The following is a 72,089-nucleotide window of genomic DNA, read 5'->3' on the forward strand; positions in this document are numbered from 1 at the left end:
GATTCCCGCACGGATCTCAACTAGCATGCATCGTTTCACCAATGTGGAGCTTGCCGACGTGCATTTCATGTATGGGGCTGTACAAGGAAACGAATTAGCTGCTCATAGGATGTACAGGGAGCGTCAGAAATCATCTGGACGCTGTCTACGGCCAGCATTGGATAGGACGGGGTGGTCCAATTCCCTGGCCACCGCGTTCTCCTGATTTAACCTGCTGGGATTTTTCTTTTGGGGTCATATTAAAAGCCTGGTGTACGAGAGTCCCATCAAGGAGATCTTGTTGCCCCCTTGTCTGTTGCTGCTTTACATGTACTCGACATGCCTAACGTCTTTTCCAATGTACGCCGATCCATGCGCTGTCGCTTTGAATCTTGTATCGATGTGGGTGGCTGCTCTTTCGAGCACCTCTTGTAAACTGTTGATAAATTTTTATTTTCTTTTGTCTTTACTTGTCTTTTCAGTTTCCTCTGATTCATACTGCTTTAATGTGCCATTACCGCACACACATTCCTATCCGAAATATGCTTATTTATGTCCCCTCTACCTACCTTTACATTTTTGACACATATTTTAAGACCACCCTGTATAGTTTATAATTATAGCTTTACTTCAAATGTAAATCACTTAAATTGTAACTTTTTTATTTTTTTGGCAAAGAAGCTTCGAAAATTCATAAATATATTTAAACTGCATTTTTCTTTCTATCTTTTTTTAATATTTACACACCTCTGTTTACATTTACACACTTTAAAAAATCGTTTTATCGATGCTCCGTAATATCACTACTCTGAACTATAATTTGGCATTGATTTTCTGCAATTGTAATAAGGTGTATAAGTGTTTGTAAAAGCTCAGAACAATATTATGGTTGAACATTGCCAAAGTTTTACCAGTGTAGAACAACAAGTGATGCTCAAAACTTTTATATTTTATCTGAAATCGAAGTTTCAAACTCTTGTTTTTGTAAGTTAAATGTGTCTTACCGTTTCTAAAAGTTTAATAAAATATTCAAATCTTAAAGTCTTGACAAGTGTTTTATAGTTTGAATTTTTCTCATTGATAAAAATATGTAAGTAGATAAATAAAATAAAATAAAGAAAAACAGAGATTAAATTACTTATCCCGAAAGTTTTTGTCTATTTGATCTATTTAAAAAACTAATGAATACGTCGAATTTGAAGAAACTTTATACTTTTGCATATTTTATNCCACCGCGTTCTCCTGATTTAACCTGCTGGGATTTTTTCTTTTGGGGTCATATCAAGGAGATCCCATCAAGGAGATCTGTTGCTGCTTTGCATGTACTCGACATGCCTAACGTCTTTTCTAATGTACGCCGATCCATGCGCCGTCGCTTTGAATCTTGTATCGATGTTGGTGCTCTTTCGAGCACCTCTTGTAAACTGTTGATAAATTTTTCTTTTCTTTTGTCTTTACTTGTCTTTTCAGTTTCCTCTGATTCATACTGCTTTACAAGCTAGTGCTTTAGTGTGCCATTACCGCACACACATTCATATCCGAAGTATGCTTGTTTATGTCCCCTCTACCTACCTTTACATTTTTGACATATATTTTAGGACCACCCTGTATTGGGGTATAATTTTGAACAATAATTGAAAAGAGGAAAATTTGAATGATATTTTTGTTAAAAATTCACAAAAAAATTTCTATTAGGGATCTGTTTCAAACTGTCTAAGCACACAATATTAAGGTTGAAGCTAATTTGAGTGGTAATATGGTTCAAGACGGCCACAAAGATTTCTGATAGGAATCCGTCTCAAACCGTCTTAGCACAATATTAGGATTGAAGATAGTTCAAACTTAGGTCTTTCAGATATGCTTTTTAGTGTTGAAAGTTATTTTAAAATAATGATGCCCTAATATTGACTCATATTATGTCAAGTCATTTAAGGATACTAAGATACGCATTTTATTTTTAGGGCATAAAATATTTTTGATTTGTACCTAGATAGACAAAGCATGGTCTGAAATAATCATTAAAGTAATAATCAGGAAATGATGCTAAATACTGATCATCAAATAATGACTATGAAATATTTTCACCAACAATTAATTAATTTTTTTAATATTTCCTGTGCCCACCTGCGTAAACATTTCGCAAATTCAGGCATTTACAGGGCAGATTTGTTGGCTACTCTTTTAGAGGCACCATATTAGGTTGCTCTCACAGTAAGGGCAGATAGTACAGAGAATGAAGGAACATCCATGCCTTGCCCGGGATTCGAAAACAGAACCTTTCTGATGAAAGGCCACAGTCTGATCGGCACAATTTAATGATTAAATATACTTCATGAATTATTGGTTTTAGTATCTTTTCAAGAATAATAAAAATTAAAGAAAAACATTCGATGTTAAACTAATACATTTTGATTAAACTTTCTTTCGGTTGAACATTGCAAAAAAAATTTAAAGTCTTGAAAACGTAGTAATTTAGAAATTCAAGTCAATTAAGATAACTTTTTTTTATAATTAGATGCGTAAGAGTTATTACTTTCTTTTAATATTAATTATCAAAAAAACTTTTTAAATTATCAACAAAAAAAATTAAAGATCAGTTGGAATCCAATTTAATAATTGCATTCCCATTATTTTTCTCAAAAATTCAACATTACATATTTTTCTGGAAATGCGGATATTTGCTGTATGTTGTAGATTTTTACAGCAAGTTTTGTTTTCTAATTTGTTTTATTTATGATTTTAGGGAATTGATGCAATCTTAATTGTTAGATTAATGATGCTGGTTTGATTCAGAAATTTTTGCAATAAAATTATTAAATAAATAAAGTTTAAATTTGCAAAAAGAAAACCCATCATAAGATAGGAGGACAGAAAATAAAAAACACGATTTAGTAATTAAAGATTATTATTATTATTTTGTATTATTATTGCCGTAGTATTTATATTATATCGCTCGTCCGACGCTGACTGGGAATTCGGTCAAAATATTTTTTTTGTTCATAATTTTTGCCCAAAATTTTGAATATTGATCTGCTTTTTTGTCATAAAGCAGTTGAATATTGATCTGCTTTTTTGTTATAAAACATTATAATATAAAGCATTTGATACGTACTTGTTTACAAAAGTTAATTGAATATGCTTTCAAAACGTGCCATTGTCTTCAAAGTATTCAGTTATTAGTAATTTCTTGCGTTACATACAAGACATTCTCCCATTTTACAGATAAAAATATATTTTAGTCTATAATTAGTTCAAAATTAATATTTTAGTTTCAAAACTGTGTATTTTATAGATTAAAAACATATTCCATTTTCAGAATTAGCATATCGGGCGCTAACTAATTCTAGCTTAACATCCATGAATAACTGTTGCAACAGTTGAATATTGAACATATGATTGAATACATGAATAACAGTAGCAAGGTTCATAGAAAGTTAATTTAATTATTAAAAAACCGTTATTTCACGTATCGACAGAGTCTTTTAAAAAATATTGAGCTAAAAATTAATTTCTTGAGGAAAATTTTGTAAATAAACTATAAAAAAATTACTTGTTTTCTCATTTGAAATACTGAATTTGTCCTGGCAAAGCCAAAACAAATTCAGCTAAGTATGCTATATATATCATACTGAACAACTTTTGGTCAAATAATTGTATCTTCGCCTACTAGGACCCAATGGTTCGAAGGGGTGACCTCAAATATGCTAATTAATTAAGGCAGATGATATTGCTCCAAAATCAGACACAAAAACGCACGTTCTCTCAATAAACTTATCCTCGATGGTTTTATATTTCTGACCCTCAAAATTTGTGTGGCTGCCTCAAATAAATTTTAAATATACGACTTCTTTCAATCTAGACTTCTCAAGAGTAATTCGACCGATTATTCATATTTCGCATATTGAAAAATAAAATTACATTCTTTGAAATGATGTGAAAATTTGTATACCGAACAATTCAAGAAATTTTGACTGTTATTAAATGAAATAATAAATAATTATACATTTTTTTTCTGCTATTTATGAATAAATAACAAATAAGTGCAAAAAATTTTAGATTCGTTTTTAAAAATTCTAGAGACACGTAAAAAGTAAAATTAACATAAAAATAAAGTAAAATTAATATCGCTCTCCTGATCAAGCTAATAGGACGAGATTTCCAAGATTGTGCCTACGGCTTATGTTTTGAGAGTGAGAAATAAAATTTCTTAGGGGGGGGGGATGTATGCTCAATCCAAAAAGTAAGCTTTTGTGTCTGATTTTGTAACTTAAAATATGGTCTGCACTAATTAATTAGCATATTTGAGGTCACCCCTTGAAACAATTAACCGCTTCCTTGATTATCCCGAGTTAACTCGGGTATATGAATGTTACAAACATTTATTATCCCGAGTAATCTCGGGTATATGAATGTTACAAATATTTTTTATCCCGAGTTAACTCGGATATATGAATGTTACAAATATTTATTATCCCGAGTCAACTCGGGTATTGCAAATATTTATTATACCGAGTCAACTCGGGTATTGCAAATATTTATTATCCCGAGTCAACTCGGGTATATGAATGTTACAAATATATATTATCCCGAGTTAACTCGGGTATGTGAATGTTACAAATATTTATAATCCCGAGTTAACTCGGGTATATGAATGTTACAAATATTTATTATCCCGAGTCAACTCGGGTATATGAATGTTACAAATATTTATTATCCCGAGTAAACTCGGGCGTAGCAGAATTTGTCAGTACGTTTTGTTTTCTCACGTTTATACTCAGCCGGAAGAAATAAATAAATCTGCTGTGATTGGTTTGAAAGATTGACAAGTTTTGCTGTTGGATTGTGGGACTGCACACGTGTTTTGTACGATTGTATATACGATAGTTGCTTAATTTGCTTAGAAAAAAAGAATAGTAAAATATGGCGTGTCAATTCAGTGGCATTTAGAAAGTATCACTTAGTATATTTTTTAAACAAGGGACAACACTAAGACTAATATTTAACTTATTTCAATTGCCCGAGGTAACTAGGGATCGTAAAGTGATGGTAAATTAAATGCTTTTTATACATAAAAAAATTACAATTTCAACTTAAAACTTGTGTATTATGTTTTCTTTAGTTCATTGTATTTATTCATAAAATTAAAAAAATATGTTGATTTTTTTACATTTTTTTCCCAAAAAAATACCAATTTTTAATCTAATTTAAATACAAATCCAATTTTTAATCCAATTAATACCAATTTAAATACAAAATTTCAATTCTTACCAATTTTTTTTCAAAAAAAATTGGTAATGATACTAATGGAATGATTCTATGATACTAAATGGAATATGGATCACTACATTTTGATAAAAGGAGTAACAATAACTTTCATTTAAAAATGTAAACAATGAAATATAACCCAATAAATAAATAATATCATGTTTTTGCTATGAGACTAAATGGAATATTGGTTATAACAATTTATATAATAAATGAAGTAATAATAATGAATTTTAGATTACAAATGATGAAACATAGCCTCGAAAAATAAGTAAACTTTTTTACTTTACGACCTATTTAATTCGAGTTAAATACAATTTATATAACCATGCAGCTAGGAAACCTTAAATTGAAGGTCAATATGTTAAAAGTTAATGTTTTGAAGTTATCAGTTCAAGAAGCCACCATGAAATTGATTTTTCCCCTGGTGGAAAAGTAACTAACTTCAACTCATTTATTAAAAAAAAATAATGAGTTAATTATTCAAGTTAAGCACCTCCCAATATACAGGCGTAACTCATTAAAAATGATAATTTATTTCAATTAAGACTATCTTTCTATCCACTTGTTCCCATGGTTACGATTGGGACACTCTCATTAAAAGCAAACGTTGTTGCTATGGTAATGACGGGGGGAAATAGGTCATCGCAGCATTTATTTTTTACTTGCATATCGCGGGCGTAAGGAATGCCTACCCCCCCTCCACTAACGTGTCACTTCTTTAATTGCGGTAGTTTGGAAGGGGTGTGTGGATGGGGATGTGATGACGTTGAGAGAGAGAAGATGGGGGTAGGGAAGTGAAAAAGAATTATAATGTAATGAGCAAAGAACAAAAGACTCCGAGCCTTGCACACGTGACAAAATCGATAACAGTAATTACACACACAGATCCAATCAGAGGCGGCCATCTAAAGTACACGCGAGAGCTGCTAAGTGATGCTGCTGGGATTTCGCTCTTCAGCATCCCGTGTGGGATTCTAAGAGCCAGGCTGCCTCCCGCTCTTCCTTTTCTAAGGATTCCTGCAGCAAGAAGCCCATTTTTTGTTGCCCTTTTCTGCTGGCTTTTCCTCAAAACCTTCCAAAAGATTATGTGCTTACTGAATTTTCTTGGATGCTGAAGACGAGTGAATTTACAGGAAAGAACGGGTGGAATTAAATTCAAACAAGGAAGAAACTTCCTTCCAAACGATATTCAACCTTCTTTGTGTAGAGGCTTAAGCATTCTCTTCTTTTAAAGAAAGAGTTCATTTCGTAGCAATTGGATCAAATTCACTTGTGGAAAAGAATATCATTCGACTTTTCGATACAATTCTCTCGTTGATGTCTATTTAGAAGAATGCGACGAGAGAGGAAAATAATCGATACTTGTTGTTCAAACGCAGACGATATTGCTTTCCTTTCGAAGCGAAGTGAAGAGAAGAATTTTTAGTTAGGGAATATGGAGTTTCGTTTTAGCTTTGGAGGGAAGTGACTTCGGCGCATGCGTGAAAGAGGACTATGAAGAACAGAAGAGTCAATTCAAAATACCAGGAAGTCTGGTGGATTGACAAACTTGATATCAATAAAATGGCTCTTTTTTTCGGAACGGTATTCGCAGATTGTATTTTATTTTGAAGTCTAGACAACGACGATAAGAATTCAAAATGGAGTAAGAGAATATTGTATATGAATTTGTTGAACTGGACCTACATCAAATTTATCACGTTTTCTATTTTTGACAGTAAAACAAGAATTTATGTTAATTTTAAGTGTCCAAATGACTTTTTCTGTCCAAAATTCAATATTTGGCAAAATCCACTCTGATCAAGAAAGTTGAAAAATGAATGAAGAGCAAGTAGTACGAGGTTCTTCATCCTCAACAGGAGAGGTATTTGTTGTATGAAAAAACTTTTCAAACTGCCATTACCCGAACTCTCCAAAGTTCAGTTAGACTTAGAAGGATGATTCAAATACTGGAAAAAGTTTTTTCTTCGTGCTTATTTAATCAAAAGTTTTCCAGAAACTATTTGGGACTAAAGTTAAAAAAGAAAAAGTATAGCTGCATTTTATGGCAAAAATAGTTCTGAATCTCCGATTATTTTTTTTGGTTTTTTTTTGAAGAAAATACAAGCTACTTGGTTTTGTTTCGATTCCTCTACTTCAAAATATCACAAGAAACTGCTTCTATCTAAGTTAGAAGCTATGTTTGCAACGGCTTAAAACTTTGAAAGACTGAACAATGCAACTTTTATTTATTTATTTTCCAATATGTTTGATTATTGAACTCAACATTAAGGAACATCATACAGTTTCATGAAAGTAGTATTATGAGGCTTCGTGAAGCTTAGAATTTTCATTAGCAGAAAGTCCTAAAATTTTATGATAAATTGAAGATTCACTAGAAAATGCAGGTTTTTTTTATAATTACCATTATGTTATAATACGGGCACTATGAATGAAAGTGAAAATAGTGATTATGGAATTCAATAAGAATAATTTAAAAAGTCAATCTGAGGATTGCGAATATTAGTAGGAATCGATAAGAAAATGGATGGAATAGTAAGAGTCAACATGAAGAGTAAGAACTATCGTTACGAAGATAATTAGAATTATTAGTTAGAATTAACGAGCCAAAAAGAATCATCAACAGATTTGAATATTCAGAGAGTAAAAAATCGCTATAAAAATGAATATTAAAATAGAAAATATCAGTGCGAAGATATAATGAAGATAAAATCATCAGGAAGAATGTATATGAAGAATGTAAGAATCATTAATAAGAATGCATATGGATATAGTAAGAATAATGTGTAAGAATGTAAATAAAGATAGTAGGACATCGATGCACAACAATAAGACAGAATCATCACGAAGAATGAAATTGAAGAATGTAAGAATCGATATGGATACAGAAAGAATAATGTGTAAGAATGTAAATGAAGATAATAGGACATCGATGCACAACAATAAGATAGAATCACCAGGAAGAATAAAAATGAAGAATGTACGAATCAATATGGATATAGTAAGAATAATCAGTAAATATACATATGAAGATAGTATGAATTAATTGTAAAAATAAATATGGACACATTAAGAATTATCAGTGTTTCAGTCCATACGAAATATTCTACATTCATGCAAGGAAAAAGTTAGAATTAATTGGAATAGTTCTGTAGATTTATAAATATTTATAAACAGATAGATATAAAGATAGAACTCTAACCAGCACCTGTTTGATAAGTTCTTTTGATTATTTTTGGAGAAAATCGGAAAATACCTGATTGATACAAAATCCACTAAATTATCACTAAACGGAAGTTTAATTTTATTCAATAAAAAGGCATTAATCTTTGATTTAAGCAAATGAAAATAATTTACATGCAAAGTAAGAAAAAAAAATTGAAGAAAAAGAATAACATTGAAGAAAAAGCACAAAATTAAAAGGGTTTGTTTGAAAGTAAAAAAGAAAATATTTTCAACATATATAATTTTGCAGTTCAATTTAAATATTTGTGATAAATTTCTCATCAGATCAATTTGAACACTCTATTTGTATATATATGCGTGTGTTATAATCGATTCGGTTTTACTGTAAAAAAAAAAAACTTTGTGTGTTGATGTAGATTCGACGAACTTTTCAAATCGCTGTCCTCGTAAATTAATTTAAAGATGTTAAATAGTGTAGTTTGCTGTTAAATCTTAAAAACACTAAATTATAAATGATCATAATGCAAGATTAAGTATGAAAGTGTACAGACTTTATTGTTTGAGAAAAACATATCGTAAAATTCCTTCATTTGAAACTGTACTTTGACTTCTGTACTGAAACTGTACTTCATTTGAAAAGTACATTGGCATCAATTCTCTCCCTTCAGAGTTGTATCAAAATGTAACATATTTCTCATTCCAAAGAAGTTGTATTTAGAAAAATATGATATTTTAGAGAGTAAAACAGTTTGAAAGCAAAATTCATTCTGGTTGGCAAAAAAACTTCTTCTGAGAAAAAAGCTTGCTTTCGTTGATGTGTGAGTATAAGTTTATTTTAAATTTTTGAAATTAAAAAAAAATTAATGAGGCGAGAACTCATAAATTCCAATTTATTGTACTTGAATTTTTGTGTATTTCTGTTATTTAATTAGTAAGAAAAGTTAGTCCGTATATCTTATAATTATTATTGAATGTTTGTGTATTTCTTTTGCTTAGTTAGTAAAAGAAGTTAGTCCGTAAATCTTATAAGAGACTAGCTTTTTAAAGGCTTTAAAAATTTATTTTTTAATCTTTGGATTTTAAATTATAATGATTTCAATTCACGAATTCTAATTTTGATGTTTCTGATTTTCCTTTATATAATATAAAAAAGTGCATACTGTCTTTAATACCTTTTGCTATATGTATTTAATTATTCTAAATAATATTTCTATAATAATACTCTAAATAATTCCTTATTAATATTTCTAAATTGAAATTTCGATCCATATTTTAGAATATATAAAATTTAAATAATTCAATGAGAGGGGAATTTATTAAATACAATTTTTCAAATTTTTTGTTATGCTTCATAAGTAAGCAAACTTTGTTTATAAATCTACTATCTGCGAAATTTTTTAAAAGTTTTAAAAATGTAATTTAATTAAGTTTAAAAGTTTTGAGTTTTAATGTTTTAATTCCTTCATTTCAATTTTGTTGTTTCTGATTTAATAGTGTACCATATATTAATTTTGAATACAAATAAGCATATTTTTAATTTTTATTTAATTGCTATTAAAATTCTTTGTAAACTAATATATATATTTTTTCTTTGATTTATAAGAGTTAATGCATTAAAATCTTATTTATTTTACAATTTTAATAAAAAATAAATCACATTGAAATGTTTGTATTGTAAACATTACAAATTTCATATAGCTATCTTAAGTTTTTAAAATATTATCTCATTAAATTAATTTTACCACAAGCACTTTAATTATACGCTAATATAAAGCTAAGCGAAACATTACAAATTTGTTTCCATAAACTTTGAACTATTATTAATCAATAATTTTTGAAAATTTAAAAGAAAATTATTTAAAAAATATAATTTTTTAAAAATTATCTTTTTAATTTAATGTCCAGGTTTCTTTTAAATTGCGAAATGACTCTGAAAAAGGGATATTTTCATTCAAAATTAACCAAAAATGTTGAACATAGAATCATAACTCTACTTTTAACTTTTAAATATAACTTTTAAATTGTTTTTTAAATAATTCCCAAAAGATTTGTTACACTTTTGCGAGCTCTTTATATGGTAATAAAGAATAAAAAATTTCAAACAAGTCATGCTTTTTTTCCTCCAAAAAATTCAAAATGTGACCAATTACTTTTTTTTAAACAAATACATTTTAAATTAATAACAATATGTTGTTTCTGGGATAGTCTTATTTGACGTTACTTTACTGCTGTTACTGTTGTAATCTTTTTTACCGTTGAACTCTTTGACAAATCATGAACTCGTAAAAACGTAATCATGTTTGCAGAAAATCATTATTATTATAATAAATGCAATAATAATAATTATTATTATAATAATTATAACAATAATTATAATTATAATAATTATTAAAATTATAATAATAATTATAATAATAATTATAATAATGATTATAATAATTATAATTATTATAATTATAACAATAATTATAATAATAATAATTATTATAATTATAATAATAATTATTATAATTATAATAACATTAATAAAAAATAAAAAAATTTTTTTAATTGACATTGTTTGACTCAAGTAATCGATTGAAATTAATATTAATTATAACATATTTCTGTGATAATTATAAACGTATCCATTAAAACTACAGTTTTTATTTAAGTATTAAAAAAAATTATAAATTTAAGCATAGGTATAACCTACTTCTTTCAAATTGTAATATTTAAATAATTTTTTGAATTTCGTTACTCTTTTGATCTCGGGAAGCTTATTCTAAAGAGCAAGAAGATACTTTCTAGGATATTTTAATAATACTTAAAGGAAAAATAGCTCGCCTGTTATCTTTTCAAAAAGGGCTGACGGTGTAGCAACGTGACATTTTTGCTTTCCAGAAATCACGAATTCTGAATTCGAACGATTGCTTGAGGGGTACAAGTACCTCTTCACCCTAACCCTACGACATCTTGATAAGATTTTGTGAACTAAACTTAATACTGGGTTTCTAGGAATAAAATATTCCATTCCAGCAATGCAATGATACTTAGCGCCTATTCTATAAAATTTTTATAACTTTTTAAAACGAATAAAATCAATTAAATTGTTATCAATTATTTGTATTGACTAGCTTTTGTTTGTTGTTATCGGTAATCAGAGTGAAGCAATTTATAAATTTTCTAAAATATTAAATCATAATTATTTTTTATTGTTATAATTATTTGTCTTGCATACAGTGTTGAGATTGCCTTCTGACTCTTTTGTTTTTATATATTTTGCTTGTTAATTTTAATACAAACTAACTAGATAAATGCTAATTTAATTTTTATACTCAAGAGTTACTAGAATTTAAAAACTTTTGTTTAAAGAGACGATAAGGAAACTAGCAATTAAATCCTCAGTATTTATGTAATAAACAGTAATAAATAAAACGCTAATTATTTAAAATATAATTTAAATTATTGTTACAGTTTTACAAGCTTAAAAAATGAATGCAAAATATGAAATTGATAAAATAAATATTGAAAAAAATAAGAAAAAACCTAAACGAAGTATAGAAAGGTAGCTTATCAACGACTTTTTTTTTAAAAATAAAGTCTTAATCTATTTATAAATGAACTATTAATAATTACTATGATATAAATTACGATGTACCAAATCTTAAGTTGGGTAACATAACCAAATTTTTTGACACAGGAAATCTTGAATAAAATAAGGAGATTTGATTTGATCTTCGACAAGTTTATCTATGCAAAAATAACGAAAATATGTCTTGGATTTCATTCTTATTTTTCCTGGCATAAAAAATAGAATGACCCACTTAGTATAAAAAAAAAAATTAAATCCATATTTTTATGATAATAATAAAAAACGTTTTATTTTCGTTTCTGGAGGATAATTTATGTTGAGAAGAGTGTTGTATTTTTATTTATCGATTTCAACTTTTAATTTTTTTAAGCAGAATATTTAAAAGCATTATATTTTTGCCTATTAATAAAATTTTTTGAACGAATTCTGTCAAATAATCCGAAAAAAGAGAAGAAAATTCGGTTTAAGGTACTATTTGATGCTGTACCTCAACGGTGACACTATTTGCGCTTTTATACTTGGCAAAAGTACATGGGATCCAAGGAAAGACAATCTATTTTATTCTTTAATATGTAATTGTAATTATTATTACAAATACTTAACCAATTAAAGTTAATTATGAATAATAAATAATTAATTATAGAGTAAAATTATAAATATTTATGCCTTATGGAAATGCATAAAAAAAGACACTGCATGTAAAGAATTAAGCATACGATATTTTTATAATACAAAAAAAATTTCTGATTGTGTTTTAAGAAATTATGAATTTACTTAAGCTATTAAAATTATCAAGGACTCACCATTAGCGTCACTTTTTTTGTAATTTTGAACGAAGCTTAAAATTTATTGATAGTGTTTTTTTTAAATTTAATTTATGTATTTATCTTTAGACAAAACTGCATTAAAAATGAATCCTTGTAACTTCCCAATTATAAAGACCTCTAATGATGAGAATTTCATAAATTACTTTACCAATTTCAAACACAGGTTTGAAATTGGTAAAGTATGAAGAAAAAATTTAAGAACTATAAATTATGTTTACCAACTGAAACAGTGTGTGTTGCATTTGTTTCACATACTTTTGCGCAATTTGTCTTGTTATGAGTCTGTAAGCCTTATTTGTAATGACAGGCAATGAAACATGTCTCCTGAAGCTGAAAGATTATTTTATTTCATGCTTCAATTTATTTTTAATATTATTCTAGAAAAAAAAATAGTGAAATCAAACAGCTGATTGGGATAGTCTAAGAGAAAAAAAAGCACTCAGTAGTTAATTACATTGAGAAAGACTGGAATCCAGTCACGATTGACAAAAAAAAGGAGTTTTCAGAATCCATTGCAGAGCATTGTTAGTGACGTCAAAGTTACTGTCGTCATAAACATTTGTAGCCAGGCATTTCACTTTCCAAGAAGGGGGTAGGGAAATAAAGAGAAGATATATAAAAGGGGATGCTGGAAGAGAATTGGGAAGGAAAAATTGTCTTGGGACTGAACAGAATTCTTTTGCTTATCTCTCCGGAATGCCTCTTTTCGTATGTTCTTCCCTGGAGAACAGATCTCCTCAAAACCCCCACTTGTGGGATAAGGGGAATGTGGTAACTGGAAGGATTTGACAATGCACGAATTTTTATTAAGTGATGTATAAAGGGAGATAAAAATTCCTTTGATTTGTGAATAAAATATTGAGGAATGAGACGAAAAGTACTTTATATACATATATACACATACATATATCTATACATATATATACATAATTGTAACTTTTTAAATAATTGTTAATTTTCTAAAATCATTTAAATTGCATAATTAAATATATCAACCTTATTTATTAAAACTTTAAATTATCCGGTATAATATTATTACTTTGCGCATATCCATTTTCGGGCCAGTTCTAGGTATCTAACATATTAGACGCTCTTCAGTATTGCAGCAAGAACGTGCCATAAGAGATCACTTTATTTACACTTCTGTTTTCATATTTTGTAATCTGGCAATCGTATTACAAAAATATTTTAAATCATTCTTGAATGATTCCGGCACGTGTAAGTTCATTTGAATTCGCTCCAGGCCTTATACATTTCTTTTCGCGTTTTATTATATATCTCCTTTACTTATAATGTTCTGATTTTTTGGTTGGTTTGTTTTATTTCATGTATAGTTTTTAATTACTGTGTTATGTTTTCGTTTCATAAAAAAAATGTTTTTCAGTGCTATTGTATTGGTGTATTTTGCTTTGACTATATTGATACAATATTAGAATGCACTCTTTTGTGAATATAACTGTGTGAGCTGATGAAGAGGTTATACCTTTTTTTCTTTATTTTTTTTCTGGAATTTGAATGTTTTTTTTATTAAAGATACATGAATAAATTTTTTAAAAATAATTTTATTATTTATATATATATATATATATNTTTATATATATATAAAATTCCATTAAGTTAGAAATTTATTAAGTTTCAGAAACTAATCCGGTCATTTCTGCTCTTTTAGGTGTTCAGCTTTAAAGCCCGTAAAAGGTTTGTCTCCACGCTGCTGTATATATATCTTTCCATTACCGGAGGAAGTGAAATAAACATTTCCAGAATATTTATGGTACGTAAATATTTTTTAAAAAATTTCTTTCAAAATGTTAAAAATGCTGACAAATTATTTGTGGATTATTTCTCTTCTGGGTAATCCTGCCATTATTTGTTTGCATCTCTATATTTTCAAAATTTGGTTTCAGCATTTGAAACTCTATGGTTTTCGCGAAGTTTGCCTGAAGTCACCTATCTTTAAAATTTGGATTTAAAATTATTTATGTAAGGGAAAGAGAATTCGTCATCGCGGATTCATCTTACGGTATAGAGTCCTCTTAGCACGTCCACAGCCAGCTAAAAACAGGTCGTAATGCTGTATCCATCATTGAACAGTCGTAAACAATGAAAAAAAAAATCTAATATTATATATATATATTTTTTTTGTTTAGAAGCCATTTAAGTTTTTAAAATTCACAATAAGTTAGTTCCAAATTCATTTCAGTTTAAAAATATAAAAAGAAATTTTTAGTTTTTTTCCGCGCATGCGCAGTATAGGATATATACTTAAAGTGATAATATTTTGCTCTCAGTTTTTAACGATTTACTTTCAAATTTTAAAAATATTTTTTAATTTTTAATTGCTTCAAAAAACTCTTCCATTACTATTGGGTGGTGTATACTGATTATATACATATTTAGGCTTAATATCATATATATTTATATAGATTATATATACAGGGGGTGGACAAAATAATGGAAACACTTCCATACTAATACATTTTTCAGCATTTCGCCAGAAGCAACACTTAACGAATTATTTTATAACTTCAGAAATGTTTAGATCATGTGACTAGTCATACATATCAGAGTAAAGTTTAAAGCTTTTAGATAGTTAAGTAACCGACAATATATTACAAACTGAAAATAATGTTTTTGAATGCCTATGCCGAAAAATGTAGCAATATTTTTGTAACTTGTGACAGTTATTTTGGTTATTAAATGCAATAATTGCACAAAATTTCCCAAATTTAGCTTAATTATTTAAGGAGATATGGACATTTTTATTAAAAAAAGAACTAATGTTTGCTATAACTTTAAAAATATTCGATGCAATTAATTTTTTCTTAATTTTGTAATGAATCGTATTTGGCAAATAATAAATAAAGTCCAATTTGAATATCCTAAAAATTTAAAAAGTTTCAAGCAATTTCCTAAGTAGTTTTCGTACTTTTTAAAGGAATGCTCAAAATGATAAGGGGTTTCTACATATTTCATTTTGTACTATTTACCAAGATTTTTTAAAAATGACTCCAGCATTGTTAGGAATTATCTCCCATAAAAGTAACTTTATTTTCTTCTGTTTTCTTTATTTATTAAATCACATTTTGGTGTATGAACGTTTATTTTAAGGTATTATTATTTGTTATTAAATTTTGTCTTATGACACAGAATAATATTTGTAGAAAATCCCTTATCCTTTCGAGCCTTTTTTTTTAAAAAGTACGAAAACTACATCGAAAATTGCTTGAAACTTTATAAATTTTTAAGATATTCAAATAAGACTTTTTTCATTAGTTGCCAAATATGATTCACTATAAAATTAACAAATTTTCTAAAATTTTTATCGTGCATGCTCAGTATTAAGAAACTACTTAAACTATTCATATTTTGCGCTGTTTGGAATTTTTTTAAAGTTATAGTAAAGCATAAAACAAAAAATTTGTTTTATTTATAAAAATGTCCATATCTGCATAAATATTCAAACTAGCCTAACGAAATTTTGTGTAATGATTGCATATAGTAACCAAAATAACTGCCATAAGTTACACATCTATTGTCAAATTTTTTGGCATGCGGTGTTCAAAAACATTATTTTCCATTGATAATTTATGTTCAGTCCCTCAAAATTCTAAACCTTTAAACTTCAGTGATACGTATGAGAAACCACATGATCTAAATACTTCTGAAGTTATAAAATAATACGTTAAGCATTTCTGGAGAATTGTGAAAAAATGTATTAGTATAGAAGTTTTTTTATTATTTTGTCCACCTGATATAATGCTTAGATATGTGAGTCATCCTATGGTATAATAGTTCTTTTGTTTAAAATTCATTAAAATATAAAACAGGGATTTTTTGAAACTCTGAATACAATTTTCTGTTTTTTTTAGTGCCCATTAAGGACGTAACAAGTTTTGTTTATTTTTTATTTATCTTTCATTAAGTGTTACAAAGTTTTTTCACCCTTTAAATAGAGCTAATGTTATCAACTTTCAAATGGTTAAAAATATTATTAGATTAAACGATCTGTCGAATATTTTTTTCTTGAATAGATATCAAATTTAAAAATATATTTTTTTAACCAAAATATCTTTTTATATTTCAAAATCGTAAGCATCAAAATGCAGAATCGTGTGTAATCAAAAATATATAGGTCTCAAATTTCACTCGCTCTTTTTTCGCTATTACTAGAAAAAAAAATTTTCTTCAGAATTTGTAATAAAGATGATGTCATCAACTTTTAAATGATAAAATTTAACTCTAAGTAATCAAAGTGATTTGTTATCAATGACAAAAAGGAAATTTTTAGGATATTTTTCTTTGATCTATCTCATTTTATCTTATATATATATATAGAAATCCTATGAAGAGAGAATGGATAAAAAATTAAGAGAATGGATAAAAAATATAAAATTTCTCTCTGAGGATCGTGAAGGGCGATCGCAGCAACGGAAAAGTGGAGGGACGTGAGGGAATAAAGGGGGCAAATGAGGGGTCTACGTCAGTAACGGAAAGGGGTAGATGTTTCAATAGGTTAAAACCCTTTTATTACGATTATGCATTTTATCTATGCATAAAAAAACTGAGTTGAATGACCGAGAAACAGTGGGGGGAAAAAAAGGGAAGATTTTGAGGGATAGGGTAGAAATATATTTATTATTTTAACAAACAATTTGATATCATTGTATTGCCTTTAAACATTGTTATTTTGATTTAATAAACAATCTGTCATAACTATGAAGTTACATTTTTTAAATGTCTCTTAAATTTTTGAAACGCTTCAGATATTTTACACTAGTAGAATTTTTGAAACGAGTTCAACCGTAATATCATCCAAATTTGTTGTAACTTTAATAATGTTTGAAATTCAACAACGGCGCTATGAATTTTTATTAAACATATTTTTCATACTTTTTTTTATCATTCTTTTGTTTTATTAATTTAGGTTAAAATTAGGGAAAAATATTGATTTATGGTTATGGTTAATGATTTATGGTTATGGAATACAGTATGAAACATCGATGGTTTTTTTCTGCGTTAAAGGTAAAATCTTCCAAACAAGGCTCACATCCAAACAATAATTTTTCAAATTTGCACTGATTTTCAGTTGTTTAGATTTAAGAGAAACAGTTATTCATAATAAAAATTTCTTTAATTTACACAATCAATTATTTGATAATTTTTTGGTTATGAATGAAAAGAAAAATTTTCAAACTACTTTTTTAGGATTTTGTTTTTTAGTACAAATATAATTACAATGCCGCAGTAGGCATTACATATATCCTAACCTTTATAATCTCTTTTAATTTCAACTTATTTTTTAATCATTCTTTACAGAATTTTAATAAAATTAAATCAAGTATTTAATTTTTATTACAATTTATAAAAAGCGAGTATAAAATATTTTATTCTTTTCTTATCGATCTATTTAACGGCCAACTTTTTATTTCAATCCTAATGTAGACTCATTAATTCACTAAATCGAAAACAAAAATCTATTTATAACTCTTTATTTCTTACTGCAAGCATGTTTCAGGTACACGGTTATACTAATTCTCACAGTCTTGTTGGTGATTCGCTATCGCCAAAGTATTTTCAAACCTAATATTGATTATAGGGTGTTGGCTTTATTTTTGACTATGTTATCTTTCGATAATTCGCCAATCTTGGATCTCTTCCCAGGCTCTTAGCTGTCTGTTGTTTTTGATTAGGTTGGTTATTGGGGAATGTAACCCATGGAATGTTCTTATTGATATTATTATACAAAATTTATTAAACTTAGAAAGTCTTATGAGGGATAAAATACAATTTTGTATCTCGAGCTTTACAAATACTAAATAAAACTTTTATGATAATTATGATCCAGTTTTCATCTTCAACTATTATTTTCATTATCCTGCTTTCATCACGATCTTTAATTAGTCAATTATACCATACTACTCCAACCACACTTAATTTTCGTTATTATAATAGTAACTAGCTTTTAACATTTTTTAGACACTATTAGGCGGTTATAATTAAAAATTACCAGAATATATTATTACTTTTAATTAAAGCATCAGAAAAAAAAGTAAAATTGACGCCGTTGTCTCATCTGCTTCAAAAGACTTGTTCAATGGTTCAAGTTTCCGAGATAGTAGATCCTGATGTTAAAAAAAATAATAGCAAAGATCTGACATTTTTTAAGTTATTTCAATGAGGCGAACTGGGTTCGAATCCCAGCGATGGTTGGCAGATGCGAAGTCCGCATCCGGCTTGCACTAACCTCAGTGCTGAGGTGAAATATCCTCAGTGGTAGACGGATCATGGGTTAGAGTCCCCTTGCCGTCAGGCTAACCATGGGAGATTCGCGTTGTCTTCCTTTCCATGCAACGCAAATGCAGGTTAGTTCCATCATAAGTCCCCTACGAAAGCGAATTTATCCTAATACTTGATCCAGAAGTTCCCTTGTCTTCTGGATTGGGCTCAAAATTGCAAGGCTAAGGAGTTGAACATTGGTGGTCATAAACCCCAAAATTGGACAATCTGTTCAATGACGGTAATGAAATAAAAAGTTCATTCATACATCTTAAACTGTAAGAAAATCGTGTATTTTACTAAAGCTGCTACTAGAAAATAACAACAACAATTTTATAAAAAAAAAAAAAAATTGTCAAAATGGATGACTCTAGGGATTGATTTATTCTTCCGACTAAATCCCCCAAAAAAGTAGTTCCCGAGATTAAAAACAAGAAGCGCTCATAAACAGAAAAATATGATCCATTTTCATGAAGTTTTTCTATTTTCTTCTATCCAGTGTTAGTAGATTCTTAATGGCATAACTGTTAGCACCTTTTTCATTTAAATTGAATTTATAAATATCGTAAAATGATCTTGAGTGTACTTAACTGAACTAAGAGAAAAAATAAATTTTTGTTTTATATTTTTGAAAAAAAAAATGCCGTGGTGTTCTTTTTTATTTCAGAAAAAAAGAGAGTGCTCATAAAACAACATTTAAGCTTACGAATCGTTTCTCTTATATTGTCTATAATGTATTTGTTTCCAACAATTACGAAATAGCTTTACTAAACTTTTCTGCAACAATCATCACTTCTTAACTGTAATAAATTAAATATGAAATGAGTTTCTTGTGTGAAACAGTGCAATTTTAGAAGAAAAAAATTACTCTTTAGATTCTTCAGTTTCAAGAGAAAAGCTCAGTTTTTAATTGTTTGAATTACTTGTGCTCAATATTGTGTTTTTGCTAAATAAAACGATTTGAAAAAAATCATCGATGTTATGACGTAGCACAATTAGTCCAATATCTTTACACATACGTTTTTGACCTGCAAAAAAAAAATGATTTTTAGACACGGTGAATTTTTGATTTTTATGCTATTTAAACATGATGCTATTTAATGACGTAACGCAATTAGCCCGATAAGTTTTGACAAAAAAAAATGATTTCTGCACACAGAGAAGTTTTGCTTTTGGTTTGATTTTGATGCTATTTAAACTTGTTCCATTTATTTAAAATCAGTATTGTTCCTTTCCGATAATTAGACCTAGAACTATACGAATTCAATACCCTTAGTCTAATAATTCTCAAGAATTCCATATGTCATTTGAATTATTCTAAATTTAGTGAAAATCGTTTTGAAGACATGAAAGGAAATTTTTTACATCTACAATGCTAATATATTTCCTTGAAGCAAAAGCTATTTATTACATTAAATTAATATTCTAAATTAGATGTGATTTTAATCAGATTCAAATTTAAATAAAAAGAAAAAACCCTCAAGAAAATTAGTAATGAAGTCATTTCTATAAGACTCTACTATACAGATTTTTGTCCACGGATTTATATTTAAAATATAAGTAAACATAAGAAATAGTAAAGGAGTAGTTTTAATAAATTTATATTATAAAGTAAATGAGGATAATTTATCTGGCCTTGGCGCATTTTTGTGTGATAGACGCGATATATTACATAAAAAAACATGTACAGCAAAATAGTCGTTGATGGAAGTTGGTCGTTCGTAAAAATTACCTCCATTGACTTCAAAATTGTTTTCGAAGGGACATGATTTTTCGCAAATGATTATAATTTTCTTGGTACCACTTCTGTTGGAGTCATGAACAGACGGATCTACGAATAAAATTTAGCGTCTATAAAAATAATCCCAACCGATATAATTATGTATAAAAACAAATTTATCAATTATGAATGATAAAGCTATTTTAAATAAATAAACAATTGTGTTTTTTGTTTAAGTTTACATGTAATTTCATATAATAAAAAATAGTTAGCTTTAAAAGATGAAAAGAGGTTTGCTTGTTTGAGACGTTTTTTTTCTTCTTCTAAAATAACGTTTTTTTTTCTAATTACCTTCCAACTCTAAAAGATTGATAGTATCGTCTTTAGTGCATTCTGACTGCAACATGAGATTGTATCGTCTTTAGTGCATGCTGACTGCAACATGAGATTCTATCGTCTTTAGTGCATTCTGACTGCAACATGAGATTGTATCGTCTTTAGTGCATTCTGACTGCAACATGAGATTTTATCGTCAAAAAAACTTTCTAAATAAAAGCCTCACACCAATATTTTGAATACATATTAATCAACTTATTTGTTTTGTTCAATACTTTGTTTCGATGCTTTTTTTTTTGTTTCCTTACTTGGCGTTTTCCGCATTTGGTGTAGATGTTAAACCGGCTGCTGCGAGAGTTTTTAATGGTCTCTCCTAAAGGTTTTATTCTACACAAAGTCTATGTAAAAAAATTCCGTGTTCTAAAGTGATCGTAAATAGAGGTTCTTTAATGGAGGTTTCACTGTACTACAAAGATGTTTTTTAATACTTTAATCATATTATTTTAATCAGATATTAATTTAGAAAGCAATAAATAAGCTTAAAACATAGTAATGGAGTCATTTTTGTGGGCGTAACAATTAAAAGTAATTGCTATTTAAATTTTTCGTGTGTTAAATACACTTTATTATGTAAAACTGTGAAACTAAAAGGAATGCAGTTTAAAATTAATTAGATATTATTCTAACCAGATGAAGAGTTAAAAAAAAAAGAATATAAAGTATAGTGGATAATCTTAATCGATTATTTTCGCACGCAAACTTGATATATTTTCACTTTAAACGTATAACTACATAAGACTTAATTAAATAATGGCGTTAAAATTTATAAAATTTATAACATATAAAATTTAGTTTGATATTATTTTAAACAGATCTAAATTTATACTTGAAGTATACTAAGAGATATAATATTAGTTAAGTCCTCTTTGCAGATACGTCATAAATAACAATAATTCTTTTTTCCTGAGTAAAAAGAAAACATTTGTTATATAGAACTGTCAATGACAAAAAAAAGTAATTTAAATTTGATTAGATATTATTTTGATTATCTTCATGGTTTTTAAATTGATACAATCAAGTGTGTCACAGCACTCAGATATGACTTCTCGATCTTTGTGGCAGATTATTATTGCTATAAACTTATAATGGGACAAAGCGTAATGGGGTGCGTAAAATATAAAAAGGGAGCATGCTGAATTACTTCTGATCTAATGATCGGATTTCCTCGTATTTAATCTTAATGGTTCGAGGAACTTAACTTTAAATACACTAATTAATTGGTGAAGATGACATTTTAAGTTACGAAATCACATACGGAAATGTACCTTCTATGTGCTTTTTTAATGGATATAGCTTTTATAAATATAGCTCTTTTTTGGGATTTTTTACTCTCAAAATATAGGGGGCAGTCACAGTCTAGAAAATATGGTGCCAAAGGCTATGCAGAAAAGCTATCGAAAGTTTGAACTCCTTAATATTGATTTCACTCTTTTTTTTTTTCATAACCGTCGTTGAACAGCCGACCCAATTTTTAGGTTTAAGACTACTAATCAATCATGCCTTCGTGGACGACTTTTTTTTTGATGGAACTAACCCGCATTTGCTTTGCATGGAGAGGAAGACCACGAGGACCTCCCATGGTTAGTCTGGTAGCAAAGAGACTCTAACCCATGATCCGTCTACGACTGAGGATATTTCACATCCGCAGTATGGTCGATGCGTGCCGGATGCGAATTCGTATCGACCAGCCATCGGTGGGATTCGAACCCGGTTTACCTCATTGGAAGGCGAATGCTCTATCTCCTGATTCATCACGTCTCAATTTCAATCTTTGTATATTTTGCATAATCTTGAGAACTTGTCAAGCTGCTTAAACAATTTTTGAGCACTATTATAAAATTCGTTATCCCAAGGTTATGTCATGTAAAAATAATTAGTAATAATAGTAATAATAGTAGTAATAATAGTAATAATAGTTAGTAATAATAGTAGTTATTTTAAATAGTAAAACAAATTTGAATTGTATGTTATGTAAATATTTACATCGTTTTAAAAGACGTTGTTTTAAATGAAAAAAAAAGCAAAATTTGAACAATAACGTACGAATAGCTTCTGAATTTTTAAATTTTATAAAAGTTTAATTAGGTTTAAATTTTGATAACTCAGAAATTATGCGATGAATTTCGTTAGCATTTTGACATTTAAAGTTGCATTCTTTAAAATCAATACAAAATTAATATAAAATTTTTATACATTAAAAATCAAAATTATTTTGAATAATTCAGTAAAATAAAAATTATAAATAGTTATTAAAATTATTTTTCAAATTTTTTTGTTACTATATGGATATAAACGAATGCTATTACTACATAAATATTTTTATTACTATATTACTACATAAATATTTCTTAATGCTACATTTTTACTACGTATGTAATTTTCACTAAGGATAATTGAATTATAGAATTGGGAGCAAAAAGTTTATTATTTGTTTGGAAAAATCTCGAGATATAAAGACAAACGAAAAAAATAAAATTATTATTAAGGATTTCATACTTTTAGTTATTCTTCTGCTTAAACTGTTGAGACTATATTTTCTAGATTGCAACTAACTCCCATGTTTTGAGGATCAAACAATCAAAAGCTTTTAAAAAAAATTATGTTTATTCCGAGAAAAGATGTTTTTGTGTCAGATTTAATTACGCAAAATATCTAAATTAATTAAGGCTCTTGAATCACAATTCCTAGAATTCCTAGAATTCTTGAATTCCTAGCATGAGAAAATCTGATCATTAGATTAAAAGTTACTCAAATTTTTTTATTCACTTTTCAAAACTATGAAGTCGTTATACTGACCTTTTACTTTAAACTTCAGATGCATCCTTGAAATATCAATATCTCAAATATAAAAAGAAATACCTATAATATTCTTGATATTGTTTTTCTCTCCTCCGTACCGTAAATTGGAAAAAGATTGGGGAATTCTCAAAAACAATTGACTAGTGCGTTATAGATGAAATACGACGTTTCAAAATTTGAATTTTATGCAAAAAATAAACTTAAAAACTTTTTTGAAACATTTTTTCCAACTTTTAATATTGATAATATAAAATCTAAAATTTACCTAACAAATATTTTAAAATCTAGTGTTTTATTTTATTCTTCAAAATTATTAAGATTAATCATGTTTAAAATGTTGAAGAATNAAGCTCGGAAGAGAAACACTTTTAATATTGATAATATAAAATCTAAATTTTTTTTTATCTACATTAAGCTTCTAACAAGACACCATTTTTGACATTTTTTCTAAATTATTTTATAGTTTATCTTAGTTGTAAAGGTCTGTTTTTTTTTCATTTTTATCTTTCTTAAATGCGCATTAAGGATGTCTACGTAATAAATATTTTAAAATCTAGTGTTTTATTTTATTCTTCAAAATTATTAAGATTAATCATGTTTAAAATGTTGAAGAATTTTTTAAAAGAATTTGAAAAAGAATTTATGTTCAGAATTTCAATTAATGCTTAAACTTTTAAGTCTTTTTTTTTCATTAAAATTTTTTCATGTTTAATAATACAATTTACTGTGTTTCAAATGTTGAAGAATTTTGCATTTATCTCAAATAGAAAGCGAAAAAGACTGTTTCGTTTTTTTTTAATATTGTATTTTAATTAATGCTTAAGTATATTTAATATATAATATTAAATAAATTATTGTATATTTTGTTACATATTTTTTTACATATACAATATATATTTTAATAATGATATTATATTATATTAAATATTTTAATATATTATTGATATAATTAGAAATATTATACAATATTTCAAATATTTTAACTATACAATATGTAAACGAAAAAATAAAGCATTTTTCGTGTTTAATAATACAGTAACTATAATTGAAATTTGAAAGTATTTTGTTTTATCTCAATTAAAATGCGAAATACGTTCTTTTTTCTCCTTTTTTTACGTTTATTGTGTTTCAATTAGTGCTAAGACTTAAAAGGCTTTTTTTTCTCCAATAACATTTTTCATGTTTATTAATACCATTAACTATGATTCAAATGTTGAAGAAATTTGTTTTTATCTCAATTAAAATGTAACATAAATTTTTTTCATTTGTTCTCTTTAATAAACTTCAAGTGATGCAAACATTTTTTTAAAATCTATTCATCTTCGGGAAATTTCGCGAACACTTGTTAATTTTATTGCACAGATTTTTAAAAAAATAATAAAAATGAAATTTTATTGTTGAACTTCTTTTATATTTTTGAAAAAAATATTTTTTAAGGCTCTAATATTGAAATGAAGTCTAATATCAAAAGGAAGACAAGTAAATCATTGCAAATATTTATTCAAAACTAACAAAATATTAAAAATTTTAATTCTTAAAAATTCACTTATTGAATATTTGAGTTTTTGTTGTAGATTTCTTGCATGGAACAATAGTACGAAAAATTTAAAAGAAGGTATGCATTTTTTATAATAATTAAAAAACTTAAATATTTCATTTATCATTTCTTACATTCATTTTCAATCAATTTTGGTAAATTTTCAATATTAGTTTGATGTTTATACCTATAGTGGGGAAAACGTCACCCCCTTAATATTGCTTTTACTTTGAATTAGTGAGACTCTTGTATTCTGACTTAGTGGACATAGGTTTAGGTTTGTTTCTGTAACTTGAACAGCAGATATCCATGTTTACAAATTGATGGCATTCAGTCTATTGCGTATGCTTTTTGCCGATAAGCTGAAGAATAAACATATATTGTTGCAACTCTGTTGTATGATTTGCATAATTTTTAATTATGTTTCATTATTTTAAGTTTTAGTTTCTAGAGTACAAATGTAGATATTTTGTATTACTGTTCTGCTTTCTGTTCTATTGTGTAATTTTTAAACGCAAACGTAGAGGGATGCACCTCGTTCTATTTTTTTCAAATTTGAATTTTAGTACGCAAGGTATAGAAGAGGCGTTGATAGTTGAAATTTTTCTTACAAAATACTTTTTATTTACATAAAATTTGGAATAATTACAATAATTCCATTTAAAAAAAACATGACTCTTGTTTGTCTAGATTTGTAATGATACATTAATTGAAATATTAATTTAAAAATAAATTGCTTTTCATTAAATTAAAAAAAAATAGTTTTCTTTTGAGGAAGCTTCCAATACTTTTTACTGTCTTATTATTTATTCTACTTATTATTTATAATCTAATTGATTCTTTTTATAATTAGCTTAATATTTAGTTTAAAAAAGTCAATTTTACCAAACATATTACTGTTATTGATCTTTTAATGCAATTTCAGTTAGATTTAATGAAAAATTTGTCTTTTAGATAATTAAAATTATATTTAATAAGTAATTTTATTAATTTTAGATTTTCTCTTCTTGTATAAAAGCTCCTTTTATAAACTTTAAATGCGTTTAATTGAAATTTCATTATTATCGATAGTCAAAGGACGCAATTAAGAAAAATTCCAAGTAAAAAGTTCTATTTGTAATATCATTTAATGACATTCCCTTCTTTAACTGCATTTTTTACAAGTAATTATGACAATATTTCTTTTTTATTTTAAAATGCATTCAATTTGAAATTTTTTTTTTAGAAACGTTTACAAGCACTGATACTCGAATACTACATTTGTTTCATATAAATTCAAGCTATTTGTTCTTTAAATCAAAACTGTTTAATCATTAGCTAATTCGGGTATTTTTTTAATTGTCTAGACACAATCGCATCGAATTTAATTCATAATCACATTATACGTAAATCACAAATGTCCATATTACACATAATCAGTGTAACACTCGCTTTTACATTATTATTTGAGTGTTATTTAATAAGAAAAATGAAATTTTATCAAATATTTTACCAGAATCAGTAGTTTAGTGCTGACTTTAAAAATATTTTATGTTTAAACATGTTAAGGAATAGAGTTGGCGTGTTTCTTGGAATTAGAGCGTTAACAGCTGTGTCACATATACTCAGTGTAACTCTCCTTTATTTTATAATCTGTGCAACACTCTTTTTTACATTATTATTTGAGTGTTATTTGGAAAGAAAAATTAAATTATATCAAATATTTTACCAGAATCAATATTTTAGTACAGACTTAAAAAAAATGTTATGTTCGAACATGTTAAGGAATAGAGTTGGCGTATTTTTTTGGAGTTACATGGTTAACAGCTGTGTCACATACACTCAGTTTTCGCTTGTCTAAATCCGGCGTCTACGGTAACTTCGCATTTGTTTAATGTAAATAAAAACAGAAAAGGCATAAAACTCTAAGGAGAGGCCAACGAAATGGGTACAGTAAAAAGTGTGTTTTATTCGTTTCTCGAAGGTAGTATAAAATTGGCGACTAAAAACAAAAAAGTGAAATAAAAAAAAAACAAAGAAAGCTCGGAAGAGAAACAGTATTTTCCAACAAAAGTACGATTCACCAAGTGTGGGGATTCAATAGTTGTTTGTGAAATTGTTTTATGTTTTTGTTCGACTTTATTGCTCCAAGAAGGTTTCTGAAATAGAGTCATCTTCTCGTCGAAAAATCGTAAAATGTTTGGCGCATCTAAGTTAGCCAAATTTAGTTGATAAGTGGATTTGGCATTTTATTTTTATTGTTAAGCTTTAAGGGCCCTTTTTAGTCCCTATTCTAAAAATTTATGAATAGTTGTAAAATCTTGAACTGGCGCTTTGTAAAGTTTTATTTCGACAATTGAAAAGTTTGATATGTTACCAAATTTAAAATGTAGTTTAAAGAAATAAATTTATACATTCGACCATAAATATTAGTAAAAATAAAATCATACATTAAATCCTGAAATCCATAAAACGATCCAATATAAACTAGAAGAATATAAGATTTCACAAAATGTTGTTTCAACGAACTGTAAATGGATTAAAATTCAGTCTAAGATAATTGTTAAAACAGAATGACCCCTTAACGATTGGAAATAGGTGAAATAATACTCTCTCAACTTAGAAGTACTATGCCGTGAATAAAAATCTCGTTAGAGATAATGTTTGAGTTCGTAAATGCTTATTAATCAATTATTAAGCAACTTATTGAGTTTAATTCGTTTTACTTACGTTATTAAAATTATTAAAAATTTCTTTACCGAACCTTCTCTTAAATATGAGAACGAAGAATATATGTATTTAAGATTTTCTGAAAAAATTATCATTGTGATTCTCGACAAAAAGTAAAACTCACGATTTTTTTTATCGATATATTCTTAACAAGATCAAACTAAAAATACTAAGTGAAACATATATATTACATAAAATAAAGACAAATTTTGACCGATAATAAAGTCAGAATTTTATTTTAACGCAACTGTTGAATATAGTTTTTTTCAACATCAGTGCGATTGGTGTGTAAGCTTTAGCAGGAATGATGCTCTAAATCCTTGTATATATTTTACTCCCAAAAACTTACAAATAATAAGAAAACTTTCATAAAGAAATAGGGCAATTGATAAATTATCTTATGTTTAAGAGGATAACTAAATATCTATTTTCAGAAATTCTGTATTCTATTTGTATTTTTAATAAAATTGGCTTTATATTATTAAAAAAATGGGTTTATATCAAGGAATTACTTTAAGATTGTAATTTAAAATCTTAAATTCTTACATTCTTTAAAAAATTGGGTCAACAAACCATGATGTTTGCATTTTAAACCATAATACGAAAAAAATTTAACATTAATAAGATGTCAATTAGAATAAATTTTTCCAGTCAAGTTGAAAAGCTTTAAAATGTACTTTTATCTCTTCATAAAAATAGTATTTAAAATATATATTCTACATTTATTCTTTATAATTATTCTATACTGATTTATATTATTCTACTTATATCTTCACATTACTTTTATTTTATTTTTATTCTTTTTTCTGTCAACAGGTTTTAATTATTAAACTGTAATTAATAAAGTCGTTAAAATGTTACTTTAATTTTTTAAGGATTTTGATAATTTTGTTTATGTTTATGATATTTAAAATTAAGAAAAAATAATTCAAAGAAAAGATGGAATTTCATATTTAAATTTTTTTTTTGATGATAATAACAATATTGCTGAAAGTTAGGATACATTTAGCGGAAAAGAAACTTCTAATAATAAAGAATAATATTTCTTGGTATTTTCAACATTTAAAAGCATAAACTTTTTTTTCGTTGAAAGTTTTTCCACTTTAAAGATTTTTCACAAAATATTTGTGAGAAAATTTTGTAATTTTTAAAATGGTACATTAGCAGAAAAAAAAAACCTAACATAATATATGCTTTAAAAAAAATTCAAAAATCTATACAGTATCCCCTAAGTAGATAATATTGTGAAATATTTTTGCACACAACTGGAAAAAATTAATGCAATAGAAAATATTGTATCGATATTTACTGTAAATTTATTTTTTTATATTCAAAAAATGTCTGCTATATCTCCTATTAATTGGATATTTTGTATTCACTTAATTTTAAGTTGTTTCTAAGTCCCTTATAAGCCTATGAGGGAGATTACGTAAATCTTAGTAGCGCCACCTGGTATAAAAATATTGAACAAAGCTCAATAGCAACGAGTCATAGAATATCGATTGAAGCAGAATTTTAATGACAAATATTTTCTATAAATTATCTATAAATTAAATATCTATAATTAAATTAAATCTGTAAATTAAATATCTATAATAATTATCTATAATTAAATAAATTGTCTAATCTATAAATTATCGAGTACTTGAGAAATACTTGAATTATTTGGGAAATATTGAATAGTACAAATCGTAAGGGAAACTGACATAGTAACATATTTTATGTTACATAAGTAGAGAGGATTTATCATTTCTTAGTTAGATAAAATTATTATTATTATTTCTTTAAAGAATTTCATTTTTCTTCCTACTAGATGCAAAATTTAAGTAAAATGTACGAGCTGTGTTTTATTTAAATATAAATAAATTACCAAATTGCATAAAACATATGTGGCTAATTTTATTAGTTTTTTTTCTTTTTTCGTTTTTCATTTGTTTAAAATATGATCTAAATTTGGTAATAATACAAATAATGATAATAATAATAATGATATTAATAATTATATTATTAATAATAATGTTATAAATAATAATGATATTATTATTATTATTATTATTAATAATAATATAAAGCGAAACTGGTAACAAGATTTTAAAATAAAATTGATTCTGTTCTGTTACTTTCTTAGACTAGTTTTTAAGTAAACTAGTTTTTCATTTAATTATTTTAACCACAAAGCGATTAACCTGTAATGATCAATTGAACGTTATCCGATTTATAATTTAATCTCTCAGGATTCGACTCAGTGACGTATTTATAATTTTGACAGAGTTTGAGCAATTGATAAGTGGCATTAAAAAGTATTTAATAGTCAAAGCAATTGTCTTTTTATGCTCAATTACTTTAACCAAATTACTGATTAACCTTTATCTTTAATGAAATATTGAACTTTAACGGAATTTTGATTTATAATTTAATTCCTTATGATTGGTGATTTCGATTATCTGACGTATTTCTAACTACTTGATTGTAAATTATAAATGTATGTGCGAAATAAAAAAAAAGGTAACATTATTTAACAGTCTAAAAAAGTATTTTCCACATTTAATTACTTAACACAATACCCCATTAATTATTTTGTAATTTAAAGCATAAATTTGTATTTTTTAAGAGAATACTGTTTTTGAACTTAGATGAATGATGAACTTTTGAATGAACTTAGATGAACTTTTGAATAATATTTTTTATAATAAATCGATTCTTTTTCATATCATAACTGTACTTTCTATTTCAATACCCTGATTGCTTTAAATGATTAAAAAATGAAGAGGATTTAATTACGCTACGCATTAAACAAAAACCTTAATCAGTCAATAAGTTCATTTATATAGGCTATTAATAATTATAGCAAATTTGAGAAAATTCTTTTATGTTTTAAAAATTTATATGCGCACATGTTTAAATCAAGCCATGCTTCAAATTCGAAAATCCTGTTAATGTGGTACGAAAAATAATCGTTTCTAAGCTTATAATATGAAATCGCATCTTTTGAACGCAATATTTAAATCTTGTTTTTGTTATGGTAAAAAAAAAATTCGCGTAATTTAAGAAAAAATGTTAATTTCTTTCTTCCCATAACAGATATTTCTTGAAAAGAAACGCCCTTTAAATTTACTTTTTCGAATTCCCATTTTCCAGGAAAAAAATAAAAAAAGGAGGGAAAGTTTAACTGAAATTCTTAATCTCTTTTTAAAACAAATGCTACCAAATATGTACTTTGTGTTAAAATTTAAAGCGATTTTTAAAAGAAAATCAGCTTAAAAGAAGGCGTGATACTATCAATGCTTTCCTCTTTCTCGAATATTCCATCTGCTTTTGAGCGAGAACATATTATTTCGGTTAACCATCTTAGAAATATTTTTAGAGGGGAAGGGGAACAAAAAATAAGAACAAAATGATGCGAACATTTCCTCCCTTTTTTTTTCTAGTGGGTGCTATAAGCCTATTTTTGCGACGCTTTGGAATTCCTTTAGCGGAACTGTTGCCACTTTCGTCATGCAAAATAACTTAAATAAACTGACTTGGCATGTGTATGCGCAACTTGTCCATTGTTAAGGGAAAGTAAAATAGGGTAGGAAATTCAATTTAGAGGTTGACGCATTTTTTGTTTTTGGCTTCGAGGGAAAATATGCGCTGGTATTCCACTTTAAACAGAACTGTTTTCTTTTGTTTTTATTTCGTTCCAGGCTCTTTTGCCCTCTTTTCTACAATTTAGACTCCTGCAGGGGTTTTGCAAATAGAATCATGCTTCGAAGAAAACACGTTTGATGCGTGGACAATGCATTTCTAGGAGGAAGAAAAATTTGCAAAAGAAAAGAAAAATTGGAGAAAAACTTCTCATTTCATATTTTTTTTTTTTAGTATGCATTATTTTTAGAAATCCATCTTTCTCTAAATAAGAAAGTACTTTATTCTCAAGTGGTTTTTACCCCCACTTTTTATTTTCTTTTAACAGTTCTGAAAAAAAATCATGCAAATTAATGGCAATACGATTCCTAAATTATTTCGCTTTTGATAAACGGGATTTGCAGAAGTTTTTAATCTGTTAAAATCCTTAAATTTGAATTGAATTGCATTTGTATCATTTTACTTCAAGAATGCTCAATTGCGAGGTGAAAGCTTAAAATGGATTTGATTTAACGCAAAGCACTTATCAAAAAATCATTTTAAAAGTGAAAAATCGGAATTGTATTTGTTTTCGAGAAATTGTATTCGTTTTCATGAAAACCATTTATTTAATAAAAGCATTTCACATATTAGATTGCAGGAGACATACTCTAAAACGGTAATACTTGAAAAATTCGCGGTACTTACTTTCATTTTGTTCAAAAAATTTTATGCTTTAGAAACTAATGGAAAAAAAATTATATCATAAACTGAAACTACGTTATGGATAATTTTTTACATGATAAGCAGGAGGCTGTAAATTATATCTCCACATTTTTCTTATCAATAGAAATAAAAAAGTATATTCAAGGTGTTCTGTAAAGACCACTCTTAATATGTATTTTTGTAATCCTTATAAAAATAAAAGCAAAATTGTAAATGAATTGGAGTAGCCAATTAATACAAACTAGCTTAAAACAAAAATGCAATCAAAATCTGATAAATTAAAAGAAAGGAGCATGCAATAAATTTCAAAAAGGTTTAATTTGAGGTTAAAGGTATTTCTAACAATTGCGACAATCAATGTGTAGACATTTTGTGTTTTAATTTTGGTTAATAATTCTAAAAATACATTTTAATGGCTGTTTTGATGGAAAATTTTTATAACTTCCAAAGTGCTTTAATTCCTTCCACAAAAGGATTTTTGAAAGTATGATCGTCGTTATTTCAAAAGTTAACAAAAATTTTGATGTTTGTTTTCTAATTTTCTTAATTGTAATAAAATAACTTCAAACTCGTTAGTAAAGGAAGGGTTTATATAATTTTACTGTATATTTTACTGTAAAATTATGTTTATAATTTTACCGCTGTTAGTGCATATATCACTAAAGCAATGCTATAATAAATATTTTATTTTGTTTGATAGATTTTATTTCATAAAAAGTAATATTTTAAAAATAATATATATTTACTTATCCATTAAAAATTTAAAAATTTCTTTCATTTTCCTATTTTTTATAACTAACCTAAATTTTTTGTATATTGGAATTGCATCATTTGGAGTGTTAGACTAGTTGATAAAATTTATGTATCACTTTTTAAATATTATTGTATTTAATTCAACATGATGAGGAAAATTTCTTACAATTTCTGTCAACATAGGGAGTAGCGTTTGTAAAAAGTTCTTAAAGTTGCTTTTTTTATTTTTGTTTTTTAAAAGCCCTTAGGTGCTATTTTCTTTTGGTGCTTTTAAAAAGTGCTTGATTTTCCCTTTTCAAAAGGGAAATTTTCTTTACTACGTCGATTTTCGTCACATATTATGCAAATCATGATTTTAACATTGTTCTGTTCAACGTTTTCACAATTCATTCAACCACAATCCATTTCAGCGTACCGTCGGTCAGTAGCATATGAAAGCTCCAATCATTTTACATGTTTGATGAAATACTTGCGAGTCCGCATGTGCGTCGACTGAGCTGAGTTCAGTGAGATTCTTGCACTCTCATGTGCAACTCTTCTGCATTTTGCACGATATTTTCCATTTCAAGCTTCATTTTCCACCCTCTGAAATCGAACCGAAAAGTATCTCGATCTTTTTAAGGAGGCTAATATAATTAAGAAAAGAGGTCTTTGTCGAAAACTAGTTATTATATCATGATCATGTAAAGTCTGAAAATTATTTTGCATTTTGTTAATGTACATTGTGGTAAGCACCTTTTAAGTACTTTTAAGCAATAGTGCTTAAAAGTACTTAAAAGGTGCTTACTTTTTGTTGAAAGATTTGGCTACACACCCTGATCAATAAAAATGCTTTAACATTTAAATGTTGAGATTTTATTCTGCAAAATAAGGTTTAATTTTAACTCTTAACTTGTATTGCTTTTGCTATTAGAGATAAATAAAAACTTTTAAGGTTTTAAATGATTAACTCATCGTTATATTTTGACTTAATGGCTGTAATTTTGAATTTGCTGTCTATTTTGCGATCTTTGGGTTTAAGTGATTTATCGAAATAGATGAATGATTATGTATAAAGTTACCCATGCAGCAAAAACAACTTTTGATTTTTTTAAAATTCTCGCAAAATTTTTCCTTAAAAGTGCTATTTAATGTATAAAAAATAATTTTTAATCTCTCAGTTAAGCCATTGATAAAAATTTATAAATTTGTTAAAAAAAATAATTTTATTTAGCTAATTCGTTTATTTTATTAATATTATAAATTTTTATATGTCTCATGAATTTATGAAATGAATAAAAATTTTTTTTATGGAAGATCTTTTTAAGAAGTAGTTTGATGAAAATTACAAAGTTTGTGAACATCGAGATAAAAACATTCTCTCAGTTTCTGTATCTGTGATAATATTTGCTGTTTCTAACAGTTTTCTAGTAAAGAAATGTTCAGATAATGTCCAGGGAAGCATTAAGATTGAAACTGTAAATTTAAATTAATATTTAAAAACATGTCTTTGAAAGAATATTCGTAATCAATTATCAAAAATATTCAAAATCAATTACGTTAAATTCATAATTATCAACCAATAGTCTGTTCTAGGAAATGTGAATAAAATTAGTTAAATAATTTACAAAATATTTTATCAATCTTTAGTAAAATCCATTAGTTTTACTTATTTCGGTCTTAAGATGTAGCAAGAAAAATTAAAAGTCATTCCTATGTAAACCTTAGCATTGAGTTATTTTGTAAAATAACTATTTTTTATGAAATTTCTCCAAGATTACGATACTTTAAATTGAGCGTAAAACTGCTGAGAGATTAAACTATATTTTTCTGTATGAAAAATTGGTTCAATATTTTCTGTAACTATATTTTTGCAAGAATTTTGAGATAAACTATCAATAATAACCTTTTTTTTCGTTTTCATATTAACATTAATCTATTAATATGAAATTCGTTTATACTAATGTGGAAAATGGAATTAGTTTGTTTTTGCATTATTGTCCAGGAAGTGTTTTTATTTATCTTTGATACATAAATAATAAGCTTCAATATGAATTTTGTAGTTTGTCTGTTGCTTATTTCGATTCTCTCTTTTCCAGTTGAATTTAAATGTTACTTAACACTCAAGTGAAAGGATTTCAAAGGAATGGAGTGTTTAATTGCTGAAGAAAGATTATATGGGCTGGCTGCATATAAACACCTGGTGTTTAGTTCCTAATGGGGTACGAAGTATCCAATAAACACATATGTTGTACATTATGTATCATAGTAAGTGTATCCATTTCATGTATTTATTTCTTCATTTGTGTTGTATATATTATTGTGTCGATGTAAATAAAGATGTTATTTGATGGTCGGTCTCGTTTCCAGTCTTATTCATGAATTTTATCTCAATATTTCAAAATAGTTACATATTGTACAATTTTTTAAAAAAAATTAGTAAAATTTATTAAATATCCTAAAATCACATTTTCAAAATGTTAAAAAAAAACATTTTTAAGAGCTTAGTTTGAGAAAAAACACCACAAAAGTAGGATATATTTATGTCACGTTGACTATAGAATGATTTTATGTCACGTGCTATTATTATATGGGAATTCGTGAAGTACCTTTCTGAAAACAAAACTAAGAAATAAAATAATATCTTATCGCTATACTGCCCAAATTCTTTTAATTATACTTCAATGCTGGAACAAAAATATATTAATTTTTAAAACAAAACAATGAATTTCATATTATATTAAGTTCAATATAAAAATAATTATCTCTTGCACTAATAGAGAAACTACATGGAAATAGAGGGTTAACATTTTACTTTAAATAAATATTTAAACTTTTTAAAAATATTGTTATTTATTTATTCATTTTTTATAGCATACAGAATGAGATTAAAAATTTAATTTGCAATCCAAAAAAAATCACAATCATTTCAATATGACGAGCTTCATCTGCACATGCATATTATTTTTTTAAAATTACGATTAAAGTCTTTATTTCGATGACTTTTGCATTTTTTGATACTTTTGCCTTTTCAGGGAATTTTTATAGAATTTTTTCGAGCATTTCGTTTTTTAGTTTGTGGGATATTTTTTTTTTCCTTTTAGGTTATTTTTCGAAATTTTTGGATATTTTTATTTTATTTTTGGACATTATATTTTCGAGTTTTAGAAGTATTTGCTCATTTTCCCAATTTTCGCACATTTTAACTGAGTTATAATTTTTTGCAGTCTTATTTAAGAATTTACAGATTCTAGGAAAGACTGGACCACTGATCACTTATGAAAGGATTATGTAATTATGTAGGTAGCCTCTTATCAGTTTGAACTCTCTTTTGAAAAGTACAAAAACTACATAGAAAATTTCTCTAAACTTTTTAAGTTTTTTAGATATTTAAATAACACTTTAGTTGTCAAATACGATTCCCTACAAAATTATGAAGAAAAAAAATGTTATATCTTTTTGAAGGCATGTGCAGTACAAAAGAACTAATTTAAATTCTCATATCTTGCGTAGTTTTAAGCAAATTTTTTTCAAAATTTTGAAAGAATAATTTTGTAATTTATTTTAAATTGCACCAAAAATTTTGTTGAATTTTATTGAATGTTTTTAAAGTTATAGAAAAATAACACGAGACAACAAAAAATTAGTTTTTTTATAACAGTGTTCATATCTCCATAAATATTTAAGTCAGATTTATGATATTTTACGTAGACATTACAAATAACAACCAAAGTAATCGATACAAGTTACAAACGTATTGCTTAATTTTCTGGAATAAGGTGTTCAAAATTACTTGTTTCATTTTGTAATTTTTCTATGGATCCTAAAACCGGTGAAAGCTTTAAATTTTATTTCAAAGCATGAAAATCGTTTGAACCAAACACTTCTAAATTTACAAAATATCTTGCAAAATTTCTTGAGAAATTCAAAAAAATGTGTCTTATCCAAATCTGCATTTAAAGAAATGTGTCAAGTGTCTCTTCTATTATTATAGGGTAGTTAATGTGCATGCGTGAGTGTATATTTTCCTTCCTCTTTTTTAAACACTTGGCATTAATTTCAAGCAACAACTTAACAATTTCAACTTAATTCGAATTAAATATACATACTTTTATACAAATACATGCCATATGAAATTTTGAGAAAAAGGCAATTTTTAAGATTGAAATTCTCGTTTCATTACAGGGTCTTTTTTTATTTATTCTCTTCACTATTGAAGTACGAAGGAATACAGCAAAGAAATAATTTACAATTTCGAATTTCAATTTAACTTCAATAAGTTATAACGAGATAAACAAAATATGAATTATGTTACCAGGGGGCTAATAATTTCACGTACACATACGTAGACCTCCGATTTTGACTGAGTAAAGGAATATAAATTGCACCTAAATAATTACGAAATTATTCGAAATAATTACTAAATAATTTTAATGTTAAATAGCACATAAAGTAGGAACAAAGAGGAATCTGTAGTTTTGTATAATTATATTATGGTCTCTTTAAATACAATGATTCATAGATATAATAATTCTTTAGAAAAACAACTTTAGAAAATAGGAAGTTTCATCTAAGTGCTGTGCAATACTGCATTAAATCTCAGTTTCAAAACTGTTTTTATTATGCAAGGCAAGCAAAATAAATTATTGAAAAAAATCTGACATTAATTACATAAAAATATTTAATTCTTGGGGGTAAGATTCCAAAATTACGGGAAGAAACATATTAACTTAATATCATTAATTAAAATGCACGTAAAAATATTACTTAATAGTTAAAAAATTAAATACTCATGATAGTATGAAATTTCACTTTACTACGCTATCTTAAATTTCGATGTACATTTCACGGTACACTTGAGTGGATCTAAATGTTTTTTGGCTGTATTAATTTAAAATATTAAGGAAAATAAAATTTGAAAGTTTCATACAGATCAAAGAGACACTACGTCAAAAGAAAAAATTTTTTTTAGATTAACTAAATTATGTAATATTTAAAAATATTTACGTTTTCAAACACGATTTATCGTCATTTTTCAAAAATCACTTCCGTTTTTGTGGAATTCTACCAAATAAATTACAAGTTCTGCATTTACTGGAATCCCCAGAAAGCTTAAAAGTTTACGAATGTTTCAGTGAAGGTTTTTTTGTTGTATTAATTTAAAATAGGAAGTAAATATAAATTCAAAAGCTTCATACAGATCAAAGAACCACTATGTCAAAGGAAAAAAATATTGTTAGAATAACTAAATTATGTGATATTTAAAAATATTTAAGTTTTCAAACACGTGGATTTAGAGTGATTTTTCGAAAATCACTTCTGTTTATGTGGAATTCCACCAAATAAATTACGTGTTCTGCATCTATTGGAATCCCCAGAAAGTTTTAATATTCACGAATATATCAGTGAAGGTAAAACTACAAATTTTCTTATAGCATGTTTTTAGAAGCTAAGAAGTGAAGGTGTGGATCGATGTAACCAAAGTCAAAATTCTTGATGGCCCCAACCAAAATTTTTCATGGTTTATGTTGGCTTCAGCATGATGGTCCAACATCATTTGATGGTCACCATTATCAAACATTTCCCCATTACGTGTTCATGGATTTTGATACGCCAACAAAATTCCATGATTGAAAATGATACTTTAATACCATGATGGTTAACCACCAGGAGAAGTTTGACTCTTAAACCAACATTTCATGATGATCCGTGAAGGTCCATGATGGTTCCAACTATACATTTCCATAATTGTTTAATGAGAACTCTTATTGATTCTCAGCAATATACCATCAAAACAATTTTTTTCAACGTTAGACCATCATAAATCAGTCCGTATTCCTACATTGGGATGATGGTTGTTCATGATTGTTCCAACATTTGATTTCTAAGATAATATGATGGAAATTCATGATGATTTAACATGAACAAACCATCAAAACAAGTTTCCATTCTTATATTGGACCATCATAAATCAATCCGAATTCCTACATTGAGATGATGGTTACTAATATTGGTTACCATCAAGATTATGTTGGTCCATCAATGGAAAACCATAAAACATTTGGACTTTAAAAAGAAAAGGCTATAGAGCATTTTTTGGTTTTTTAAGGCTTTTTCATGCAATAAAAATCCAGGCTCTAATCATTATAAACCACCCTTAAGTCAAACTTTGAGATAAAGCACTTCTAATTCTTATTTAGCAGCAAATTTCTGCAAAATCTTTTATTCAATTAACGTTTTATTATGTTTAACATGAATGAAATACTAAATATTTAAAATGAAAACAAATTACTTCTCCTTTCTTACTCTCCTTACTTAAATATAGTTTAATTTTCTGCCCTGCACGCATCATTTACCACATCATTTCTTACATTTACGCATCATTTATCATATCAGAGGAACCAAAACATAGAATTTGTGATGTTTGTGCAATAAATAAATAAAATCTGATTCTGTTACACTCAGTATCACTTTGTACCTAATAATGCAAGCTTATTAGTTCAAGCATCACTTAAATGTGCTGAATAAAAACTGAATTTCTCGGACATCTTAAATAATTTCTTTAGATAAGAACCTTTTTTATGAGTTCAGAATTTTTTAATCCGAAAATACGTGAATCGAACTCTTACAATGTCAAAGTTCTAAATTATTTGAAAAAAATTTCGCACGAAAGGAAATTTTATCAATTGTTCAGTATATTTGATTGTTTAATGTAAGGTAAATAATTTTTTTATTTTATAATATTTAGTGTTTATAAGTAGTAAGGTATAAAACTTGATAATTTCAAATTAAAATAAATGAAGTACTTTAAGTAATATAAAAGACAAAATCCAAAAATCCCTAGAGTTGAAAAATGAAAATGTAATGGTGAAGAAAATATTTCGTCAATTTTTTTTTATAAATTTAGATTCTGCAATTTAAATCATTTAAACAATTGTTTACCTTACTTACCAAAAATAGTTAACTAAAAATCTTTTTAATCATTAGTAGAATGATTCATAAAAAAAAATTATTCTAAAAGATTTTAGCATTGGAATTTCTTTGAACAAGCGAGTATTATAATTGTGTGTGATTTTATTCTTGATATATGTAAATAGTTTCAGGAATATGACAAAATGTGCTAAAATTAAATGATTTTTTAAATTTCGCAATATTATTAATAATATTTAAGCTTATATTATTGCATATTTTTCAAATTGCGATAATCCTTTACCGTATCAGACACACATCAAAAGTCACCAAGAATGAATATTTAAATAGATAAACGCCCTATTTCACTGTCCAGTTTTTTAGCGTAAAATATTGCCTGCATAAATTAATTAACCCATTAAAAGTATGTGGTTCAAACCATAATCATTGCATCTTAAAAAATAGAAATCTATGGGTTATAATCAGGGGTTAGTCGATGGGTTTCTTTTTTTCCATTAACACTGCCACTTCTGTACTGCCAAGACTGTACTCAAGACTGGCATAATTAGGTAAGTTTCATAAAATATCAAACACGTCTATTTTTTTTATTTTTTTTTAATTTGAAGCTTTTTCTCAAGCTACAAACAATTTTCCACATTGTGATTGTCCCCTTTTTAATTATAGTGTTATTTTGAGAGCTAAAATGCTATAATCTGCAAGTCAAAATCAGGTATCCAAAACTGAAATAAATTTCCTCAAAGACTCTAAATTCAAGGTTCATAAATTCAAGTTGGACCAACTCAACCCCAAGGGATGAATTTTGGGGTTTCAAATTTGATGTCATTAAATAGCTTTTTCAAAAATTTTTCAAAAGTCTATTTTGAGATTTTCGATCTGAAGAGTATTTTTCAATACATTTGACCGTTTGTATGTTTTTCGGATACTCGCTGTAATTTATTTTTTAAACAAACCGAAAGTATGTAAAAACGGTTAAAAATTTTTTTAAAATTCAGTAACACCAATTTTTTGTGACAAAATTTGTTTTGTTAACCCTAGAGTCATTAACATTCGTCTCTCTGATTGCGCGAAATACAAAAAACACTTCTAACATTTGAAGTGAGAAACGTGGAGAAGTGTACTTCTACATACCTTTCTAGATCATTAGATGTTCACGAATACTATAATTTCTCATGCATGTTTATGATTATAGGGTTAAAAAATGATTATTATAGTGCAACAATTGAAAAGAATTGAGTAAAAATATGAGGATTGATACTTTTTATTTCGATAAAGTTCTTTTCAAGTTAACGAAACACTTAACTTACATCAGGCAAATAAACATGCATACCTGCCAACTCTCCATCATTTTGCGGGAGATTTTATTTTCATATTTAAAGTGGTAGTAAATATATACTATTTTCTCTTTTATAAATTTAATTTTTAAATGATTTNCGAGGACGGGCGGACGGGCTGTTTTTCGAGCCCTGCTCTGTAATTTATTTTTTAAACAAACCGAAAGTACAGTTAAAAATTTTTTTAAAATTCAGTAACACAAATTTTTTGTGACATAATTTGTTTTGTTAACCCTAGAGTCATTAACATTCGTCTCTCTGATTGCGCGAAATATAAAAAACACTTCTAACATTTGAAGTAAGAAACGTGGAGAAGTGTACTTCAACATACCTTTCTAGATCATTAGATGTTCACGAATACTGTAATTTCTCATGCATGTTTATGATTATAGGGTTAAAAAATGATTATTATATTGCAACAATTGAAAAGAATTGAGTAAAAATATGAGGATTGATACTTTTTTATTTCGATAAAGATCTTTACAAGTTAACGAAACACTTAACTTACATCAGGCAAATAATCATGATATGCGGGTGATTCTTTGGAAACATGACAATTCGGAACAAAAAATTTCTTCAAGTTTAAAGTCTTCAAGATAATCTAAATTTTTTTTGGTATATTTATTTAGTTACATTTATTAATATCTTACAGACAGCAGTGTAGTTTATTGACATTTTCTCAAGTAAAAAAAATAAAATAGAAATTCTCCAAATTTGGAATGCCAGGAAAGTGACATATTAGCTTAGAAGTTAAAAAAAATCATCATTTTAAGCTAACAGTAAGTAACTCAACTTAAGCCTTTGCGTTAGATGGACCGTGAATTGCTTAAATTCTTTTATCCGCTGTAGAAAGAATCAAAAATGTTTTTGTTGCTGATATATACAGAATATAATTGTATATAATAATCAAGCATTAGATAAAAAGAATAGCTTTGATTACGTTCAAGCAAATTCTTACATAAACTTGGTATTAGGTTAATATTTGCTTCCTCTCTTTACATTCAACTGCTTAAAAAATTTTCTGGTAACTGTTTCAATGTCCTGGCATTCATAAGCCAGGATAATGAAAATTGCCATTATATATCATTTAACTTTAACTTAACATTTCGGCCTAAGATGTTAACATTCAGCAGAAAACAACAGGATTTCTTGAAATAACTCAGGTAAATCTATGTAGTTTATGTTATTAATGATTTCTAGAAGATAGAAAAATGACAACATAAAAACCTTCTCACCTTTAAAAATTTTTTGAAATAGGTTTTGAACCAGAATGTTGGTACTTTATTCATGCAATAAGACATGTTCAGATAGGTTGGTATTCCAATCAATCTATTAACATAAGATATTGATTGCTCGCGCTATCTATTTTGGTTATAAATCACTAAATAAAAGTAACCAAAAAAATGACCGATTTTCTTGTGACAAACGAATTATTGACGGAAAAAATTATTTTCAACAAAGTTTTTGTAAATAATACCCTCCGTATATATTCTAGAAATGTTTACAATGGTTGAGATAAAAAAAATTAGACATTGAAAAATTCATGGGATGTTTTGAAGCTAGTTATTATTGGAAATATTGTTTGAGATATACCAGGAAAAAAGACATTTTGAAATTCTATTAAATTTTTAAAATGTACAAAACAGCCAATGCTAGTACAAGGTCATTTTAAAATACTAACAGCAATGGTCATTTTAAAATACTAACAGCAATATTAAAAGATTTCAAGGAAAACTTCTTTTAGTAGAATAGTATTAGATCTTGAAGCAAGAGACCGTAAATTGTCATATTTCGTGAAAAATCACCCATACACTGTTAGAAGTTGCATTTTACAATTATGGTAAAATTATCGGCAGCAGTCTATCCAAATAATAGCAAATTTTATGCTAAAGAGCAATTACCGTTACATTTTTTACCGCTTTTGTCCGTTTATGATTAGTATAGTTTAAAAACCACGAATACAAAACTATAAAGTTTTGTGACCATTGAAAACTAATAAAGTTTCAAGACCGTAAAAAACGTTGAACTGAGCATAACAGATAATTCAGCAGCTTTCTGGTGCTGCCATCTATGCGTGAATGAGATTATCGTATTTTAAAAGCCCAGGGTCACACATTGGGAAGTGCAAGTCACTGAAAACTCTTCTATAAGAAGGGAATAAAAGGATATTGTGGTGTCAAAGGTGGGACTCAAACTCCGGTTCTATAGGTCTTGAAATTGACAGATTAACCCTCTCGGCTATAATAATTTCTAATAGTGTAAAATCTCGTCTTAAAAACGTGAGAAATTATCATAATTAGTTTATAAACTTCCTTTATTTGTAACGAAGTCTGCTAACAGAGTAATAACAATTCAGTTTTTTTTATTTGCGTAATTTCCTTGAAAATACGAGAAAATTGAGCGAAAAAAAGAAAAGTTATCTAGTAGGTGTATTTTTTGTTTCGAACAAAGCTCAAAAAGCGTGAGTGTGAACATAGTTTGAGAAATCGAGCCCAAAAAATGGATGCACAATTAAGAAAATTAACAAAGAAAATTATTCTGTTTCTTATCAGGATGAGTGAGTTTTTAGAGATATGACTATTAAAATATCATTCCTGAAATAAACATAGAAAGCTATTCTGTTTCTTATTATGATGAGGGAGTTTTAAGAGATATGACTATAAAATTATCATTCCTGATGCTCCAAAAAAGAAAACAAAGCGCGAGTGAATTTTCATATTGATTTATAATAAATTCCTATTTTAATTCCAATTTTAATGTATTCCTATTATTAACGTCTGATATTTAAATAATTAAATGTATATTAACGGAAGGTGTTAAAAATTGGGGTAATTTAAAAGGTGCCTTTTGAGCTGCGTTCAGTTTCATAAATATACAGTTTGAGCCAAGCCCATTTTTTAAACGTACACTTCAGACTAACTCCGTTTTTTCCTGTCTAGTTACCTTAGCATATATTTTAAGCTGTATTCATTACTGAAACGCTCAGGCAATAAACTATTTTCATTTCTTAAACGTGATAAAAATGTGACGATCAAAAATAAAACGCTTATGTGTCACTAAAAGGTTTCAATAAATAATCTTGTAAGTATGGCTTAGAAATTAACTTGCATCCGGAAACTTATATTTATCAATAATTTCAGATGTTTACAGAGTAAAATGAGATAAATAATAATCTAAAGCTTAATGACAGTTTCTGAAAAATATTTCATATGCATTGAGATTATAACCCATTTACAGAAATGACTCGGGGCAATTTGGATTTTGTTTACCTCAATTATGTTTGCTCTGTACGTAAATATTAATTTAGGTTATACTAAAATGAAATATTTTTATGAACCGAATTGAAGTAACACAAATGAAAGTAAGCTTAGGAAACAACCTTTAACCCCTATTTCCGTAGTGTCTTTTAAAAAAGAACGTCTCCTATATCAAAAAAGAAAAAAAAAATGGTAGCACAAGTGCTTCATTATAATGGTTCATTTTGCGAAAGCAAGAAAGTTCTGTTTACTATAATATTTTGGTAAAACAAAATTTATCTTTGTATCTGATGTAAAAACACTGTACTTAAAGCTAAAATGGCAGATAAAAAAATTAATTCAGTAAACGAAGAACCGCAAAAATTTTTGATATAGTTATGAGGTATTTAGAGCATCATAACTCGCGATGTACTGATCGGATTGTTAAACTAAACTAAACAAAAAACAAAGAGCAGAGTATATAAGGTCGTAATTTCTAAAAAAAAAATAATAGTTTCAAAAGTTGCCTCTAGGGGAAAATTTGACGCTACAAGTATAATACGTATTAAAAATGAGCGCATATTTGTCACTTATTGCAGTGAATTACTTTTTATAATAATAAATAGTATTTATTTATAATTTACAAATGGATTTCAATGAGCTTGTATTACTTCGGAGAACAGAAAAATAATAACCCAGAGGAATATGCACAGATATATCGAGAGCTTCTACTGAAAATATCGTATACAGCATGAAATTAGAAAATCAGAATGGTGGTCACATTGATCGCCTTTTTTAAATTATAGATAAATACTGCTCATTATTATTAAAAAAATTCACCCTAGCATCAGTTTTAATTCGCCCCCAGTTGGGCTCAAAATTGTCTCAATATGGGTCCTACAAAAATGTGCACCGAAGGAACAATATTGATCCTAGATTTTTTAATGTTGGTCCTAGAATGGCCTATATAGGGCCTAACATAGTCAATATAGAACCTATATTGGCTAAATAATGGATATAAATTATTGGGTGAATCTGGCGATTCTATATAGAACTGATATTAGTTGTAAAGTGGTTGTTAAGTATCGGGTGAAAAGGAAAATTCTATATAGGACCAATATCGCAAAAATAACGGCCCTTTGAATAATTACTGAGCTAAGATTCATGAATATTGGCCCAATGAAGGCCAAAGTTATTTTGCTGATGGGGCATTTACTGCTTTAATTGACAAATATGCATTAAGTTATTACACGTTTTATGCAGGAAGTGCCTAATACGCATTCTGCTACCGGCTCACACGGACTCCAGCAGTGACGTCAAATATCCTCAGTGGTTGACAGATCATGGGTTAGAATCCCTTTACCATCGGGCTAACCATGGGAGGTTTTCGTGATTTTTTTCTCCACGTAGCGCAGATCCGGGTTTGTTTCATCAAAAGAAGGCGTTCACGAAGGCTAGTTTGCTTGATACAAGAGTTCCCTAATCTTCTGGGTTAGGTTCAGAATTGAAAGCTACGGAGTTGAGCATTGTTAGATGTAAACACCGAATCGGGTCAGCTGTCCAATGCCGCTTATGAAATGTAATGATATGCCGCCGAAAAAAGAACACCATTTCAGAGACTATAATGTAATTGGTAATTAATGACGATTATCTCTACTGTAAAGAAGCGTTAATTTTAGCTGATACATTTGCTTACTGTACGCTTTAGTTAACAATGAAGTGCTTTCAAACACAATCACATAATCAGAGAAACTAAAATGTTATTACTTATAACTGAGATTATCACTACAGTATACAATGGTGTCAATTTTAGTTTTTTATGGATAATTTGAAAGCTTTTCTTTGCAGTTATGGTAGCTTTAGTCATAAATAATGTAAGTATAGTGTGCAATTAGCAACGGAATTAAACCAAAGCCACTGTATTAATTAGAAATTCAAAGTTTTCTTGGGAAAAATCTAATGTTGCTGAAACTATCGGTTTCTGACTTAATCACCAATACAAATAAAATTACTCGAACTGAAAAAAAGAAACAGACTACAATGCATAGCTTATATCAATGCTTTATAAGGAAGCAAATAATTAATTTAAAAAGGATAATTTTTTTTGTAAACATTTCAAATGAAATAAGTAATATTTTTATTAAATAGAATAATATAGAATTGTTTTTAATGAAAATCAAATTGGTACAGAAAGGTATCGAAACATTATAAATAAATAATTTAATTCTGTTTTGGTAATAAGTAATCATTATTACATAAAATTCTTTTACGTACATTATTAATGGTAAGCCAATCACCATTTTGAAAATTTCATATTTTAATGTCATGCTAATAAAATATAATCCAATTTACCACAAAACCTCTTTTATTTCATTAAAGGCACTATTCACTTCGTATTCGATTCTCATTTACTTAAAATGATAATTCAACAATGAAGTATGATACATCACTTAAAATAAACGTCGAAGATTACGATATTTACCTTTAAAACAAGTCTCTAATGCTAAAAAAGAAGATATTTAGTGAAAAATTATGCGATACAAGATAAGGAAGTAATACAATTTTAAAAATGATAAGCTATTGCTTTCTTTTTGTTATTAGCACAAAAATGATTTCGATAAAATATTGTATAGTGCGTCTTTGAAATACCGAATTATATTCATTGAGTTTTAATAATAGACCATAATAGCAGTACCGATTATTTAAATAATGATAAAATATTACAATGATAATCGGTTTCATAATATATCACGTTATTAATGTATCATTTACATATAATACATCTTTTTTTCGGTATTTTTTTTATACGAAGCTTTCGCGATGGGTAACGATCAATTTTCTTGCAGGGATCAAAACATTATTTGTGAAATATAAACTGCAATATTAAAAGTATAAATTATAGTGTCTCTGTTTCATTGTTAACTACATTTATTTTAAATCAATGCGATTTAGAATTGAAAATTACATTCTATTTGAAATTATAAATGCTGCATTGTCAAAGGATTTTCAGCAGTTTTTTTCTTCACAAAACATGTTATAAATGAATACTATAATTTGTTATAGCAATTTACTTTTCCTTTTATTACATTTCAAACAAAATATTAGATATCTTGAGCAAATATATTATTTGACGTATCATAAATTTTTAGAGTAATGAAATTAAATATACAAAAACTTTCTATTTAATTTTAAATGATTTAAGGCGACGGCAATCTTTGCAGCAGCAGTTTTTAACGATAAAAAAGAAAGAATTACTAAGGGACCATAAAGTTTCCATTTTTGTAAATAAATATTTAATAGACATTTAAGCTTAATTTTTAAAAAGGAATCATAAATAATTAAATGAGTTAAGTTCTTTTGCGAAAGAAAAATTATTGATTTATTATTGTTTTTTGACAAAAGTCAAATGAATATATTTATTTCTGCTTAGTTAAATGGTTAATGATTATATTTTGATTCAACTTTATATATAATGTTAGTGACAAAGAGGAAACACAAGACGATAATAATATAAGTATGAAATTGAAGTTATAACCATATCAGACTATAATATAACTATAAGAACTATAGCAGACTACATATAAGTATAGCAGACTGATTACTAAAATAATAACTATAATAATAGCTATAATAGCAGATTGATAACTAAAGTAATATATATAATAGTTACAGCAGACAATATATATACAATAAGTATATAAATATAACTACAGCAGAAACATTGTGGTGAAACTTTATTTTCTATATTATTTGCTAAGTTATTTCTTTTAAATTAATGCATTTAGCTTGACTAAAGAAGCATTTCCTTTTACAAGTAAACTTTATTATCATATAACATGCTAGTAATGTAAACTGGGGCCATATATTCTAGTGGTTAAAAAATTTATTAATGGTAATATATATTTTCGTGTATGATTCTTGGTTTAGAAAATTTGATTTAAAGAGATTTTACCAACCACTACTTTTATATGATTTAAAAGATCATATAAAGCGAAGGGTTTTCTTTTTGAGGCGAGCTTTTTTAAAAAATAGCAAAAAGGAGCAAAAATTCTTTGAATTTTTGTATGCAATTCTCTACCACTTTAAACACCTTTTGCGTAAAAAGGTGCTGATATGTTTCACTAATAGTTTTATTTTAAAATTATAGAGCAACTTGAAAAAATTGTTCTCATAATTAGTTTGATTTAATATGGTGGGTTTTTATTATCAAATTTACAAAAAAAAAATTCTATCGATTGAATTCGATGTCTTTTTTTATTCAGATCCCCTCAATTTAATTTCTTTTCTTGATATGTGGTTTGAGGTTTAAATAATTTTTATTAAATTAATAAAAAAGAAACAATTATTAAAATTTTAAACTCAATTTATATGCCAGTGTAAAAAGCATACTGAGTTAGTAAAAACTGCCACAATATTTTAAATAATAATGATAGAAACATATAATATTAGCAATGTAAACATTGAAATTTGGATCTGAAATCAAAGCACAGCGTTTTAAAGCAGTAGTTTAGAAGAAGAAAGCAAATTTGGTTCAAGCAAATATTTACAATCTACTATATATTACAAACAAGTATACAAATATTTACTACATTACTAAGGAAATTTTCATGTAAAAACAACCTTTTGTTGCCGAGCATTAATAGATTTAATTGGACCGAGGAAAAAGAAATGGTTCAGGTAGCTTAACTAGCTAGACCAGAGATGGGCAAACTATGGCCCGCGGGCCAACTGTGACCCGTCGGAAGGTTTCATCCGACCCGCGGATGGAATTTTAACTTGCCGATCCAGGGCAAATATCAAAAAATATGCATCTACTAGTGGGCTGCGAGCCCTGCTCGCTAACGCTCGCCAATTCCCGAAAATTGCTACGCAATCTTATATGGTTTGCTTCGCAAACCAAGCTCGCTTCGCTCGCTACTAACTTAGGTACATTGCAAATGCACAAAATTCTAAGAATTCAAAAAAAATTATTCAAATCCATATAACAACTTTCTGTTTTAAAAAAAATTATATCTTTTTAGTAAATACAAAGTCATTAAAATAAATTTGAATTCAAATAAATGACATGCAATTCGTTATACCTATTAGTAAAGTGCTTCTATAGTATAAAATCTTAAAGCGTAACAGCACGACTGAGACTCATTTTTCAATGAATAACTAATAATAATAAAACAAATAAATTCGTGATATAAATCAAAAATCGTCAAAAAAATTCGTAATGTATAAATTCATGAAAAAAAGCGCTTTCGACAAAATACTAAAGTAAAGTTCTATCGACAAAGACTACTCACTTCTGCCTAGCTTAATAGTATGAGATTGCCGCAGCTGATGCTCTCTGGTTATTTCACTTTCCGTTCTTAAAAGCGCTATATGTTGAGTCACCTCAGCAAGATTTGCATGAGACATCTTTAGCGGCAATCATTGGTCGATTCGCCGTGTAAGAGAAATAGTAACGTAAACAAAACAAAGCAAACGTTGCCACCAGCGGAAAAGAAATACAGCCAAAATTTGGGAGCCACGTAAGAGAATTATATATATTAGATTTTCTTGTCGACTTTGTTAAAAAAAGAAAGAACATAAATAGCTTTAAACAAAGTACTGATGACCTTTTTGTTCTACAAAACATAAATGGATGGAAATAGCACAGAGAGCTTCAATTGGTAAATTGTTGGAAGCAGAACTTCTTTATAGAATAGCTGTAGATTGGCTCCAACTAGCGTTAGTCTTTCTCGAGGAGCAAACTTATGGAATTTAATATAGGTGAATTATGCTTCACGTGTGGCAGACTGCGCATTTTAAGCTCCAACGAGAGGACAATCTAGCAATCATGTGATGCAGTTGTTTCTAAATATGCCAATGTTTGAGTTTTACAAATCATTACCAAAAGCTAGTATTCAAAATCTTAATATTTCATGCCCAGAAAATCAGTGCTATGTTTGCTTAATCTTATATATATATGTGAACAAAAGTTTTCAACTAAACATTTTAAACAATCATTTAAACAATCATCATTAAAACATTTCATACAATCAGTTTGGAAGTAGACTAACAGACAAGCATTTAGCCTCGTTCCTTAAAGTAAGCACATCTCACTTCGAACCTCATATAAGAAACTTTTAAAAATGAAATCGAAATTTCATTCATCTCACTAAATATTTAAATTAAAACTTAAATATCGCTTTTTTTTTAAATTTAAATTTTGAAGTTTTTACCTGGCCCACCAAGCAATTTTTTTCTCAATTTTTGGCCCTCGACCAAAAACGTTTGCCCGTCCCTGAGCTAGACGTATTATTTTTTCCAAGTTTACTTAATAACAGAAATCTAATTATTATCACAATTTCTTTTATAAGATTTCTTAGTGCTTGATTAAATACTAAAAGTAAGAAATGATCTGTTATGGTTTATTTGAATTTTGAGAAAAAGGATAAAAAAATATTTTAGAAAATAAGTATATTTTTTTAAGATTATTTAATATTAAGAGAATTGTATATAGATTCTCTTAAAATTATATGATAATTACTTTTTACGTTATAAAACTTTATGATATTAAACTAACTACAGAAATCTAATTTTTTTCACAATTTATTTTATCAGATTTTTCAGTCGTTGATTAAATAAAAGCTAGAAATCATCGGTTATGGTTTCTTTGAATGTTGCAAAAATGAATAGAAAAAAATATTTTAGAAAATCAGTATATTCTTTTTATATGATTTAATATTAAGAGAATATATATTCTCTTGATATTACTTAATAATGAATTTTTATGTAATGAAACTTTATGGTAATGAAACGACATTTTAGTAAGTTATGGTATTAAAATCTATTCTTCATAATTAATTTGATTTTTCAAGAAAACTAACAGAAACAGAAATATATTATTAAAAATTCTTTGAAAATCTAGTTCAAGTCGTACCATGGAAATCAAGTTTTAGGAGAATGGTCAGATTCAGGTTGAATCATATTTGTACGGAATTCTGGATCAGCATTCTTCAAATCTTTTAACAATCAAAATGAGCATTCATTTCTATATACATAAAGTTATCAACATTTTATAAATAATCTCTATTGAATTTTACTACAATAAAGCAAAGGGGGTCATATAAATATAACGTAAGCATGTTTTTTGTACATTTTCATTTTGACATTTAATTTTGTTATAATTTACTTATTGTAATTTATTCTTCAATTTCGATACTTTATAGATATGTTACATTTTCTTTTGAATTTTTTTTTAAAATGAAAATACGTTGATTTTAGTTTTTTACGTATAGCATTTCTTATTAACATCTTCCTTACTTGTCAGCGAAAGTAAACTAACATCAAACTCTTTTCCTCTCGTTCAGTGCTTATGTAATATATGAACTTCCCTAAGCACATATGTTGTAATGTTAAGCGTTTATATGAGTTTGTTACTCGTATGCAATTTGGTAATTAGTTTTCAGAAAAGTCTAAATAAAAGCAAATAAGTAAAAAATAGTACTAATAGTGAAAAATAATGTAAGCATTATTTTATTTCTTAGTAAACTTTTTGCTTTGCTATTTAGGGGTACCTGAGTACGTGATGTACATATTATGATAACATTTTATACTAAATTGAATTATATTAGAGTTGATAAAATTAATGATTTTGAAGTTACAAGGATTTTATTGAAACTCAAAAAAAGCACTTTTTATACATAAAAACCCATTTCAACTCTTGAAATATTAGTCTTCTTTAATTCATGTTTAGTCTGATTCGATTAAACATAGAAGACAATACCTCACTTGTATGTATAGCAACACAAGAGGCATAAATAAGGGCAAGCACAAAAATGTATCTTTTGTATATATAAAAAGGGTCTAACTTCCAAACTCTTAATTTGATAGTTTCAAAATTAATCAATTCAGCATGAAAAATTACATCAGAAAATATACTTTAAACGCTCAGATAGTCTCTGGATGACACTGTAAAGTGTATAGATAAGTACGTGTCAACATAAATACTTTTTATACATAAAAGAAACAAACAAAAAAAAACTTTTGATTAATAGACTTATGTCTAGAATTACTCTATTCAGCGTAAAGAAATATTTAAGGAATAATACCTCTCCCATTTAGGTAGCAAAATCAGATGCATAAGCAGGTCCAAGTACAAAGTTGTATTTTTGGAAACCTAAAACCCTTATAATTTCTAAACTATTTGTCCACTCGTCTAGAGATTGAACTATAGAAACAGTATCGGTACATTCCCTCTCAAAAACCCCTAATTTCTACAAAAAGGGGGAAAGCTGAGGAGTTTTCGGGTATCCTTTATAATAGCATAACAAATCATCTTGCCAAATAATATCCTGGGTATTAATTTTTCAAGGAAACACCCCTTTTTTTAGCTACAATTACTGAACTATTTTTGTGCGAAATGAAACCATGAGAATTAAACAAAAACTTAATTTAAGTAGTAATTTATAAAAAAAATAAAAAAGCTCCTTTTTTTTTAAAATTACAATTCAGATTTTAAAAATTACCTCTATAATTTTTAAAAAAGATTATTGAACACTTTTGCAGTTTATAACCTTTACTTAGACATTTTTAAGATTAAAATGAAGTATTTAATCTTAATAAACTATTTAAAACATTAGCTTAATTTCTCATTTTCTTCCAAATAAGTAAACAAGATATAACTTAATTGATTTTAAAATTAGCATTGAAAACTTAAGAATTAAATATAGGCTTGAAAATTAATACTTAATGGTTAGGCTAGAAATTCTGACTAATAATTTCGTTTTTTGTTTTGTAAAATATATATGAAATAAAGCAAAGGCTAATGAACAATAAATAAACTAATGAAAAAGCTAATGACAAGCTAATGAAAAATAAGCTAATGAAAATGGCAATTTTCATTATAAAATTATACTTTGTTTGATTTTTTTTAAAAATATGAAAAATTAACCAAAATACAATTGAGAGATGTTTCAAAATTAATATACTATTTTAATCTTTAGTTCACAACTGAACAAGTACATTCATAATTTTAACGGTGATGTTTTCTTCCCGAAGATTTACAATGCGAAAATCGGGGGTGACAATCGGGGGTCAAATATTTTCTGACCCGAATTCGGGGGTCAGAAAACCAAATCCGTTGGAGAGAAAAAAAGGCATGTTTATTCAGAGAAAATGCGTCTTTAGTGCCTGATTTAACAACTTAAAATATTGCATGGACTAATTAATTAGCATATTTAAGATCGCCCCCTCGAACCATTAAGATTGAGTCCTAAAACGTGAAGATCTAAACATTAGATCGAAAGTTATTCAGGGTTGTCCCTTTTTTCTTAGCACACTGTATACGCTATACAACAACAAACTCACGCCAATTCGAAATCGCTTATAAACATTCCATTGCCTACTTTCTAAAATATGATGGAATTTGGTATTTTTGAAAGCGAAAACAATTCATAAAAGGTGTCAATGCTGGTAGGTCTGATGTAAGCATTCACCATTATTGGTGCTTAAATTTATCAACACTCTTTAAAGTGTAAATGAACACTTGAGTTGATATAAATGTGAAGTAAAATGTTACTTCACGCAGTCTTTCGAGTTGATTAACTGTGAATTTGGAGAACTATTACACCACTGTTGTTACAGTATTTATAACATAAAAAATTGGAACTTGTATTTTATAGCATTTTTTCTTCTTACACAAAAAATGTAACTGTTTCTGTAGTTGTCATATACGCTTTAAATATGATTTGTCCTGCAACACTACTTTGAAATGAATGCATACGTAAGTTTTTGTTATGATTTCTTTTACAATAAAAATTCAAAATGCTTACTTCGTTGCCCGATATTCCACTACATTAACATTGAAAATATATAAGTATTACATAACATTGCAACTGATAATCCTCATAAAATCTAGAACTATTATCTAAAAGAAAAACGTTTTTTTTTACCTCATTCATAATAAAAGGGAAATATCTGTAAGTGAATTTGAAATAATGAGCATTTTGCAAATTTACGTATAGAAAAAGGGGAAAAAACTTAGTGTTATCTTCTATCGAGTTAAATATAATTTTTGGAGGGTTTTATTATTATAGTATTACAAATAAATTATTATTGACATAGAATTAAATAATATTTAAAATGTAATATTTAAAATGCAACATTTAAGAAGTAAATAATTGCTCTTAAAGTAAATAAATTTCAATTTTTAAATATTATACTTCAGACATTTACCAAAATTATCACTTCCATGAAATGAGAATCAACAAGCTTTAAAAGCGAGCTTAAACACACGAAACATATATTTTCTTTTTTGTTTCATTTGAAAGGCTTAATACTTCCGTGATCAGAATTTATTTAAAAAAAATCAAGTTTTCATAATACCAAATAAACGCTTTCAAGGAAAGAAAAATTTTTAGAAGTGGTAAATTTCGACAGGATGAACACATGAAAAAAAGAGCATATTAAAACCATATGGGAATGAAGAAACAATAATGGAAGCGTTATTGTTAATAAATATAATAAAAATTTGGTACCTTGACTACTTGCAGTGTTACTTTAGTGGTTAACTTAGACAGGTGGTCAATTTTTAGATTGGAAATTTTTTTTAAATATATTATGTTACTTTTACATACATAAGAATAACGTATTTAACACATTATTATGTACGTAAATTATTTTTTCATGTGGTCAACTGACAGAGTTAGCTCTTGATAATATTTTACCAACTCATTAAATTTCTAATATACAAAATAGCACAAGGAATGTCTCAGACATATCTTTTTTTTTTTGTCGATCAAGTTATGTAGTATTTCGAATAACTTTTGATAACACTCCTAGACAAATCAGACTAATTTATGCAGTCAGCATACAAAATAGACAGGTAGTCAAATTACATAGATTTTGCTCTCTTTTAGTGTATTGGATAAATTCACGTCTTGGCAGAAAAGGTCAACTTACAAGGGTTATCAGTTTTACTTTATCAACGGCATTGAAAAGCCGATCCAAGTTTGGGTTTGCGACTATAAGTATTCAAATCCATACCTTATAACTTTAAATCCAATCCAGAAAATCAATGATTTCTTGGATCCAATAATGAGACAAACTAGTTTTTCTGGAGGAATTTATAATGAAATTAATCAACGTTTGCGCGTGATATGGAGAGGAAAACCACGAAAACTTCCCATGATTAGCCCGATGGTAAAAGGATTCTTCCTCATTTATTACCAATTACATTATAATCTCTGAGATGGTGTTCTTGCTCACCCGATTCGGCGCTTACAACTAACAATGCTCAACTCCGTAGCTTTTAATTCTGAACCAAGCCCAGAAGATAAGGGGACTCCTGGATCAGGAATTGGGGAAAACTACCGATCTTGAAGAAACTTCTTTTGATGGGACGAACCCGCATTTGTGTTACGCAGAGAGAAAAATCAGGAAAACCTCCCACGGTTAGCCCGATGGTAAAATGATTCTAACCCATGATCCTTCTACCATTGAGGATATTTTACGTCAGTGCTGTAGTCTGTGAGCGTCGGGAGCAGAGTTCGTAGAGACCCTCCATCGCTGGATTCAAACCTGGGTCACTTCATTGAGAGCCGTGCAACCGCACCCCACTAGATTAATTTCATTTTATTTTATTTTATAACCATCATTGAACAACCGACCCAATTCTTGAGTTTAAAACTACCAATGTTAAACTCCACAGGCTTGAAATTTTGAATCCAATCCAGAAGACAAGAAAACTCCTGGATCAATTATTGGGAAAAATTTGCCCTCGTGGAAGACTTTTTGATGGAACTGACCCGCAATTGTGTTACATGGAGAGGAAAACCAAGAAAACCACCCTTGGTTAGCCTGACGGCAAGGGGGCTCTAACCCATGATCCGTCTACCACTGAGGATGTTTCACTTCAGCACTGTAGTCTGTGCGAGCCGGATTCGGAATTCATATCAACCAGCCATCACTGGGACTCGAATCCGGCTCACCACATTGGAAGGCCAAAGAGTGTCAGATTTCACTATATTAGTTATAATTAGAGCCCGGATTTTGATGACCTAAAAATTCTCAATTAATGCCCTTAAAAAGTGCAAAAAATGCCCTTATGAACTGCAAAAAATGCCCTGAAAATGCGAAAATTGCGCTAAAAATCCTTATGACATGACTTAAATAGAAGTTAAAATATTGAACTAAAACAATGTTTTACTCTTCAAAAGTATTATGAGTCGTTTCAAAAAATATGAAGCAATGCAATACTTGTTCTACGTTCATTAAAGTTCGACAAATATGTTTTATATCCAAAAATTACAAAAAAAGGAAAATATATTGACTCCAAAACATTTTCATTTTGTATAGAAACTTAAATGAATATAACAACTTCCATCTCATAATATTACTAAATATCAGAATTACAGTGGATTATTAAATTTTTTTTTAATATTTTGAAATGTAAACGAGCGTCTCTTGTCTGAAAGCAAATTTTTATACCAGGAGAAGCTTCTTTCAACGTCTACTGATGTTATTGGTGCGTACTTGAAAAGGACGGTCACACTTACTGACAATTCTTCTTCAATTTGAAAAGATGTTGCTTCACCTGTTAATATCCTAGAAATTTTCTTCATTGTTTGGAAGCCAGTGTAATAATAAAAAATTATAAAAAATAATAAAAATTAGAAAAATTTAACAAAAAATTTAAAAAATGCTTTAAAATGCAAAATACGCCCCAAAATTTTAAAGAAAATGCCCTATAAATCTCAAGAAATGCTCTAAAGGACAAAGAATGTCCAAAAATGCAAAAAATGCAAATGTCATAAAAATCCGGGCCTTAGTTATAATGAAGTATAGCCAGAAGACATTGCGCATGAAGAGGGTTGAAGCGAAAGAAAACAGTATGCTGATTTCAACAACAGCTTTATGGGTGAATATACTTGAATGAGTTTTATTTTCCCGCTTCCATTGAATTTCTAAGAAATGATAATAGTAGAAAGTATTTTAAAACTAGATGCTTTTTAAGTAGTTTTATTTCTTTTGCAATTAATGATGTCTGATGATACGGCAAGATTCGACAGTTTACAATTGAATTATAATATTTCTTTGATCTCTAGAATTAGATCCGTATTGTATTAAAATTAAATAATAAATTCTGAAATAATATAAATTCTAAACTAAAAAGTCAAGCTTAATTGATGTACATCATTTGGAAACTCTTTCGATCTAATTTTGGTTTTCGAAATTTTATGCACGAGAGTTTAAAATAATTCAAAAACTTATCTATCTAATAATCAACATCTTTTGATCACTATTAAACTAAATAACAGTTTTTTTTACTAAAAATCATATTTTTTTCCTCAAATTGTCTTAATGAGTTAAGTTAGTGTTAATTATTTTTATTAAGTAGCTCTAGACACAGAACGAGATACAAAGAAAGCAAAATTAATAAGGGGGGCTTAAAACATCTAGTTACCCTATTGATTATGGTAACGCATGCTTTAAGGGAGTAACTGAAATACGCCAGGAAAAAGGTATTCTTGAGCTTATTCAGGAAAAATGCATTTGCCAGGCTGATTTCGTAACTTAAAATATCTTCTTTACTAATTTAGTAACATATTTAAAATTAATCTCTCAGGTCTTTCAGATTGCTAGGTAGAATGTCAAACTGCGATGATTCGATCAATAGTTATTCTAGTGCTTCATTTTCTTTTGCTACTGTTGCGTCAGGGGTAAAAAAAATCGTTTTTCTTTTATTTAAGGGTTTAAGGTTTTTTATTATCAGCATTTGATAAGCCAAAAGGTATCTATATGAGAAATAATATATATCAGATAGATTATTTTTCATACGATACTATAAACATACTTAATATCAGATCTATTTTCATATTTCTTATAACTATCATCTTTAATAGTAATAAAAATATCCTCATTGAGAATAAGTAAAAATTCCGTAAAATAATGAGAAATACTAGGTCAGATTTTCATATTTTTTTATCATTATCATCTTGAGTAGTAATAACCTACATCTTTGATAAATGAAAGTTACATAAAATAAGGGTTTCAATATTTATTAACATATAACTAACGATTAAAAATAAAATAGTGAATTGTGCATTATTTTTTTATCGTAATTGAAATATTTTCAAACTGTCGTAAGCAATATAAATCTTTCTTAATGAATGTTGCAATTACATATTTTATTATAAATTCGCAAATAAAGCAACTACAAATTTTGTCTTATAGTTTCCCTTAACCAGTTTATATTGATTTAATTTTTCCTAAATGAAGAAATTAAAATAATTATTTCAAAAATTAATTAAAATTAATTAAAATAATTATTTTCTTATAATAAAAACTTACTGTGCCAGAAACTCAAAAAGGAATGATAAAATTTTTTTTTGAATTGTGCACTATTTTAAATCCGAAATGAAATATTTTGATATTGTCAAAAAAAAAAATTTAATGACAGTGTTAACGATCTAACGTATTTTGGTTACAGATTTTATCATAAAACACAAACTATGTTACTTCAAATTTTTTATCTTTAGAATTTAATAGCTTTCTTTAACTCAGCTTGCGAAGTAAAAATTTATGTTTCCTTTTTTTTTTGAAAAAAGTTTAAAAAAACCCAATTAGTACAAATTTACAAAAATATAATTGACTCTTGCCTCAAAATAAATAATTTTTGATTGCGCATAATTTTAGACAGTAAAAGAAATCGGACTATATTTTCCTAAATAATCAAATAATTGTGCTATGTTTTTTATTTGGGTTTAATTAATTATATTCGGGTTGCAGATTTCATTATAAAGCACAAATATGCGCTTAACTTTTGTCTATAATATTAGATAGCTTCAGCTTTTTACGCGAAAATTCATTTTTGCTCAATTGAAAAATATCCAAAAAAATAATTATTTTAAAATTTGTAAAAATATGATAAGTTACGCTACATTTTAAACAATTTTTAATTCCGCCTTATTTCATATCTTAAATAAAATCTTATTATCTATCTTATAACATAACGAACGGTCACGCCTATAGTTTTTATTGTTAAATGCAAAATTATGCAACTCATAAATGTTTTGTCTACAATAGTTGATAGTTTATTTTTATCTAGCGTATGTAGGGAAAATCAGCTTTCCTTTATCAGAAAATATCCAATAAATAAGTATTAAAAACTTTATTGAAATATAATGGACAATGCCAAAAATTAAATAATTTTAAAATGTCTATTATTTTAGATTCATAAATGAAATCTTACTACACTGTCGTAGATAATTAGACTACATTTTTCAATATAAAACACAAAAGACATTCCTAATGAATGTTTTGTCCTTATTTATTTATAGTTTCTTTCTACTAATATTTCAGTAACCACTTTTTTAATACCCTAACCTTTACTATTTCAATTATTAATATTACCTTAAACGGAAAAAAAAGATCCCATTAGTCAAACGCTTTTTCTTTCTGGATTGACTCTGTTAAACGCCACAACATTTCAAATCATAGGTTGCAAAAACTGTCGCAATTTATGTTTGTCATTGGGTAGGTTTTCATATATCCTGCCTATGCACGTCTTTCACAAAATACTTTTCCCTCTTCAGCATTCATATTTATATTGAAATCACCGTCAAGCCAGTCATTATACGTTAATAATTAAAAAAAAATATGAAAAATACTTTAAATTATTATTATGCGAACACATTAAAAATGGCTGCTCGTGAAAATAAAAATAAAAACAGCGGTCGTCATAGCAACGCATGCAATGACGACGCATGCGCACTGTTTACTATTACTCTTGAACACAGTTGAAAAATGTGTCACATCCAAACCAAGAACCATTTTGAAAATGGGTAGAATTGCAGATTAAATAATTAAAATTTTATATCTAAAACTATTTTATATCACCAATAAAATCTTTTCATGTCCTATTTTGAGGTCACGTTCTTAATGATCACCAAGGCTACAGTTTTATTTCATATCATAAATTTCAGCACTTTTCAATGATTTATATTCATAATTTCATAGACATATATTTTTTTTAAATAAATATCGTTGAACACCTGACCCAAATTTTGGGTTTTCGACTAGTAATGTTCAACTATGTAACCTTGCAGTTTTGAACCCAATTCAAAAGACAAGGGAACTCGTGCATCAAGTATTGGGGAAATTTGCCTTTGTAGAAAACTTTTTGATGGAACTAAACCGCATTTGCTTTACATGAAAAGAAAGACCACTAGAATTTCTCACCGTTAGCCTGACGGCAAGGGGACTCTAGCCCATGATCCGTCTACCACTGAGGATATTTCACATCAGCACTGTGGTCGGCGCAAGCTGGATGTGCTATTCGTATCGACTGGGATTCGAACCTGGTTCACCTCATTGGAAGGCGAAAGCTCTATCCTCTGAGCCATTGCGGCTCAATAGACATTAAAAAAAATATACATTATTTATTGAAACAAACTCTCTGAATGCCCGATATTTTCATAGATATTCTGAAAATACCGGGCAAGAGTTTTTATCAATAAATAATGTATATTTTTTAAAGGAAACTGTATTTTCCTTTGTAAATTCTCGCCCATTGATGAAGCGTAAATTATTTATCTTTTCTCTTTCCTTTCTTCTTTTCTTTTTGTTTTTGCAATACAAGGAAGAAAAAAATCCTATGTTTCTTTTATTTTACTCATTTCGAATATTAAATAGCTGATTCTTTCGCTTTGTATTCTGTTCCAAATATGTTTTTTTATATATATTTTTAAAAAGAATGCTACTTCGTGTATTTGAATTAAAGTGATATTTCGTTAATAAAGTTTTCAAAGAAAATTTCTATATGTCATTCTTTCAAAAGGAATATTTTTTTTGTTTGTTTTTTTTGTTTAGATAAAAGAGTGCATGAGCAATACTGATCAATCTCAAATGCGAATTATAAAAGTAGAGCTGGCAGAGAAGGTGCAACAGTAGAAATACACAGTGATTTTAATGTCATGATCAGAGTATTAAAAAAAAAATCATGCATTTCGTCTTTGGATTTTATAAAATTCCCTTGATTTTTTTCCTGAGTTCAAATCATGTCTTAAAAATACAATATCTGCACGTGCCTGTTTTTTTTTTGCATAAATCTAAACAAGTAATATAACAAAAAGTTTTAATGTCCATTCCAACTTAGTTCAGCAAAGACAATTTTTATTTTAGTTACTTTTTATTAAATAATTATAATTTTTTCTCCCATATAAAACTAAAATTAATTAATTAAATTTAATTAATGAATTAAAAATTTGAAAACGCTGCATTAACATCAAGTGTCATCCACTACAAGTTTTTAAATAAATGTATTTGAATTTGAGTGGATGAATAAAAAGTATTTTATTAAAGATTGAAAATGTGAACATGATATATAAATATATATGAGTGTGAACTAATTGTAGAAATTAAAATAATAAAAAGCATAATTTTCAATAACTTTAGGTCTTTTAACAAAAGTTAAACTTGAGTGGTCAAGTATTTTTATTACTTTTGACGTCATACTTAAATACGCAAAAAAGAATCTATTTACGCTAACTTTGAAGAGCAAGAATGAAAGAAACTGAAATAACTGGGAAGATTAATTGATTTCAATAATTTTTGGAGCTTTGGATTATCTAATCTTGAGTGAAAACTATTGGATGACATGACAATTCATTGATATATTTACATTTTCATTGGTGTATTCAACTACTTAAACTGTAAAAAATTAGAAATCAAAATATGGTGTAAGCACAGGCACTTAGGGTGAATCATTCGAGTAATCCATTTTCACCGTAAAATACTATACCAAAATTTTTACAGTAATATTTATTTAATTGAGTGATTCTGAGTTTTTACGAATTTTATTACTGTAAAAATTATGACATATCAGTATTCTTTTTGTTCTGTTACATCAAAAAAAAAAAAAAAAGATTTTACGTTTAAACGTACCGGTGCTCAAGTGTCGGTACTTTTTACGGCTATTTGATCCGGATTTTTTTACTGTCTGCCCTTATTACTACGATTATGCTGCGCATATTATTGCGATTATACTGCGCACATTACTGGGATAGTAAAAATTATGGCATATCAGATTTTTTGTTTGGTAACATGAAAAAAAGCTTTTTTTTTTGGTACTAAATATCGGTCCTCAAGTGTCGGTACTTTTTACAGCGATTTGATCTGGATTTTCTTACAGTGTGCACTGATGACTGCGATTATACTGCACACATTACTGGGATAGTAAAAATTCTGGCAAATCAGATTTTTTGTTTAGTAACATGAAAAAAAGCTTAGCTATCGGTCCTCAAGTGTCGGTACTTTTTACAGCGATTTGATCTGGATTTTCTTACAGTACTGATGACTGCGATTATACTACGGATATTACTGCGATAGTAAAAAGTATGGCATATCAGATTTTTTGTTCCGTAAAAAAAAAAAAAATTTTACTGTAATAAGTTTCGGTACTTTTTACCGCGATTTGGTCCGGATTTTTTTTTAACAGTGAGTGCTACTGCAAAAAAAAAAAGTTCTACAATTTGAATTTATTTTAAAAGTTTTCATATCTTAGGCATGAAGAGTTCAACCCCATTTCGTAGAAGTGGTATTTAATGTTTCAATTCCTAATATGATGCAATTTCATTCCTTATATGATAATTATTTTCCGTGCAGTTTTAAATTATGCTTTAAAAATTTCAATACAGTAGAAAAATGGGAACTGGCAAAGGGGAGCTATCAGCTTCTATTTTTACTATGGTTTCTCCAATTCCTCTCCCTTAGATAAATTTAAAATGAAATTTCGGCATGTGAGCATGAAACACTCTGAACAATGCTCTCGACGGCATCAGGACCCACCAATAGTTAAGTTGGAAAATCAGTTTTAGTTACATGAAGGCCAATCGCTCTGGGAATTAATTCCGAGGATAAAGTGGTACTAAGTAAATTCATTTAAGAGAACATTTAGAGGACTGTTCCCGGATGCAGAATGGCTTGCATAAGTTGGTACATTTAAATGACTCAGTAATGGTTGGTATTTAATGGATTTGTAGGTTGCAAGTTTAATTGCAAAATGTATTTGTCAGTTGCATTAATTGTTAATTTGTAAATATTAAGTCAATTCTACTTGGCAGACAGTTTTTATTTAAATTGTTTTTTTTAATTATTATTACTTAATATTTTTATTTTACAATACATTGCTTTAATAATGTCTGCAGTGTCACAAATCACGCAGTTTATTTACTTCTTTTCACCACATTTTTTATGTCTTATATATATATATATAAAAAAGAGAGGGAAAATGGGTTTTAGTTTTAGTCAGGTACAAATATTTGAATTTAAACTAAAAAGATAAGATGTTATTGTATATTTTTCTATACCATTTATTTAAACGTTTCTTTTCTCCCAAATTAAATAAAAATGTAAAATAATATTGAATTTTTTTTTATCGAAAAAAAAGAGAACACAAAATGCTTTGATAAAATTCGAGAAACAGTTTCAACTAATGTAGAAATAAGTTCTACGCAATTATATCGTTAAATGATACAGACCATCCAATAAAATGGTATCAAATGTGGTTTTGCATTCACAAAGAAATGTTAAAAGTTTCGCCCGTTTAAATTTATTTAATCCTGCTTTTATTTCTCGGGTTAGAATCTACGAAAGCTTTCTAAAATTGGCGGAACCTATTTTGTATATTAAAGTTTTTCTCGGTTATAATAGTTTCGTCACTAACACGTTTTATTATATTTTTTTACTTCTTTGAATTTGGTTATCAGTAACTTTTTTATTGCTTTAGTTCGCACTTTTGAAACTTAATTGTTTTAAATAAAGGTAAAAATAAATTGTTTTAAATTCTTATAAATATTATGCTGATTATTTCTCAATTTCAAATAAAATATCCTCTCGATATTTTTTGTCCCTCAGTGAACTGATCGTAAAGACACTGTTCCCAGTAGAACACCGAAGTTAAGCATCACTGACTGCTGTCGATAAGCTGGTGGGTAACCAATTTGATACATAATGATCGACCTTATGTAGGCACCGAGGGTGCTTGGTATCGGTCTTAGTTAAACTGTTCTACCATAAAGTGCTCGACTTTGTTTCCAGGATGTTGCACCAAAGCAAACCTCTCTGCATAGGATCAAAATTGTGATGGAACGTCTTCGGATCATCCTCAGTGATGTTTCCCAGACCGTCGCCAATAGCCCATTGTGTAGCTCTAGTGCTACTTAAATAAAATAACTACCTATCTACCTCAATATTTTTAAAATTGTACTCATACTTTATACGGGAGCCTTTAAAGTCATAAAGCGATAAAATAATTCATGAAAATTGCAAGGCTGTGACGTATTATCTCTCCGAATATGATGGTCATTATGTGAAGAAACCCTTTATTTCAGGTTTACGGCAAAACAAGATTTTATATACAATTTAAAGGGTGTAATATATACTTAAAAACTTATAGAATAATCTCACACCAAACATTCACCTATTAACACTAGAATTATTTTCACTTCTGAAAACACCGATGTTGGCAAGCTTTGAATATCGTCTGAAGATTGTTTACATTTGATTACAAGCTAGCGTGAGTTAGTGAAAGTCTTCCACGCTGTTATGCAACAACCAAAACAAAATGTCCGTGAAAATATGCACGCATGTTTTAGTTGTGTGATATGGATAATTACATTTTAAATCTCTGTGAAATGTACTAAGTGATTTTATTAGGTATAATTTCTATCCGCTTTCGTTCCGTTAAGCCGATCTCGAACCTTTCTTAATATTCTCTCTGTGCTACGCGTATGTTTGACTTACAAACTACAATTTTATTTACGAATTAGAGAACAATGAGGAAAAAAACGGAGAACCCTGAATAATTTCTGACCTAATGATCGGATCTTCACGTTCTAAGACTCTATCTTAATGGCTGAAGGGGGGTGACCTCAAATATGCTAATTAATAAGTACAACCGATATTTTATATCACTAAATCAGACAAAAGTATTTTTTAAGTTGTATAATGAAAATAATTACTAAATCGAAAGTAACAGATACCAAAATAATAAAAAATACTAAAATAGTACCAAATCGAGCTTTCATACACACTTCGAAGGATGTAGTTAAAGTTTAACATTTTAATAACATTATAACATTTAACATTTTATTAACATTAATAATTGATAAAGCTACGACCAATCTGCAGCTCGTTTGTGTAGAAGGTTATGTCTCCGTAAATTTAGCAAATAATTATTTTATGTTTAATCTATTTAATTTAACTCCTGTGGGGAATTTGTATCATTTATTATTAGACGTTTAAAGGCGAAAAATACGAGGATTGCTATTTATATTTCTGGCCTAATAATGAAAAAAACAAATATGTAGGATCGAAATTGGTTTTATTGCTTTTCAAAATATTCTCCATGATGATCAATACTCTTTTGCATGCGTTTGGACCAATTTTCAAAGCACTTTTTCCAGTCCGATTGAGGAAACTCCAAAACATGCGTTTTGAATGCATCAACCGCTTCTTCGGGGGTCGAAAATCGTTGTCCACGTAATTTATTTTTGATGTGTGGGAATAAGAAGAAGTCATTGGGTGCCAAATCAGGGCTGTACGGCGGATGACCCATCAGTTCGATCTTTCGCTCCGTCAGAAATGCCTTTGTTTGAGTCGATGTGTGAGAGCTCGCATTGTCATGATGAAGAATGATTCGCCTGTTCTTCTGCTTTTTTCGAATTTCTCCGATGACTTCTGGCAAACAAATGGTCGTGTACCATTCAGAATTGACCGTCCTGCGTTGCTCTAACGCCACTGTTGCCACATGACCGTTAATGCCGAAGAAACAGGCAATCATTTGTTTCGATGTGCTTCTTCCTCGAACAACTTTTGTTGGTTTTGCCTCGTCTTGGAAGACCCATACAGTTGATTGCTGTTTTGTTTCCGGCTCATATGCATAGATCCATGATTCGTCACCTGTGTAGATGTTATACACAGCCTTTGATGTACCTTGAACGTATTTTTCCAACATTTCCTTGCACCAATCGACACGAGCCTTTTTTTGAGCGTTTGTCAGATTATGCGGGATCCAACGCGAACAAATTTTTTTTACGCTCAAATGTTCATGCAATATTTTATTGATGCTAGTCATACTAATGTCCAAAGACGCCTCTATCTCACGGTATGTCACATGACGATCTTGCTTTATCAGTTCACGCACAGCATCGATCTTTTCTGGCACAACAACGGATTTTGGACGACCTGCACGGGATTCGTCCTGGATCGAACATCGACCACGATTAAATTCGTTATACCAATTTTTTACAGTGCTGTAGGATGGCGCTTTATCGCTGAATAAAGAATTAAGTTCATCGAAGCACTCTTGTCTTGACAATCCACGTCGAAAGTTATGAAAAATAATGGCACGAAAATGTTCACGATTCAATTCCATTTTTTGAAAGAGAAGAACTTTTCAATTTACTGTCAACAACACAAATGAAGCTATAATGGTAAATCGTCTGCTGAATTTATGTTTAAAAATATTAAACTTTCGATTAAAATCGTCTGCGGTCGCCTAGCAACACTTACTGTTGCCAAGGCCAGAAATATAAATAGCAACCCTCGTAGTACAATTTGAAGATCGTGACAATATGGTGGCCAAGATGGAGGTTTGTTCGCATGAAATGAATAATAGTAAGATAGTTCGGTATGGCTTTAACAATATCAGGATGGTTGTATTTTTGAAAAAGTTGTACAAAGATATTATTCTCATGGGCTGCACCAGATATTTTTCTTAAACTTTTCCGTTAAAAAGTCAATAATTGCCCAGCATTCACTCCCATAAAGCAGAATAGGTCGAATTAGTGTTTAATAGATATTAGTTCTTATTTTTAAACTTAAAAACCAAGATTTAAGTAGGTTTTTGATAACTAAAGACAATATTAATTGCAATTAAAATAACTATGTATTCCAACTATGAACTCATATGATTACTCCTGGATCAAGTAATGGAAGAAATTTTGCCTTCGGGGAGGATTTTGATGAAATTATTCCGTATTTGTGTTGCACGATGAGGAAAAGCACGAAAACCTCTCACTGTTAGCCTGATGACAAGGGGACTCTAGCCCACTATCCCTCTACTACGAAGGATATTTTACGTCCTCACTGAGGTCGGTGCGGAATTCGTATCGACCAGCCATCTCTGAGATTTGTTCACCTTATTAAAAGGCGAACGCTCTCTCCCCTGACCTACTACAGCTCTAATGTTCACTTTATTTATATTTTTTAACTATTATAATATTAATCCCATAAGGGACAACTGTTTAGTTAGTCATTGTACATAACTTCACCCTCCATACTCCAACACCTAAGATTGAAATCTATCATGGTTCATTTCGCTTGCTACTAGGTAAATAATGTTTGAACGTTGTAATTGGCAGCATAAATAATTTCAGAAACTACATAAAAGTAGAAATAATTGCAGAATGAAAAAAAAATTCTTTTTCCTAGAAATGATCGTCACAAAACCAACAAATTTCCGCTTTCGAATTAGTATGCTCATTTTTTTCCGAACCTATAGTTAATATAATTTTAGGATAAGACATTTTAGCTACAAAATACATAGACAGCGAAAACAATCATTTCGAGTTATCCGCTGACAGGTAATTTTATTTTTGCCTTTGTTTCAGTAGAACAAGATACTCAATCAAGAGACTATATTTTATCACCAAGCCATTTTTCTTGGCAAAAATTACGAAATTACAAAAATAACAATGACTTAACAAATACACTTATGTTAATTATCTCACATATTTTCTGTTTCTTTTTAAACTCATATTGAGCCTGAAAAATTTTACTGATTTTTTAAATAAATAAAAAGTAAATCGATAAATGTTTAGGTAGGATTTCGTATCGAATATTTGGAGTTTTAACTTTATTTTAAAGTAACGAAAAAATTTGACTTCATAGGCTTTTCTAAGCTCCAAACATTTTTAATCAATTAGCAACATTGGTGATAAATGTTTCAAGCACAATTAACACTTAATGGTTCCGTATTAAAAATAATTTCTCCCAGCTATAATTATAATGATTAATTAAAATATTAATTATATAATTAATAACGAAATTAATTGGATGCATTATAGTAATAAAATAATGTTTACAGCCATGTACGTGGCAGTAACTACATGTGCCATGTTTCGCCATTTCTATGGCGTGTTAAGGGTTAAATCACCATAAACTTAGCGAAAAAAAATTTGCTGTTGCTTAAGAGGATGCCATACCAAGGGAGAGACTTTTCGTCGCAAATTCTCTTTCATTTTCATAACTAATTTAAAATTTAAAGTACAGAAGAAGTGAGTTCAGACAAGCTTAGCCATAATAGCCATAAAGTCTTAAACACTGAAAAGAAAATTTTTAAAATATCTATGGCTAGCTTTTTTTTTACTGTTTTATGCAGTAAATTTTCATGTTTATTTCAGATTTATTTAGAACACTAGTTTAATCAAAATAGTTAATATAACGTGTAATCTGTATTCAACAAACTATGTTGAAGTCAAATGTTAACGTAACGTTAAACCATTATTAAATTGAAGAATTAAATCTCACTTCATTAACGTATGTCTACACAAAACAAGTCATATAGATAGTCCAAATGTCACAAACGTTTTATTGCTTACAATTTCATCGCAATTACTAATGATTGCAATTTTTTAATGCTATTCGGATATTGTTTACACCATCAAAAAAAAATCTGCTTTTCTTGCGAGGTTAAGTTGGAGATTCAATTCATATACTGCGCGTAAGCTGAAAATACTATAAACCCATGACATAAGTTGAAAATACAAAGAAAAAAAAGGGAGGAAATATTTTTAAAGAAAAGAAGTATAATTAATAAAATTAAGTCTTTGTTAATAAATAAAATTTTCTTCAATAATTGTTAATAATTTCGACAAAAATCATCAAAATTAAAATTTATATTTAGAATTTAACCTTATTAATTACAAACTTTGAATTATCCAGTATAATATTACTATCTTGCATACATTCAGTTTCGGGCCAATCTAAGGAAATTGACAAATGAAATGCGCATCTGTACTTCAGCATGAACACGCCATGAAATACATATCACTATTTACACTTTTATTTTCATAATCTGGAAAACTTGTAACGAAAATATTTTAAATAATTATTGAAATATGCTGGTAAGTGGAAGTACATTTGAAATCGCTACTCGCTTTATGTGTAGCATTTTGTGTTTCAATCTATATTTTTCTGGAATTTTTTATTTTCCATTTTTGCTTGATTTGTTTTGTTTTTTATATTTTTCGTCTAATATGTTCTATTTCCGTTTCAAATTTTTTTGCTGCTCGTCACATTATTGTACTGATATATTTTGCTTCGACTAGAGTAATACAATATTAGAAAGCACTCTTTTTTGCGGATATAATCGTGTGAGCTGATGATGAGTTTATATCTTTTCCTCATTTTGTTTTTCTGCTTTAATTTCTTTTCTTAAATTTTTAAATATTATTTAAAAAAATTTTATTTGTCAATAATTTTCTTCATCGCTTTAATATATATTATTTCTTTGTTTTCTCTGTATTTTTATAGTTGAAAAATATTATCGAAAGCTCCTTTCTGTAAATTTTAAAGTTGCTCTTGCAAATTAATTATTTTTGAAAAAAAATCGAATATTAATTTTTTTCCAGCGTATTTATAAGATCACATGCCTTGATTTATCGAGGTAAATTTGACATAAGTTATTTTTAAGTGTTTTTTTCTCGTAAATTTCCTATGATCGAGACAGAGCTTATTTACTAATGAATTTTTTTTAAAAATTTAATCTCAAAAGTATAATTTCGCAATAACAGGAAGAAAAAATTACGTGTCAGCTTTTTTTAAATTTTTTTTATTTATTTTTAAATAAGTACTCTGTATTTAGCACATAATTTAGTAAGTAAACTTTTAAAACTTATTCTTCTCTTAAAATCTTTCATAAGTTTAGATTTATGCTCGTAGAGCTTGGCTTGTAGAATTTTTGACTTTCTCAAATAAAACCACAAAAATTTTCGACAAAAACTAGTTTCAATAACTTTCCACTTGATTTCGTTTTAAAATAAAAGTAAAAATACGATTAAAAAAATGCGATTTCTGACACAAATGAAATAAAAAATATTTAATTGTCAAGTAAACCATTCAAATAACGTAATTATCATCTAGATAATTATCGACTTTTGCGCTAGTCCTTAGTTTTTCAAATGTATCGTTAGTATGCCATAATTATTATCGTGTTTTTTTCTATTAATTTTTAATTTTCTCAAATAAAACCATTAAGTTATCGATATAAATTGCAGCCATATTTTAAAATTTACTAGATTATTTGGTTCTAATACAAAAATTAAAGTAGATGAGAGTCGTACATTAATAAATTAAAAATATTTAATATCAGATAGACCATTTAAATATCATAATTATTAACAAACTATTTTTTGAACTTTGTATTTACACCTGTTCTTGTGAACTGTTATTCATATGTTCCTTTTTTTTCTATTTCATTAGGACAATTTTTTTTTCTATTTAATTATTTAAATTTAATTTTGAGCTCGTTTGGGATACAATTAAATCTGTCATAAACAAATAGATTTATAATGTCACCGAATTTGACACAACGACAACGCTGGTATTCGTCTTTATTTACGGAAGAACCTACATTTTTACAAAAATGCAGAGAATTCTAAGATCAAAACATTTTTGACACACATTTGCAAATTCGCTTCCTAGTTGCAGGTGAAAAGAAGCAAATACCAGGCAAGTAATATTCGTGAGATACACCTAAGAATGGCCTTGCACCACCCCTCAGAAGGAGAAGAAAAAAACGAAGGTTCCAAGGTCAAGAACGGTTCCGTAATATTACGGGATAGCAAGGGAGAAAAAAAAAGTAACGGTTTTTTTTTCTTCGCACCCCCCTCTTAACCTAAGACCCTATTCTTTACTTTCTCGGTGTGGTTGAGAACTTGCTATCCCTGAAACTTTCTCGGGGGGCCCCTCTGAAAGTGAAGGTGCCCTTGGTACAAGGCAAGTGCTTTTTTATACGAAATTTACTTTCGCTTTTACACGTGTGAAGTACAGGTAAAGTCCTTCACAACTAAAGCATACATAAAGATTTGAAAATAAAAATTGCTTTTGTTAAATCTCACGGATTACTTTTAATATTTGATCAAAAACATTTATTTTGCTATATAGATATAACAGAAAAAACAATGAAATTATTTTTTGTAAAAAAAATATGCATTATT

General features: G+C 27.8%; 1 long non-coding RNA gene across 1 annotated transcript; it reads left to right on the forward strand.

Moving 5' to 3' along the window:
* Positions 1-5,972: 5,972 nt before the first annotated feature.
* On the forward strand, positions 5,973-35,691 carry LOC107451847 (uncharacterized). Its single transcript, XR_006225413.2, has 3 exons — positions 5,973-9,251; positions 14,504-14,605; positions 35,435-35,691. It is a non-coding gene; the product is annotated as an uncharacterized lncRNA (long non-coding RNA).
* The last annotated feature ends 36,398 nt before the right edge of the window (positions 35,692-72,089 follow it).

This window comes from Parasteatoda tepidariorum, chromosome 4, assembly GCF_043381705.1.
Source record: "Parasteatoda tepidariorum isolate YZ-2023 chromosome 4, CAS_Ptep_4.0, whole genome shotgun sequence".
NCBI classification, from domain to species: domain Eukaryota; kingdom Metazoa; phylum Arthropoda; class Arachnida; order Araneae; family Theridiidae; genus Parasteatoda; species Parasteatoda tepidariorum.